The sequence below is a fragment of the Mytilus californianus genome, unplaced genomic scaffold, assembly GCF_021869535.1.
Source record: "Mytilus californianus isolate M0D057914Y unplaced genomic scaffold, xbMytCali1.0.p SCAF_8, whole genome shotgun sequence".
NCBI lineage: Eukaryota > Metazoa > Mollusca > Bivalvia > Mytilida > Mytilidae > Mytilus > Mytilus californianus.
Genome location: NW_026262734.1, coordinates 83,526,950 through 83,599,038, shown reverse-complemented (window position 1 = coordinate 83,599,038; position 72,089 = coordinate 83,526,950). Strand labels below are relative to the sequence as shown.

General features: G+C 31.5%; 1 protein-coding gene and 1 long non-coding RNA gene across 3 annotated transcripts in view; one reads left to right on the top strand and one right to left on the bottom strand.

The window, feature by feature from the left end:
* Window positions 1-13,371, bottom strand: part of LOC127711528 (uncharacterized) — a 16,054-nt gene extending 2,683 nt beyond the window's left edge. For both annotated transcript variants that reach the window (XM_052217607.1, XM_052217608.1), the window contains exons 1-9: window positions 13,224-13,371; window positions 12,915-13,013; window positions 11,929-12,027; window positions 10,392-10,591; window positions 7,182-7,527; window positions 5,970-6,161; window positions 3,898-4,160; window positions 1,398-1,647; window positions 264-588 (exon numbers count right to left, since the gene is read on the bottom strand). In XM_052217607.1, coding sequence (XP_052073567.1) covers window positions 264-588; window positions 1,398-1,647; window positions 3,898-4,160; window positions 5,970-6,161; window positions 7,182-7,527; window positions 10,392-10,591; window positions 11,929-12,027; window positions 12,915-13,013; window positions 13,224-13,313 — 1,864 coding nt within the window. In that variant the 5' untranslated portion in view covers window positions 13,314-13,371. The remainder of the gene's footprint in view (window positions 1-263; window positions 589-1,397; window positions 1,648-3,897; window positions 4,161-5,969; window positions 6,162-7,181; window positions 7,528-10,391; window positions 10,592-11,928; window positions 12,028-12,914; window positions 13,014-13,223) is intronic.
* Window positions 13,372-45,993: 32,622 nt separating this feature from the next.
* Window positions 45,994-71,400, top strand: LOC127712595 (uncharacterized). The gene is made up of 5 exons (XR_007987176.1): window positions 45,994-46,178; window positions 68,753-68,897; window positions 70,233-70,332; window positions 70,872-70,956; window positions 71,164-71,400. It is a non-coding gene; the product is annotated as an uncharacterized LOC127712595 (long non-coding RNA).
* The last annotated feature ends 689 nt before the right edge of the window (window positions 71,401-72,089 follow it).

The following is a 72,089-nucleotide window of genomic DNA, read 5'->3' as shown; positions in this document are numbered from 1 at the left end:
TATTGACAACAATGATTATCTTAATCGCTATTAACACAAATACGTGTTTCAACAAAGAAAAACAAAATGGCATATATACACCTTAAAGACACAGTACATGAACAAAAACCGTGACGTTATATTATGTCTGAGTAGCTCTTGCATAATGAGTTTGGAATTGGTTAGAGAGGATGACAGCATGTTGATGACGTTTTGTTCCTTTTCACCATTATTTGTAGACTTAACACACACACTCACACACACAAATAACAATAAAATACTACCGAACAGAAGTCCATCGATTGGTAATCTGACCAGTTCTTTGATTCCATGTTCGATGGCTACTCGTCTTGATGTTGCGACTTTAACCACGTTGTTACATAAAACTGACCAAAGTCCAGGTTTGGGCTTGTTTCTTAATGTATCTATAACTGATTGTTCAACGATTTTCTTCGTAGTCCTGAATACAATGACGTCACCTATTGGTGGTTCTTGCTGGTCAGAAACAATATAAAATGTACGATAGTTCCTTTTCTTGTTATGGTTAAATATGATGTGCCCTTTTGAACTTCTTATTGTGTCTATCTGAAAATTTCCTTCTAAGGAAATCTAAGAATACAAAATAGACAACTAAAAATCACAAAACTGAATAAAGTAGTCCGTTAATTTCGTATAAGAATAAGTACTATATATTTACGCATTCTGTATTATCATTTGATTCATTCCTGTTATATTTATTGTCATTTCTGATAAATGTCTTTGTCTAATTTCCTTAGGTATTTGTGTTTGAACAGTTTGTACTTCAACACAATTATTTATAAATACCTAGCAAAATCACATCTTATATGAAGTTCTTGAGAACTTAATACTGAGTTAAAATAGATAACCTATAAGTAATATGCTAATTGAAAAGTTCAATAACTTTACATGCATTGTATTTCAATGTAATGTCTAAATTAGATAATCAATTTGGGTAATCAAAAAAATATATTGATGATCTCAGAGAACACCACGATTTGGCACCGTATTTCTGTATTCGTAGATTGGGGATTTTGCTTTTTGGCTTTATGTACTAGAAGATTAAAAGCAATACATTGGAAGGGAAGATAAATAAGAATATTGTTCTACATGTAAAGGTATATTTTGTACAACATACATTGTGTAATTAAGTATTAAAAAAGAGTTCTTCCTTTTATAGAGTATGTACATGTAATAAAGAAGTACATAAAACTGAAGCAGGTATTTAAATAGTATATCAAGTAGGTAATTCAATTCTGTCATTCTTGGAATTCAAACACAAATAAATTGAAAAGTTTGAAAACAGATTCTTGCAACATCCGAATTGAACATATAATTGAGAATGGACACGGCGAATGTAAGGACACTAATGTTAAGATTGACAAAATCAACAAACATACATTTAGCTTTTCACCATCTTGAACTATACCGTCTCTGTATTCTATTGTCTGGAGTCGAAATCCTTTTTGTCTCCAATATTTCCTTCTCTTCTTCCCAAAATGTTTCAATGCGATTTCAACTATTAAGGTCAATTTTCTATCTGTCTCTTTCTTGAGACCTGCAAATATCTCTGTAGGCCTATATTGGAGCACAGCCAATGTTGCCGATTCTGCACTATTCTTGAAATTTTTCCTTGATCCAACAGTGAAGCTATTTCCAGTTGAAAATTATTTAATATTAAAAAAAAAAACATCATAGTTGGTACATTACCTACTGCAGCAACACTTATGTTGCAAATTAATATTACAGAACAGATACATTATTTAGTTATGTCTTTAAATACACAGATATGGAGTTATCTATTAATAATACAGCACCGCAACACAGATAATAACTGAACGATAACTAGATTGGAGATAAGTATATCGAATTAACGCGTCCAAAGTAGCTACTTACATGAAAACTAACTGACAATGCTATAACAAAAAAAAAAACAGTACACAAAACAAAACATATAAATCTGTAAATTGAGCAGTGTAAGCCACACACAAAAGGAGATCACAGCATGTGCTAAGGAAGGGTAACCAAATTACTACTCCTAAAGAATATAATGAAATATCGGATTGGTTAATATCTATTAATGGCTATTATCTAACCCTAAGACATAAACAAATTCATAAACCATCGATTGAGGTAGTTTTCTAACTCTAGAACTTAACTGAATGTGACGTTTATAAATAAAAGAACATTTTTCACGACAAAGGATATACAAAATCTGTTTCTGGTAAAACAGCGCATACATTTAATAAAGCACTAAACAACTAAGGCAAGAGCAACACGAGCCTTTTCAAAACAAATTCTAGGATGAATTGTAGTGCTCCAAATGATATGTGAAGACAGCTTTAAATGCGGACCGATCATGCTACACATGTTGCACATGTAATTAGACAACGTTGATAATCACGAAAAGATAACGGGATTGGTGTTAAAGCAATAAGAACCTATCCGTCATCATTATGACGTTAATCAACTCGTGAATGTGTCAGTACAATTGCGAAGAAATGGAATATCCGTTTCACAGATGATATCGGATATGTTCCTTATGTCGTAACTACAATCCCGTTCCCTTTTCACGAACGTGACCTACCGAATTAAACTATTTACCGACTTTGTAATAACATGAGCAACACGATAGGTGCCACATGTGGAGCAGGATCTGCTTACCCTTCCGGAGCACCTGAAATCATCCCCAGTTTTTGGTGGGGTTCGTGTTGCTGTTGTTCCCCTATTTGTGACATTTTTACCTATTGTGTTTGTTTTGTTCACACATCGATGTCAATATAATGGAATTTGATGCGACTGTCATACAAGTAAGAGGTTTAGCTAGCTTTAAAACCAGGTTTAATCCACCATTTCCTACATAAGAAAATGCCTGTACCATGTCAGGAATATGACAGTTGTTATCTATTCGTTTAATATGTTTGAGCTTTTGATTTTGTCATTTGATTAGGGACTTTCCTTTTTGAATTTTCCTCGGAGTTAGGTATTTGTTTTCAACTGCAACACTTGGAATTTTTAGTTTAATAGTTTTCTTGTATGTAGCAGCCCTATATAAAGGGAATCATAATAGGAAATGCAAGTTCTGGAATACAATATCGATTTGAAGATATAACTATATTAGGTTCACAATTGAAGCTGAACCAATCTCTGTTTTCGTAAAGTTTTGTTTTCATTACACCCTCCTTGTCAACCTCTAGATGTTAGTAATAGAGTAAGACAGACTTAATTTCATCCTTTATTTCAAGTTCGATGGGATAGATGTCTTCAACGTTATCAACAACCTTTGAATTATCTAGTGAGGTGACATCATGTATATAGCGGAACGTGAAGCTTAATGCTAATGCTGGTTTCCTTTTAGTCTTCCTAGGGATATCCTGTCTAAGTTCAGCTTTATATGAAAAAAAAAAGAAGTCATCAATAACAGGCGATTAGTAAATTCCGATGGGGATGCAGATAATTTGTAGTAAAAACACGTCCCCCAAAAGTAGCACATAAGTTCTCACACTAGAAAACAAGTATCTTCATACTGTAAACCAACTTATTTTCGCGGATACTTTGTGTCGCGTTAAGCCCTTTCTATTCCACTTCGCGGCGATTTAATTTCGCGATATTCAAATTAACTTGATGTAATTAAATAGGGAAATATCCAAGTTTTACATATTCGCGACGTTTTATATTCACGTTATTTTTATACTCGCCAAAGTCGCGAAAATAAATTGGTCGCAAAAATTAGTTGGTTTACAGTAATTTTAACCTTGTACAAACACACAATATCATCTGTATTTCCATAAAGGCATTTACGTTGGCCATTCTTACAAATTGTCTTGATATTTTGTTGTTTAAATGATGTTTCAGACATTATATTGTTCTTTTACATTCTAGCACGTAAAAAAAACCTACCGTGTAAAATGTTCTGCAAAGAAGGACACTATGTTTCCTTCGATTTTTATATGTGTTGGACATATTTCCCAATCATTCTCTGTTTCTGGAATATCTTTATGGGAGGCTATTATTACAAAATCATCGACAGATGCAGCCAGTGAATGCAGAGGAAGTTTTACATTTATGGGTTTGTTCGGCTGAGCTTTATTCTGCATTGTTAAATCTACGACATTAGTAAATAGGACCGTTTCGTCACTGTTCCAATCATTTGTATCAGCTACCTTAACAGAAATTTGATTCATTGTCATCTTTCAATTAATGTGATATATTTATCTAGAACAAATTAATATATAAATCATTACAAAATTATTTGATCTGCATATAAGCAACTCAAAAATTGGATATTAAAATATCGTGCTCTTGAAATACAGTTTTGTATCTACAAAGTTGAAGAACCAAACAGTATTGTTTCAAACAAATACAAACAGAATATTGATTGCAAAACTATTTTTATAATGAAAATAGAACAACATCCAACGGATGTATATTTGTCTACAATTTAGAATAAGTATTAGATACAATACAAAGGTAACAAAGAAACAGGTCGGTAACAACCGTTGCCGGATAGTTTTTCTGTACGAGTAGTCAGGTCTATAAGTGCAGAAAAAACTATACGGCAGTTTGTTTTCGACCAGTTTTTTTTTTTTTGTATTTTTGTTACCTTTGTTTTGTATCTGACTTGTACGACGTTTCAAGAAAGAAGTAGTACATTTTGCATTTAGACAAGGTAGCAAAATTCAAGAATCTAATAATTTTATAAAAAGGACCATGTCATGTAAAAGATTAATGTCGTTAATATTTGAGACTTTTTTAAATGCAACTTTGCAAGTAAGTTATGCATGAAAAAGATTTCAGAGGTAAGCAAGCTAACATTTGATTTTTTTTTGGGTGAAACGGAAAAGGGGGGGGGGGGGGTAAAATAAATTTAAAATAAACGGGCTTTATCCTTTTTTTGTCGAAAATAATGCACGATGTGCCACTCCATTCCCCCTTTAAAAATAATAAAAATCGTACATTTGCTTCCAAATTCCAAATAAGTGAATTCAATATATATGATTTCACTAACAATATAATTGTATAAAAAGAATAATTTTCCTATTTCATTAGTGAATGAAATGTTATGAAACAAAGGATTTTGTCTTGTTTTTAGATATATATTGATATATATATTGGATTTGTTTTAAAAATGTCATGCTTGTAGGTTTTTATATATGTCTCTAATAGTGTTGGTCAGGATTAAACACATGTCACAATATGATCCAATCGCAGCTCATCGTCCAAATTTGGTGACATAAGTTGAATGATTGTTTTAAAAATTTGCTGCATATTTGAACATGTATTACACGGGCACTATTTATCTATAGGATCAATCGTGCATTGGTGAGATTTTAGGGATTTTATCTTTTGATTAGATTTGATTTCTATATATATATTTCCTGTCTATTTTATTGAAATACAAACGTCGGTACAAGCATTTCTTTACTTTCAACATTGTCCACTATACTACTTATGTCCATAATTTGAAAAAAATCAGAAAATCAGGAATCAGAACATTATTTTGTCATCTGCTTGACCACAATATATGTTTTCTCATAAAATTTGGGATCAGAATATTTTTTAGGAAAAAACCTTAACCCCCCTTTTGAAGTTAAATGGTCAATCCCTTAATGTACTGGCATGGATAGTAATATACTGGAATTGTTTGAAAAAATATAGTTATTGATGCCAACGTAAATATTTTAATAAAAAAGACTGGAAATATGTCGGTGAAACAAAAAGTTCAAAAATAATTGAAATTTAAAGTGCCCATGAACTCACTGATCACGTACGAGTGATTTTATTCATAAAAAGTGTCCGTGTAACAACTAAAAATTGTCCGTGTATTATCTGAAAAGTGTCCGTGTAACACCCATTAATGTACTGTTTTTCTATAGCTCTGCTGGGGGCAAAGTCGTACAAAACTAATAATTAAACACTAATAGAAACATTTTTTTTTTATTTATTTTCATTATCATTAGTATATATCCTACATTAAGCATTAATTTTCCTGGTGACTTAAATGCTCCCTCAGGTATGTTTATTTCTGCATTACTTTCTGACTGCGGAATAATTTTGACCTCGAACTGTGTAACGTCAAACTCTTCATGTCGTTTCTGTGATAATACAACGAATTTGGCCATCTTCATTCTTGTTAGATCAATTTTTATATCAAACTTTGTATACTGAAAAATAGTATTGGTTTACATATGAATGCCTGTGCTTACATAAATTCAATTACAATAAATAGATAAAGCTGCTGGTTGCAAATCGATGGATTTACATAAATTATAAACCAAACGATTTAAGATACATTGTTTTGAAGCCCAGTTCAAACATTGTGTTAGTTTATTTGTAAAGATTATAATGAATTGATTACAGACATGTCGATACCATATCGTCAGGCCCCTTGAAACTTTCTCAAGAATGCGAAAGAAAAACGGAAGTATACATGTATATACACAGTATCAAGTCACAAAAATATCGTGTGCGTGTAAAAAGTACAATACAGAAAAACCAAAAGAAAAAAAAATACATAAATAAGAAAACCCAAACTAAATGATCAGTACAGAGTGATTTTCAATCTAAATAAGTAAGATTGGTCAAAGCTTTTTGGTTCGCCTGACAGTTTATAAAGACATATATAGAAAAAATCTTGAACTATGAAGGATCTGATATGTCACTTCATACATGTCTTTAAAGATCAAGCCAAGTCTCCTAAGGAAATGTTTACTCAAACATGTACAAATAATGACGTTCAATAACTCTGTTTGTGGAATTATTTGGCATTAGGATATTTCAATGATGGTTTTAATGTCTTGATTTTGCTTTGCATTGATTAATAAGGTGCTGTGCAAAATTTAGATTTATATGTCTCATGAGTCAATTAACATTGTCATTAATTCTATCCTGAACATATCATGCACATTTTTTTACATCGTTGCGAACAATTTGCAGCTCTCAATCAACCTTGAACCGACAAACATATAGCACAAGAGTCGATACCCATTTGGCAATTGAAGTCACTTGAGGGCACATTAAGGATAGCTAAAAACCGCGAACAAATTTCCTTTCAAAACTTACTTAGAATGCTAGACTTTCTAGATAACTTTTATTTTGATAGTAGTATCCAAGTATTATCCCTAATGACCCAAGAGTAAAGACATCTGACTTAAATGGTTAACTGTTGATATTAATAAACTAACCTCTTCTGCATGTTCTCCATCAGTAAATGCCTGACCTGAAATATTGCCTTCTGCAGAACCTTCCAAGGGAACAATTACCACTAGCTGATTGTCTTCAACAATTCCTAACACAGAAATGTGAAACTCTAAATACCTTGGTGTATCTCCCCATGTTTTTATTTCATAAACATCGCTGAAAATTCGGTCTTCAGAACCCAGATGCATTGAGATATCAGTGTATTCTGGGATAACTTTTGAACAGTATAAGTAAAAACCGATGTTAATATTGTCCGTATTGATGGTGATGTCTGTACATATTGAAATATCTTCACCAGGATTCACGTAGCAGACTTCAAAAGCATAGTTTCTACCAAAAGAATTATATTTAAGTTGATATTTTAATTGCAAAACGACACCTATATATATGTTGCAGTAAATAGGTGAAATTAGGAATTACACTTAGTTACTAAAATATTCAGTAAATACGTGTAATTACTAGTCGAATTAGTGATAGCATATATTTATCAATTGTTAGTACAGGTAATCACTGATTTTTTTCTAGTAATTTTTACAGCTATTTACTAACTTGATACTTGTGTTCTAAAATTTTAATAATTTTAGAAACTAAATAAGAAAGTAAACGAGTATGGATTGTAGGGCTTACTTTTGTGTTACGAAATCATAGGTCTTTCAAAACTGCATGCTCTTTATCTTAAGTTAGGGTTAGGGATTTGAAACTGGGAAATGGTTGTTTTATAAATTTTGAAACTATGGTACTTCTTGATCACATCAAATGTTTCCTCAAGAGAGACGAAGTACAGGATAGGATCATCTTCTCTGTTCTTTGGTTTTTCAAGACCTCCCAAATTAATGCTTGCAACAAAATTGTATTATACAGGTTATATTGCTGTCATCACACCTTTTTATGTAGCAAATATGAATACTTGTTCTGGATAAAAACACATGTACATGTTTATTATAATTTTAGTAGGCTAGCTATTGACGTATTGAGAGTGTCGGATTTGAAGCCGATGCCACTTTTTTTTACGAAGCACCTGGTCCTGATTTACGAACAGAGAAACGCAAACGGACATTATAATTTCTGGATATATTTGGGGCTTTCTGGTAAAAAATTGACGATGTGTCTACGACTGTATTTATTTACATCATTAATCACAAATATGGATGGGAGAGGGTATGGATATGACAAAGCTAGTTTAACCCTACCGCATATATCACATGGGCCTATACTAAGTCTAGATTTAAGGCTCAAAACGGGTCCAGGAAAGGGACAGGTAGGGGCTTAGGGTTGACAAAGCAAGACAAAGCAAGGGGTGCACATGCACCAATTAACCCCTCCCCTTTTATTGCAGCCATTAATTATGACTGTTTACTAGCTTTTATATATTGAATTATTTAAAATACAACAGAAATGTATTGAAAATCATTACTTACCTCGAGAGAAGATTGTAATTATATCTTGGTTCTTTTTTTTTTTTTCATTTTAAAACAAAATGTTTAATCCACTGATTATGGTGTTCAACATCTCGTTTGGCATTAAGACTCAATCACATTTTTCATTGTACAATTTAAACACATCTCAGTAAATATATCTTTATTATCGCTCATTTTTAGCAAATATCTTTCAGACAGTTTAACATTTTAACATCTAGATATATTTTAGGATGATCAGTTTGTAATAGTACTGACTGATCTTCTATTCATTATTGACCATACTTTTGATCAGCTGATTATACAATGCAATGATTTATATGCTAGTAAATAGGTGTAAAAATTCATTTAAAAATTAATTATTACTGGTAATAACTGGTCAGTTTCAGGAATTACTTGTATTAACTAAGTACATTAGGAATTACATGTAATTCCTAAATTTCAGTAATTACGTATAATTCCTAATTTTATCTATTTACTGTAACATATATATATATATATATATATATATATACCTTTCATTTTTGACAAGTTACCATATTTGTTATCATAAATGATTAAATGTGCTGATAAACAGATCGAATCATATGCAGAGCAAAGCAAAGATACAATCTTAGTGAAGAAACAAAATTTTGCAATACTCAGGTTCATGCACACAAAATGATGTTGGTATATTCATATGACGATTTCACCCCTAAACCGATATATGATAGATTAAAAAAAAAAACAAAAAAAAAAAACAAAAAGTGTACATTATATCAGTTGGTAGACTCAGCACAAAACACCCGACCATCATAATATATCACGTAATTTTTTGTTAAGTCATGTATGTATTGGACACGCACCGAGAATTTCCGAATTTAAATAGAACAGATTGTTTGTATAAAGGATGTAAAGTTTGTTCTATTCAATAAAAAATACCAAGGGTTGCAACCACTCAGCTTTTAGTGACAGATACTTGAAGGTGTGGAACAAATTGTCTCTTTAAAAAGAGATACACTTTGCATATTTAAACATTCATTTTGCAACACAATCGAATTAAAACATGTCTTATTAAATTGGCCACATCATCATTGAATTAAGGTGGATATAAATTTAAAGGTCTTACTTTAAATTCATAGAATTTTTTAATAATTTGTCAAAATGAAGTTTTTATCATGCTTTTTTTCAAAACTATAATAAAAAGTATGGGTCACCGGACTTTTTTTCCCGCTATGGGTTGCGCAAATTTGACAGATGTTGTATAGATTATGCATGGGAAATCCAATTTTGTGTGATAAAAAGAAAACTACATGACAAAATTTTAAGATAAAATGTGTGAAGATAGCTCTTATAACATGCTTTCAGATAAGAAAAAGAAAAATCGGGGTCAACGAACTCCTACTAAATTGAGTTGTCTCCCCTAATTTGGCAATGTTGAAAAAAAAAATGGATCGAACACATATATGGTGTTTTTTTTTTAGAAATTACAGTCGTAAATATGATAAAACACATAATTTTCTATATTTGCAGTCTTACACATGACATACATACAACTCTCAAAATTTGCCAACTTCATTAAACATATAGACCAACTGTTGTCTGCTACTTCAAAATATAAGATGGAGGAAGACACCCGAGCCACCTTAATAGTCAAAATATATGTGCAAAGCACTAAATTATTGTTACGGGAGATTTTATCAGGGTCTGTTTGAACTTTTTTTTGCTAACAAATTTATTTTTAAGTTCAGACTTTATCATTTGATATAATCATTTGCAAAGTTTTGTTAATCAAAATACCCGTAATTATTCTCGGCTTCTCGTTCTTGTTGGTTAATCAATGTTCTCATAATTTTCTGGTCTTTTTTGTTTAGGATATCAACATCAACACCTACGAGTGCCCAATCATCAATTGTAACTGATGATCCGAAACTGCAAAGTAACTCTATAACCTCAGCATCCTTCTTTGCAACCGCTATATCTAAAGGACTTTGTCCTCTCTGCAAAGAGAACAAGACTTGACGAAAATCAAATAACTTTAGCTGCAACGTATACATGACATGAAAAGATGGCCAAACAGATTTAATTATACAATGAATTTATACAAAATGATAAATTGCAAATCTTGTAACTATTTCCGAAGTTTGATTCGCATTAGCAAGAAAGAACAAATCTATCGATATCAAATTCAAATTAATTTACCTTATTCTGTGGATTAATCATGTTAATGCTATAGGCAGGGCTCGTCTAACTTCAAATATGTAATGGAACATTATGCAGCTTGTTCATATTTCGTTTTGTCAAATCATGTTATAATAATGTGAATGCATGAACACTAGCAAAGCAAATACAAATATGTCAAAGCAATCATGCAATATTTCATAAATATTATGATATATATTTTGTTTCTAAATGTTTACTAGATAAAACAATTGCCTTTTCGTACTTCGGATGCTCTTCACAGTTTGCAAAAAAACGTCTAATCACGACGATTAATAGAACATATTGTAGATCTACATTTCAAATGTTACCATCTTAATAATGAAATATAAAATAACACATTGTGTACGTTGACTTGTTTGTGTAAACGTTTGTGGTCGGCTTGGCTTTCAAGATAGGTATGTTGGTCGATATATACCTTTTTAAAGATTAATTATCTATAAACTAAGCAATCATTCTTAATTATTATCGAATACAAATCAAGGCAATACTTGTCATAAACAATATATTTTGTCAGTCTGATATTGTTGAAATTTTCTTTTCTGCTGCTTGCAACAATCGACATTTTTATAATATTTCGCAATCCTAAAATGCAGTTTGATAAGATTAACAATTTTGTTTTACAGCAAAAGCAAGGAAATCATTTATTGAGTAGCAAACAAGACACACACACACTCATTGTTCAATAATTTTATAACTTTTTTCTCATTTAATCTTTAAACTTTATAATTTATTGTTTAATAAAAGGAAAATTTTGCAAGAAAAAAAAACATCCTTATTTCAAATGTTGGAATAAACATATTATCATTGATGTTTTGTGTAACAATTTGTTACCAATCTATACAACATTTTAATATTGACAAATTAAGTAATGGTAAAATGTTCAACAAGCTGTCACAAAAAGGGCTGCTCTGTTAATGAATACATGTGACGATGACATTATTGCATGATTAAGTATTGTTAATAATGATACAACTTGTCATGTTTCTTTAACAATAAGTTTATGTTTACAAAATTGATAGCGATGATAGCTAAATCCTTTGTGTCGGTTTATTGTAGCCCTGTATAATTTGATGTTTTGAATTACAAAATATATACATGATAAAGTCGTACGTACATTGTTGACAACATTTATTGTTGATTTAAAGGCTACAAGTGCAACCACTGATTCAATATTTGAATTTTTCACAGCTTTGAATAAGGCAGTTTCACCATCCTATGCAAATTGAAATAAACGAGTACAATGTTAAAAAAAAAAGAAGGTAACGAAATTACATTTGTTTTTATTCAACACCAGTATTAATGTCCTTTCATTTGAAAATAATAAGTTCTTCCTTAAAAAAAATGATGTCTCTTCGGGTGTTTTTTTTATTGTTGATTTTATTTAGATTCCAAAACAGATATTTATATGTGTACGTGAAATTTGTAAGAAAATATGTTACTTCCGGTTTTCAGAAGGAAACCTCTTTTGTCATGAAATGTCTCTGATTATACCTATTCCGAAACTATATAATTGCTATGCACTTTTCCTTGAGAAACCAGAAAACAAAACGAGTATTTCTTTTTTGGTCAAGGCAACTTTTCGCTGATCTTTGTCGAGGTCACCACTGACGGCTAAAAAAATATATCAATACATATCTAGTGAGATGAAACAAAAACACATCCCATCGGTCAACTAAATCGTGATGGTTTAGCGGATGAAAATTTAGATACCTATTATTGGTTATAAAGAGTTTGTTTTCCTCGAATTTGACCTACCGAGTTAAACTTGTCAACGGCTTTGTTCTAACATAAGCAACACGGCGGGTGTTACGTGTGGAGCAGAATTTACTTATCCTTTCGAAGCACCTGAAATAACCCCTTGTGTTGGTTGGAATAGAGTTGCTTAGACTTACGTTTTCTATGTTTTTTTGTGTGTATTTTTGTTTGCCTGTTCAATCTTTTCTTTTTAAGCCTTGGTGCTGACAGTTTGTTTCGACTTATCAGTTTTGTATCTTTCAACACTCTTTTTGAATCATCTTTATATATTTAGTGATTGTTACTATTCAACTAAATCATTTTTGTTCTTGACATTTTGTTTTGTTCTGCCAAGTATGTATTTACCTTATCTCTTTGTTCAACGTCAACTCCATGCTGTGCTGCTGCGACGATACATTCGGACAATCCTCCAGAACTAGCATAATGCAGACATGTACAACAGTTCTGATACCAAGATAAGGACAAAGAATAAAATGATTACAGTCGATTACATAAATTGTATATTATCTAAATTCAAAGACTTACAATGTTATCTAAATGTCGAAATATTTAACTATTGAATTCTAGTAACAAATGTATCAACACATTTGGTGGCATTACGGTTTTTATAAAACTAAAAATAAAGCATTTTGTATAGCCCTTGAAGTTTAATACCTCATCCACATAGTCTAAATTAGTTCCTCCTTTGATCAGCTCTATTGCCTCTTTGCATCTTTTCTTCCTAACTAGTGATATCAGTTCCATTTTCAAAATAGGGCATAGACGTTATCTGTAATAAAAACTGATTATACATTCATACTAAAGAATCAACTTCACTTAGAAGAGGGCAAATAATTCAAAACTCAACATTATAACTACATCTAATAGTGGTACTAAATCTAAACAAAAAGTCTGAACCGCTTATAAATCTCATACATTTTCATCATTTACAGTGACGGTTATCCAAATAAAGCTACACTTATAAGTGTAACATGTAAATAAAGGCAACAGTAGTATACCGCCGTTCGAAATTCATAAATCGATTGAGAAAAAACAAATCCGGGTTACAAACTAAAACTGAGGGAAACACATCAAATATAAGAGGAGAACAAAGACACACCAGAAACACTAAATTGCAACACACACAGAAACGAACTATAAGAAAACAGTAGTCATTTTCCTGACTTAGTACAGGACAGAACAAAATGGTGGGTTGAACCTGGTTTTGTGGCTAGCCAAACCTTTCGCTTTTATGGCAATGTTAAATATAACACTAAAATGACAACATTACGTGACAGGACTACAATATAATGGAAAAACATACAGGACAGAGAAACACACAAATACACAATACAATAGATCATTACGACAATCTAATAGTTATCAAAGGTGCCAGGCCTAAATATGAAGAGCATTGATGACCCAAAATTCCAAAAAGTTGTGCCAAATACGGCTAGGTTATCTGCCTGGGATAAGAAAATATTTAGTATTTAGAATAATTCATATTTTTGCAAACATTAAATTTATAAAATATAAAAATGACCAAATTATTGATATACATGTTAACACCGAAGTGGTGACTAACTACAGAATAAAAACGAATACGTAAAACAACCTGGGTTCATCGCATTCAACTCACAAAATAGCCATAGGGATTGAGGTGAAAATAACCACAAAAACTTACTATGACATTTCCAATTGTATTTCAACCCCTTCTTACACAGATCTTTTGGCAAATTTGAAAATGTTCTCAAGTTTCTTCGTTCAATATTCCAAATAACTTGAGAAATGTTTGGTGCCACATTACAAAGATATTTTAGAAGAAAACTTTTCTTTTTTTCTTTTTGCATTATTTCAGAAGAATCGTCAAGTAACCAATAAACAATTACAATTAAAAGTTAAGCAAGCATTCAATAATAGTGGAAAGACTAACTTGACCTTGAATGTCTTTTGTTTGTTGTTAGGTTGCTCTCGTTTACTTCGATCAAGGTTTACACATCTGATTTCTAACATTCATGAACTTCCACTTTTTGTAAATAGGCTTCGATAAAAATGCTAAATTTTGTCAAAGAGAACTAAAAATTCAACATTCGCTCTTTGATTGTTTAAATTGAATTGCATAACTGCTTTTCTCTAATTCTATGGCAATAAAACCCTTTCCGAACCCATATTATAAAACAATTTAATCAACGTGTGGTTGTCGGTGATTTCAGAAGATGATTGAATAAGTTTAAGGGTCAGAACCTTTATAAGCTCACTGGATAAATCAAAATATGCTAACAGGTGTTAATGAAATTTACAATTTTGTGGTATGCGGCAGGCACTCGAATGGGGTTTTTGTTAAACAAAAACTGAAAATGTATGTCTTAATCATTAATGATTCTGACATAGTAACTTGTACATTATTGGATTTATCCAAACTCGACAGTTAATTTATAAGTTTTGAAGTCCTCGCAGAGGTTCGGACTTTAGAATTGATAGTTTAACTATCTCGATTGGATAAATCCGATAATCCACTGGTATCAATGTAAGCATATAATATATATAAACAAGTCTAAATTGAAAACAACGTTCAAACCTATGATTGCGTTGGATAAAAACCACAATTTTTATACGTGTGCTTGCAAAACAAATTTCTTGGTAGAGGGGTCTAAATACAGCACAAATAACATTTTCCAAAAGACCAAAAAAGCGAAAAAGTGTATTTTAACAAAACGCATTTGACTAACAGGTCGAACAACTGATGTTCTTAAAAGCTGCTGACTGCCATTGGCGATTGCCAAATACACTGATCACAAGATGCAACAAAATGGATTTTAATATGAATTTAAAACCAAACAGAAAACAATAAACTTGCGGGAGAGATGGTATACCGCAAACAAAAGGTGCAAAATTTAGTACACCATATTCGGATTTCGACAATTAATATCTCTTCAGTGATGTTAGAGATCGAAACAGTATTTGAAAGGTCATAAAATTTACCTCAATTTAGGATAGACTCTTGAATTTTAAAGAGTCGAAATAGGATGAACGGATCATATAAACCAGAAGGAAAATATAATACAAGCTCAAACGAAAAAATATAAACAAGTATTAATTGAAAACAACGTTTACACCTATGATTGCGTTGGATACAAACCGCAATTTTTATACGTGTGCATGCAAAACAAATTTCTTGGTAGAGGGGTCTAAATACAGCACAAACAACAGTTTCAAAAAGACCAAAAAAGTGAAAAAGTATACTTTATCAAAACGCCTTTGACTACATGGTCGAACAACTGATGTTCTTAAACCCTGTTGACTGCCAAATAAACGCATCACAAGATGTAACAAAATGAATCTTATTATGAATTTGAAATATGTTATATGATAACAAGGAATATAAAACTACAGACTACTCCTATTACACATCTTTTAATAAGACCAAAACCGCTATGATATTGTGATGAACATGATGTATACAATTTGATAAATATGTTCACAATACTCATATCCCTAGAATATTTTTCATTTCAATCAAATTCTATTTAATTAATTTCATCATTCCCTATTATTTTACCATTTTTTCTGAGTCATACTAATTAGAAAAATGCTTTTTGTCCTACTGTTTATCAAACAAATGTTTCAGGAGATTGAACGTCACTGGATGTACTTCATATAAAAAAGAAGATGTGGTATACTTGTCAATCAGACAATTATTAACAAGAGAACAAATGACACAGAAATTAACATATATAGGTTACTATAAAGCCTTCAACAATGAGCCAATCTCTTACCGTATAGTCAGCTAAAAAGGGCCTTGAAATGACAAATGTAAAACAATTAAAATGAGAAAACTATCGGCCTAGTTAATGTACAAAACATTTACAAAAAACAAACATGTAACACTGCAAAAGACGACAACCACTGAATAACAGGCTCCTGTCTTGGGACACAAATATACATACATAATGTGGCGGGGTTAAACATGTAGGCGGGACCCCAATCCTTCCCCTGACCTAGGACAGTGGTGTAACAGTACATTATAAGAACGAACTATAAAAATCAGTGGAAAAAGGCTTAACTCATCAGATAGATACACATAGAAATACATCTAATAGAAATACATAGTGGACGTGGCTGGGAAATTATAAATCCCAATAACAAAAGACACCAAGTACAGATCTGAGAATACTCGCAGTTACTGACATCTAGTTCATAGCAAATAACAACTCATACAAAATTCATGCATCACAGACTAAATTATCAATCATTACACATCCAAAATACAATGAATTTAGCGTAAAGACATCATAAACAGTCAGTAAAAAACATGACCTTTAGCAATGCCAAGATACAGGTATCGACAGATTGTAGATCCGTGAATGTGCATATGTATATAACAATAATATTTAGTTTGGTTTTAAATTACTGATAACGAAGTCAATATTGATACCAATAAAAAAACAATATTCAAATAGTTAATTGCAGTGTTGAATTGGTAACCTTTTAGAAAGAATTGCTTAAACGGATCAATAAGTTTTCCAGAATCGTTTCTAAATGTCCAGGCACAGTAAAAAACATTCCCGTAAAAGTTAGGACGTGATAACCCGTTCGAAATAATTTTTCTTCAGGAACAACCAAACTTCAAACCAAATGGTAGGTCACATTCATGGTGAAAAGGAAGTGAATTGTAATTACGACATAAAGGAACATATCCGATATCATCTGTGAAACGGTTATTCCATAACGGTCGACCAACTCGTGATGGCGTCCGTAAAATTTACGAAGGGATGATTTCAACTCACCATTTTGAACTCTTGGTTAAATAGCTCCCTTGTTTGCAGCAACCCTCTATCAAGGAAATCATGATAGGAAATACAAGCCCGGGAATATCGTTTCAATTTGGAGATATTTACTCCGTATGCAGGCGCTGCTGGAATGTTGCTACATAAAAATGGAAAGTTCACAATTGGGAAGCTGAAATCATATCTTTTGTCGTAAAGTTTTGTTTTCAACCGACACTCATTGTCAATTTATAGATGTAAGTCAAGATATGAGGCAGACTTAACTGTATCTGTTGTATCATTTATCTCTAGTTCGGTGGGATAGATGCGTTCAACATAGTCATCAAATTTTGAATTATTTAGTGAGAGAACATCATCTATATAGCGGAAAGTAAAGTTAAAGGATATTTCTAACTTCTTATCTTTCTTCCTAAGAAGTTCCTGTATGAAGTCAGCCTCATAATAATAAAGAAACAAGTCGGGAAGAAGAGGGGCACAATTAGTTCCTATTGGAATGCCGACAGTCTGTTGAAAAACACGATCTCCAAACGTAACATATGTGTTGTCAATCAAGAAATCAAGCATCTTGATAATGTCATTTCAGAGAATTTTTTGTTTGAATCAGAGTGATTCTTTACAAAGTAGGATTTATCCCTCCCCAAGACAAGATACTTGTATCTATGTTCGCCATTCTTTTTTTTTTTTATGAAACAAAGCAATACCAACAAGGTCAAATGTTTTTAATACTATTGCAAGATGAGAGAGTCTTAGATTGTATGTACTCTAAAAGATCTTTGGAAATTTTTAGTATCCACATCTGATTCACGTCACCTCTAGAATAGGCAGTTTAACAATAACTTTGAAGCCCGACTTTGATTGCTGATAAAATAGATGTTAATAATTTAGAAAGAGGTTTCGTGGAGCACTTGGAAGACTCAGCAATATACCGTTGTTTGTAAGGACACTTATGTAGTTTAGGTATCCAATATAGTGATGGAAGATCCAGTTCTTCATCTTTGGTTGAAATTCCAAAGGAACATAGAACAGACTTATAATTATCCAGGATGTCCTCTTAGGTAAGTGTCGTGAGGATATATGTTGAGTTTCCAAGTGAATTGTCAATACCTAATTGATTTATTAAGCAGTTTATGTAATGAGATTTACACACAAAAACGATGTTGTTTGGGGCTTTATCTGCGGAAACTAAAACATATTTGTCATGGAGGTAGGACAAGTGTTTTGCAACATTTGGGTATTTAAAGATTGACGTAGCATGGGTATTGATAGACCCATTTAGTTTTTTTAATTCTGATTTGTATCAACAACCTCACAGCCTTAATCCATTCGGAAAGAGTATCTACGTCTTCTCTCTTGCGTTTAGCCCATTGCCTGGCATAATCCTTGACCGAATCCATCCGTATTTTGAAGTTGTATTTCCAATTGATGGATTTAGGCTCACGATATTTCGGACCTTGGATAACACATTTCGCAGGGAAGTGTTATTGACAATGTTGAAGTCTCCGGTAAAAATGTGGCCAGCCGAATTATATATGAATTGGGAACTAGCACTTTACACAGGCTTTTATTGAGTAAATACCATTTTGAACATATGTGTTCAATACTTTTAAATCCTTTTATTTATAATATCTATTAATTTTCATATGACTAACAAAAGATTGTTTCTTAAAATTATTAAAATCAGGATAATCTCTTTTAGTTTTTCCCTCATTGAAATAAGTGCCTTTTCACTTGTACAAGATGCTAATACAATGTATTTCGTTATTTGATTGTATAATACTTATATATATATATATATATATATATATATATATATATATATATATATATATATTTGACTGTAACTGAGAACAAAACGGCAAACGCGCTGTAAATCAACGAATTTTCATATTTTTTGTTTTAGACATCCTTAAATGTGAGTGACAATTTGTCTGATTTGACAAATGTTTTGGCAAGTTTTGCATGATGAAACTTAGGTCCTTTATAAAGAGTCGGCAGAGGATTAACGATCGAATGATTTATTTATACCACGATAGTATAATAATGGTTACAGTTTCAAACTCCCACAGATTGGACACATGTTGTCGAAAGTGAAGCGTTTACAATGTTTAGGACAATCTACCAAAAACTAAATACCCCGTCGTCATGAATATGGCGAAAAAAAACGTTCTTTATTCATTAACACGAACAGTGTCCTTTCTGAATGTTTCGGAAGTTTTCAGCATATTTGAATTTTTAGCATGTTGAATACAATTGCAAAGAAATGAAAATCATAGATACAATTAAAATCTTTGAAAATAAAACTTTGAATATTAAAGGCAATTATTTAATAGGAGGAATGAAAATATGAATATCTATGTTTTTTTTTAGATACACAAACAAATTCGATACAGACTAAGAAGCACTTGCACGAATCATCTTATCATATTGGAAAAGAAAACGAAACCAAACCATGAGAAAACCTTCAATAAATACCGTATCGAAAAGTTTAAATCAAGTTCGAGGGATGTTTTTCGCTTACATAAAGTCGGGCTGCATACACTCTGACAATGATAATTAAACTCCGAAGTAGACTTTCGACCACAACGTTGTTGCACACAAAAAAAACAAGACCTCATCGAAAATTTATATCATATTTATAAGAACCTGAAGAACAGTAACAGAAACATTTTAGTTGTGTTTAAATTTATGAACTAGCAAAATACTGATCATCCTCCAATAGTTATCAAAGGTATCAGGATTATATTTTAATACGCCAGACGCGTGTTTCGTCTACATAAGACTCATCAGTGACGCTCAGATCAAAATAGTTATAAAGCCAAACAAGTACAAAGTTGAAGAGCATTGAGGACCCAAAATTCCAAAAAGTTGTGCCAAATACGGCTAACGTAATCTATTCTTGGGATAAGAAAATCCTTAGTTTTCCGAAAAATTTAAAGTTTTGTAACAGGAAATTTATAAAAATGACCATATAATTGATATTCATGTCAACACCGAAGTGCTGACTACTGAACTTGTGATACCCTCGGGGACGAAACGTCCACCAGCAGCGGCATTGACCCAGTGGTGTAAATAGTTATCAAAGGTACCAGGATTATATTTTAATACGCCAGACGCGCTTTTCGTCTACATAAGACTCATCAGTGACGCTCAGATCAAAATGATATATGATACAATAACTAATCAGTAATAGTGCTGTAATTTTAGTTAAGCAAAACATGCCTATATTTTTGTTGAAATGAAGTCATTTTTGTTTAAATCATTAATTCAAAAGTTGAGGACAAACTGGCAAGACTCTGGCAAATAATAAAAACAAAAACAAAAAGAACATCAACAGTTTAAAAAGAAAAACATAGAAAATTGAAGACGCAAACTATTATATGTATTATTGTATTTAAATTGTTCAAATAAACTGGACATCACTGCAGACACTTGTATATCGAACAAAGGGAAAATTAGCATTACTCAAAACTGACCTTACATAGTTACCATTAACAGAAAAATTATCAAGGTGATTAAGGTCACATTAAAATCAAAACGACAATCAATTTTCACATTTTTATGTAACTTTAAGTGATAGCAGATACATCGAAAATGTAAAGGAAGAACATATTCTCAGCGACCTAAAGGTATTGTGGTTAAAGATCTGTTAGTATTGTTCAATTATATCACTAAATCGTGGTTTCTCATGACGTTAAGTCACGAATGAAATTGTGATACGTTATTTTAAAAATACTGAGTAAGAGGACACCGTTATCCAACAATGATTGTAGGAAAAAAAATCAATTTATTTGAAAAAATAACAAGACTTTTCTAGTATTAACACATATTTAAAATATGAGAATATGTTATAGATGGAAAAAAAATAAAATGAGTACAGTTTTGCTTTTCATTTTGAGAACAAACGTTTAAAATGAATTAATTATTATGTTTAAGATTTCAATTTGAATTTAATTTGAATTTAGATATACATACACGTCACCTTCACATACATGTTCTATAAATCTTGACAGAAAGAAGATTTCAGTGATCATAAGGGAAGCCTGTATATACATTAAAATAATTATAAAGGGAAACTCGATATTGATTTTATGACTATGGGGAATGACAAAATACTATCGTAATTACGAAACTAAAAAGGCACTAAGGGAAACAATGCACTGTGTCAATGTTCAAATATCCATTAACCGATCACAAATTAAAAACAAAACCCAAATTATATAAATTGTTTGATAAATAATGCAAACAAAAGTATACATAAATATATAATTACATACAATTAACATAACAAATTAAATGATAAAAATAATAACTGCACATTTTACTACTGACGACCATTATCATGTTCATTATAAATTCTTACAGCCACACATATTACCTGTATGAAAACAATTATTTATCTAATGGACATTTAATAAATTTTAGTAATTGTAAGTTTTCTCTACAAGCAAAACATGTTATTCCTCTTGAAACATTATATCTATATCTTGAAGATAAGATAGTTATATTCCCTTATTTACAATACATTGGGGTACACTTTTTATAAAACAAAATCAATCATTACATATGATCTTAAATTAATACAAAGAGTAACTAAAACAATGGTTAATATAACATATATAAGTTGAAAAAAGTTAGTCATTGTTTTTACTAATCATGCGATTAACTTTTAAGGACTCGTAAGTGTATCGACAAGTTGAACAATAGAACCCAGGTAGAGTTACTCCTGTTCGTTGTGATGTTTTTTAAATTGTTTTTTATACTTAACATATACTATATATGTTATAGTCAAACAGTAAATACACTTATGCTATTGCATATAAGAACCAAATAAAGTCACAATACATCATATTGAATACCATGATTTTTTGTGCGTGTGTATGTAAAATGATGAATGCATATTATATACCTATATGGAGTTATTTTCTTTCAGTACAATAGTTCATTCTTTCGAAAAATCAAACCGGACGATACCATGATTCAATGAAAAATGCTTCAAGGCATTAAGTAATGACATGTGTTTGGTCAATTTACTTCAATATTTAATTGTTTGATAGTTTATTGTTGCCAACTAGGGATTTTTTTTAATGTTCCATCTTTGATAGATTTAAGGCAAAAACAATCCTTTCCTTCGTATATTAGACTGAACTACAAAAAATCGTCATTGATGTGAAGTTTTGTTAATACAATAAAGGGACATTATCATATATGCGAGATGAATGGAAACAAATTAATGTGAAACCTTTCACAACACTTTTAAATCAAGCCAGCTTTAACGCATTTATGTGTAGAATTTTGAAAATCTTATTGATTCACAGTGAATAGGAAATCATACTTTGGCCTACATGCACGGATATTCCTTTTTGTGTTACATGTACATGGATCACGATTTCGTGCTCTCTTCGTGTCAGTTCTTATATTTTTACATCTATATATGTTTATTGTACTCTATCAAATGATCAAATCTTAAAATATTCCTATATTATTCAGAATAACAACCACGTACCTCACACTTGGTTTCGGGGGAGTATAGAATTAAATCCTGATTTTCTGTTTGAAAAAACTATTTTGCCATTTAAATGAAAATTATGATGAGTAGTTCATTCCTTAAAACTTGTTGAAAAAATAATCACTTTTCACCTCTCACTAAAAAGTTCAAAACAAATAGACAAAATATAAAACATTGCATCCCCCTTCTCCTTTCATAAACGAAATTGGTACAATAAAATACTTACAAAGTGACTTGCATTTTTCATACCCCTTATCGGGTGGTGACAATTCATTTGTTGCTTGCTTCATGAAGTTACAGTAATATTTTTTTGTGTTTGAATAATAATTTCTAAAGTTTATTTTTAGATTGAATAGTGTTTTATTTCATATTCTAAATGAGCCGTAGGGCGTATTAAAATCTGAGGGCATCAGAAAAAAGTATCACTTTTTTGTGAGATCGGTAGAAAAGGATGCTAATTCTGCAAATCTTTGTCTAAAATAATATTTGTTTTACGGTATATTAGTCAAATAATGAATATGTTAAGGTTTTTCTTGTCGTAGTACACACCTCGGGGTGTCAGGATTGTCCTTATAAAGAACTCATTTCGGTCGGTCTTTCATTTGATCAAACACGACACCACTTGGTGTGTTCAACGACAAGTAACACCTCAAAATATACATTACCAATAGCTGAAAATGCAAGGTTTGAAGATATAAAACATATTAAACGAAAGCAGAAGTCGTTTTGTATATAAAATGTTAAATGCATGGAGTATTTGTTTCCACCTATTATAATTTCCCTCGAGAAATATGATATGCAACATAAGAACAGGGACCATTATGTCAGCTGCCCTGGACAATTAAAGGTGTGTACATGTATACGTAAGGTAATCTAAGATAGAAAAAAAAGTTATTGATTTCTTAAAAACAGCTGTTAACATGAACTCGTTCGAGAACATGGTTTTCGATACAAGTGCCAGATAAAGCAATTCATGACCACTAAATAATCATTTGCAATCATAGAAAATAGCGGAAACGATTTCACAGCAAGATTTGAGGAACAAAAGCAGTGAACACCTGAGTCTGAAATGTAACAATAAGTCACAGGACTTCACTACTTGTGATAAATATTTGATAATTTGTTGACTTCAGAGTTCATGTGCATTTACATCTTCATACGGGGAAGACAATTACATTTTCTGGGGTAAAAGTCATCAACATTGGAGGTTTCTTGAACACAATTTTTTTTTTATTTTTTTTGTTTGCAAACCTGGAATATTTGATGAGGGTGATTTCATCCAAATTTCAGTCGTTACGTTGATACGTAGATCGATTCACCAATGATGTTTTTTTTCGCACCGATTACTGAGTACTTGGTCATTTTACAAATAATTCATATACTGAAATTACAAATAGATATAAGAAGATGTGGTATGAGTGCCAATGAGACAACTCTCCATCCAAGTTACAATTTATAAAAGTAAACCATTATAGGTCAAAGTAAGGTCTTCAACACGGAGCGTTGGCTCACACCGCACAGCAAGATATAAAGGGCCTCAAAAATACTAGTTTCAAAACCATTCAAACGGGAATGAAATGTTATACATTATATAGTAACTCACACGTTGCAGCAAACAAGAATATCCAAATGAAGTGTTAACTTTTCTATATTAAAGTACGGTAAATTCACCTACACCTACTATAGTATAAAGAAGTTAAAAACTAAAACGAATTTTGAAACTACCATGTGTACATTGCCAACAAACAAAGAAACGAGTAATCAATATTGCGTTTATTCAATTAAACAAATGACTGTATTTTCATGTACAAATACTTTTTGAAATACACGATAAGCTTTAATAATTAGCAAACACTGAATGACTTGATGCACTGGACTTATTTATTAGTACAGGTAGGAATGTATATCATTTACGCTTATATATTTTCAAATGTTTAAAAAGTATAAATTAGACACTCAAATAATAAGTAATGCTTTGACTTTCGGACTCTCTGGCTTATTCATTTTTAGTAATGAATAGATATTTATATACAGAAACAGTACATGTAAACAACAATTTAAAAATCTTAAAACAAATCTCTTTTCGAATATCTAAAAAACCGGCATTCACAATATACATTAAAAAAAGTTTGAAATCATTATTGTGTGAAAAAAGGCGAGGCATCCGCGCCAGGTTTTTCAACAAGAATGCAAAAGGATATCTAAAATAATCCGGTACAATGATAGAAGATAAAAATAAAACAGATTATCTAAAAATGGTACTGTTTTTTTCATTAGTGAACCGAATAACTTCTGTTTTCCTTTTCCTATGACATCACTTTAACCTACATGTAAGAAGTCACATATCGTGTACCATGCAGATACTCAAATTTGATATTCAAAACATAACACAAATGTGTGATAAAGTTTCCATACAAACAATTACATCGCTTTGCAGATATCACGATTTAAATAGTTTGATTTGCCATCAGTAAGTAAAAAGCAAGCACACGGTCAAATTTTAAAAATTTCAATAACTTAAATCAGTCAAGAAAGAGCCAGGACAATCACAACAACAATTTCAAGATTACTGTACACCTGTTTTGGATTAAACGATAGCAGATTTATCGTGAGACAAGCAACATATTTAAAATTTCCTATATAAAAACACCCGTAACCATAGGTTTCATGGCAATGGTATCAACCACAATCAACCCTTTAGATAGTGTACCCCTGTTTCACTTAATGATACATAATCTACAATTAAAAGTAGTAGACATCATTTATTCAAAAACCAATTAATTAATCTCATATTAATTACAAAGAGAGTGGTACCATATAGATATTTTTCCATTCCAAGCTTTGAGTGTGCATATATAATGACGTCACAATAGGACATTCAGAGGAAAGCAGGAAAAAATGACGTCATCATCGAGTTTTAACCATCGAAAAACTGAGATCAAGCGAACCTCATTTTGATTAAATAAGAATAATCAACAGATCAGGAAAGGAAAACATTGGCTTAGAATTAGGGAAATATATTTATACAGGCAATGCATATATACATTACCTTTATACATTATATACTGCTGAATGACTTGTACAAAAGTATTATAGTTAGTACGGCTTTCTTAAAAAAACATATGCATTTCCTGATATTCTGCAGACACGTTTTGGCAGCATTTGTTTAAGATTTGACAAGCACTATGCTCAGTAAGAATACTTTTCTTCAAAACATGTAGTTTTCAATTATGGAAATTGCACTTGTAATTTATAGAATATTGCGTCTAAGGAAATATATATATTAAAACAACTCAGCTTGTTTTTTTGGTTGAAATTAAACATGTACTCAAAGTTAACAGTTATAAAATAATTTCAGGTGTGGCTCATCTTTAGACATAAATAATGATGTTTATAAATATGCTGTGATGTTGCAGGGACATTATAAGCTAACATATTTACCATGTTTATTGTTCAAACAGTTTAATTCAATATAGATTTTATTTGAAAATGACTACTTCGTGAATATGATTTTCGGGGAAGCTGGTCAAATATATTTTCATTATATTCAAGCTTATGGTATGGTTTTGATTAAAAGGTATTCTCCTAACTTGTTCATGCCGAAAACTATTAAACAAAAACAACACTTTGTTTTATACCAAATTATGTGCACCTAGTACTTGAACATATCGATTTCGAACGTCTCCCATCACCATTTCACAATCCTAAGAAGAAGAAATAGCAAAAAAAAAGCAAAGTCTGATCAAAGACTTATAAAATTGAGAATGGAAATGGGGAATGTGTTAAGGAGACAACAACCCAACCATCTAAAGATGACTTTTGCTGTAACAAGTATGTGCTATTGCGTGCGTCCGTTTGGTTTAGCGAATTGCTTGAATAAGCAGCCATGACCGGCCAGAATTGACATGTAAAATCCGATGCCTCGTGTAAAGAGAGTGCCAATATTTCTACACGCTTAGAATCCTGGCAACTATCAACTATTTGAAGGCTCCATATGTGATCAGATGCAAGTCTAAACTTATTTCTCTATTCTGAAATTATAAAGAAACTAATGTTTCAACTCCCTCGGGCAAACTTTGCGTAAGACATGTTATATCAATTGGTTAACTTCTAGGTCCTTTGTAGTTATAAAGCTCTTCAACTACTAAGGTTAAATAATTTTTGGCTTTTAAATATTCAGCTTTAAACGTTCTTGATGAAGTTTAATACAGAAAGGCGCTTCGGACTCCTGAAATTCATAACGTGTTATTTTCACTTTTACATCACTTGGTCAATATCTCTACAGGTAGACTTTTAGTTCTCAGGGATATTATCATCTTAGAAGTTTACTAAGGTCCTGACATGAATTGTAACAAATCTTTCTAAAATCTGCTTATAAATTTAAGTATCAAGAAACTAAGGTTTCAACTCCTTTAGGCATAGATGGTCTTAGATCAGTTTGGCTATTGCAGATCCTTTTTAGTTAAAATCACTTCAATTAGTTCGGTTTTATTCATTCCTTGGCTTTTAGATAATCGGTTTTGGCCGTTTCTGATGAAGGTTATTCTAGAGAAGTGCTCTGGAGTCATGAAATTCACAACGTGTTTTTTGCCACTATCCGATGAATAATGTACCAATATGTATACTCGCAGTCCTAATTCCCGCACTTCATCCCGGTTGACCTTTATAACTGGACCGACTTGTACAAATAGCTGATTTGTTCTCGATCTTAACAAGCATAAAATATTTTCCATTGAATGTTAAGCAAATAACAATCAATCGTTACATGTAGTCATCAAGTGAAGATATGCATGATTGCTGATGCAATACAGTTTAGAGTAATTTGAAATGCAGTCCAGTCGTTATAAAATTATTGCAAGTTGTGAGTTTCAATCAACGTGAAATATGTTCTTGTCCTAAGGAACATAAATTGAATCGATACTATTTGTATTTTTAAGTGTCATCATTTAATACGTTATGCGTCCATAAAAAAAAAAATGATTAGAAGTTGCATTTATTAAATGGATGAAGATATGAGAAGAAATGTATCTGATAAAAAAAGAACGCATATGTTGTCATCTGTTAAAGGGATTTTTAGGCCCAATCAACCAATTTCGATTTCCTTCTTGAAACATTGGAATGTTGCTACACAGAAATGGAAACTGAATCATTTATTTTTTTAGCATCCATCATTTCCAACCGATACCATTTTTCTATATTTCGTAGTTTCATTTGTGTTCGTAGATAACGATTTCATGCACACAAATTTATCGGAAATTTATAATTCGTTGACTATTAAATAAAATTGAGAAAGGAAATGGGGAATGTGTCAAAGAGACAACAGCCCGACCAAAGATCAGAAAACAGCCGAAGGCCACCAATGAGTCTTCAATACAGCAAGAAAATCCCGCACCCGGAGGCGTGCTTCAGCTAGCCCCTAAACAAAAATATGTACTAGTTCAGTGATAATGGACGTCATAATAAACTCCGAAATATATAAAAGAAACTAAAATTAAAAATCATACAAGACTAACAAAGGCTAGAGGCTCCTGACTTGGGCCAGGCGCAAAAATCCGGAGGGGTTAAATATGTTTTTTGAGATCTCAGCCCTCCCCCTATACATCTAGCCAATGTAGAAAAACAAACACACAACAAAACAGTAAAACTCAGTTTAAAAGAAGTCCGAGTCCGATGTCAGAATAGGTAACAAAAGAAACTAAACAAAATGACAATGATACATAGATTAACATAGGACTACTAGCAGTTACTGACATGTTAGCTCCAGGCCTCAGTTAAACTGATTGAAAGATTATTTCTTCATCATATGAATATCAAGCACAATCCCTCCCGTTAGGGGTTGAGTATCATGTCATTATAAAACATATGAGACGAACATAACCCGTATCATGCCAACATCTGGTTTTAGAATAAATGTGTTTATTTCCGATGCAAAGACCCTATAAGTGAATCGATATTAAAGCCAAATTTTGCCGTCTTTAATGACCCGACAACAGTTTCGTAACTATATCACTTCTTAATAAGTTTGTTTAATGGGTTTGTTAGCTTTTGAGGTGAATGCCGACATTTTTGTGCTATGTTAAGAATATTACTATAAAAGATTGGATGTGAAATACCTGATCGTATAAGATGTCTGCATGTTGATTTATATTTACGAATGATGTCCTTGTACCGATGATAAAATTTAGTAATTGTTTTGACTAGTTTGTGATATCGAAAACCCTGGTGTAATAATTTTTCAGTAATACATAGATTTCTTTCGCTAAAATCTAATACGTTGTTACAAACACGATCGAATCGTATAAGTTGAGATATACAAACACCATAAGATGGTGACAAGGGAACATCACCATCTAAAAATGGATAATTAACAATAGGAAATGAAAAACCATCTCTTTTATCATAAATTTTGGTCTTAAGCTTCCTATTAATGATATAGATCTCTAGATCCAGGGAAGGGCAATGTTCATTGTTAGTATTAGCTTTATTTAAAGCTAGTTCAACAGGATAAATATCTTTAGTGTACATACTGGAGTCGTCATTATTGAGAGCCAATATATCATCAAAATACTTAAAAATTTATTAAATGTTTGTATCAGATATTGTTTAGATGGGTCTTTGCTGATTTTAGTCATAAATTGTAACTCATAAAAATACAGAAACAGGTCCGCAATAAGTGGTGCACAGTTAGTCCCCATTGGAATTCCGATAACTTGACGATATACGGAATCTCCAAAGCGAACATAAATGTTATCTACTAAAAATTCTAGGGCAGTTATAGTATCAAAGCATGTCCAATTGACATAGTTCTTTTGTTTGTTGTTACTAAAAAATAACCTAAAAGAGTTTGAACATATATATTCGCATTCTGACTTTTTAAATGCCCATTTAATTAGGTTTGTGAACTTTTTCTTGATAAGAATATGAGGCAAAATGGTTTATAGGATAGAACAATCTAAATTTTGAACAGATTCAAAATCACCAATATAAGCATGCAATTTATCATGTACTTTCAACAATTTTTTTACACTCCAAAAGTAATGAAGTCCACTTTTGTCAAAACCCTTATTTGAACAATTTATTATACGGTTTTTGATTGTACCAAGTGTACTAGTAAGTAGAATAGACCGTTTAGTAGTGGAACAATGGCTTGAAGACCAAATAGATCTATATTTCATAGATTTACCAATCAACACGAAATTCACAAAAATTGGTATCCAAAGAATAACAATGAATCGATAGTATGTGGCAGGCAGACTGTATTTACTGTATTTACTATAATTATAAACTCAATAGGATAGATGCGTTCGACATGGTCACTAAACGTGGAAAACTTCTAAGAGAATACCTCGTATGAGTAATGAGTTGGCCATTAGATGATCACATTCATTTCCCATATGACTGTCAATTGCTGGATTTGTCTTTCAACCACGTTCTGCCGAATGTAAGACATACTGTTGTCATTACGAAGCTCGAGTTTCTAGATGATGAGCGTTTCAGATAATGTTTTGATGTTATCAACGTCGTTTTATTCACAAAGTATGATTTATCAGGAATATGACAGTTGTTGTTGTCCATTCGTTTGATATGTTTGAGCTTTTGATTTTGCCATTTGGTTAAGGACTTTCCGTTTTCAGTTGTTCTCGGAGTTCAGTATTCTTGTGATTTTACTTTTTATCCATTCTGAAAAGCCATGTGTTGGTCGATTTTAATAGTTAAGAAGCAAATTTCTTGGAGGTTTAGATCCACAATATATATTTGGTTTGTTGTTTTTGAAAACTTGCTCTTTTTCGTGTAATTTACACCACTGGGTCGATGCCACTGCCGGTGGACGTTTTGTCCCCGAGGGTATCACCAGCCCAGTAGTCAGCACATCGGTGTTGGAATAAATATCTTTTATATGGTCATTTTTATCAATTTCCTGTTACAAAACTTTGAATAATTCGAAAAACTAAGGATTTTCTTATCCCAGGAATAGATTACCTTAGCCGTTTTTGGCGCAACTGTTTGGAATTTTGGGTCCTCAATGCTCTTCAACTTTGTACTTGTTTGGCTTTATAACTATTTTGATCTGAGCGTCACTGATGAGTCGTATGTAGACGAAACGCGCGTCTGGCGTATTAAATTATAATCCTGGTACCTATTCGGTATCCAGTAAAGCAAACGGAGATTCTGTTCTCAGGTGGCAATTTCAAACATACAAAGAATACATCTTTATTTTGCAGTATCATCATTTAGGTCTTTAAAGGTAAATGTAGAATAAGTGTTCATTGTCCAATTAGTAATTTTGTTTATTAATTTTAATTTGTATCAATGTATGAAAGCCTTAACTCAGTAAGGAGGAGTGTCCAAACTATCGTTTCCGTCTTTAGTCAATTGCCTTATAAACTCATCGATGCATCTATTTGTATTTCAAATTTGAGTTTCTAATTTATGGAGTTAGCCTAGTGACATTTCTGTAGATCAATTAACACATACTGAACAATTTGATGTGAATCCAAAGTTCAATAGCAAAAAAACTGTAGCACACTGGGTCACATATGAATGGGGAAATTGCACAGATACGGTCAGGAGATTAAGAAATCGCTCTTATTGATATCTTTAACACGTTTCTGTAGTTTTGTCAAAAGTCAGTTGCAAAAGGGGTAATAGGAGCTGACTGATATTTAAGGAGTGTAGGCATTTTCATTTGAACAGCTTGTGCTTATTGATGATGAAGGTTACTTTTTAAGTTTAATCTACTAGTTTATCCTGAAAATGCATGTAACAACTCAAGAAAAGTGCAGATGTTTAGGAGAGGCCTTTGCCTTTTTTGATTTTTCGTAAATATTTTTTTTTCTAAATTAAGCACTGTTTCTTTTTTACAAAAAATGTTCAAGAGTGCCTGTAATGGTTTATCTATCTGGGATAAAAATAACATTAACAATGTAGTGCACTCTGATTAACCGGCGAAGCGGATTATTTAAAAGTGTACACCATAGTTTTGATTATATTTCGAAAGACATTTTTCAGTCATTCCTTATACTTTAATTCTAAGGTCCATTCTAAAGGAATAAATCATGAAAAAAAATGTCGAGGACGTCAGGGTTACATGACAAAATTATTTTATGAGCTAATAGACAAATCCTTCTAGAAAATTAGAGGACGTGTTACATCAAAAAAATACGTGAAAATTTTCTATGCGTTCTTTTTGTGATTAAATTGATATTTATATGTTTTTCTTTTGTCATTTTATCTAAGATTATTTTTTGATAAATTTGGATTTCGAATGTTTTATCGTTATACTATTTGTTGAATTATTTTTGCCACTATGTTTCAGGTAAATTTTTATTTGAGTACACCTGACACCTGTATATGTAGTCAAGATGTCAACATTGGACAGCAAGCTTCCACAGATTACCAACCTTTTTGACGAAGTGGATACTATCAGCTTTGATCGTACAAGTAACTCTTATATAAAAATCTACTTAAAACATTGTTGTGACGTCATTTTATTGTTGTACCTGTTTTTTTATTTAAGTGATAGGACTATCATTTACCTGTAAGAAACCATTATGTTACCTTTAACTGTACAATATTTTTAATAATAGTCCTCCTCTTTCTTAAAAATATTGGACAGCTGAAGGTAGTATAACCGATTCGTAGAAGTAAATGATAGTTCAAGAACTAAAGAAAAAAAAAACCAATCAATTCCCACAATTATTTTTTTCATGTGAAAAAAGAAATACAACCAAGAATAAATGAAAATTACACAAACACATTTTTATTAAAGTCACCTTGAAATACAATAACTTTGTCACTCATGATCATCAAGACGGTTGCTTGAGAAAAAAATCACTTTCAAATCGATTTTAACACTATCAGTACTTAAATCACAGCCATTTTTCTCATGTTTTGAGTTGTCTCCTTTAGCACCAATTTGGTTGATAATGCTCGTTGTAAGTCTTGTTTTTATTGCTTTTAGGTATTTCTTTTTTCAAAAAAATGTATCCTGACCTCGTCCGTCTTTGGATATCAAAAACCGACCTCTGGTGTTGTTCTTATTCTTCCTAACATCACTTCTAGCTATAATTAAAATGAAAACAAAATTAAAATAATGCTTCTGATGTTTGATAGATCATGCCGAAATAAAAGAACCATAGATAAAATAATTGTATATTGATAATCAAGAGAAAATCGTTTATCTGAAGTAAATGTTTTACCAAGTGTTGATGTGCAAGCCACATATTGTTCCTTGGACAAAATAGCTAAATCACGAATTTGATTAACAACCTAAACCTCACCCTGTGTACAAAGTGCAAAACGAGAACTTGCTTTATGAATGGGGGGATTCAATAGTTTTTATATTTTTTCTGTGTCGGCGTTGATTTACAAGTTTTTTGTCTAAATCTGATATCAATGGTTGAATAGGAATATAATGCAATACTTCGCTTATCAACGACGATGAATATGGGAAGCAGAATAAAGGAACACGTTACCGCAGGTTATCTGGTAAACAAATGTATCCGATTCGCACTTTGTTGGTAGTGATCTCTTGAACTGTCGAAATTAAATAAACGTAGGTGCTTGATTTAATCGTATGTTAAATAATATAATAAAACTATATAGTTTAAATAGAGTTAATATATAACAAAATTATATAGTTTAAATAGAGTTAATATATAACAAAACTATATAGTTTAAATAGAGTTAATATATAACAAAACTATATAGTTTAAATAGAGTTAATATATAACAAAACTATATAGTTTAAATAAGTTTTAGACAGTGTGATTGTGATATATAAATTTGAACATAAAACCCTTTCCTGTATTGAATTTATTGAAAAAGGGGGGATTAATAAAAGTATTTTTACTATATGTAACATCAACATACGAATTAAATTGCTTCTTTCCAATGTACTTTCCAAACATTTTCAGTCACTTGTCCTTAGTTTAGATCTCAGAGGTTAACTTGATTGAGGACAATTATTATAGATAAGCACGTATTGTGACGGAACAAAGATATGTACACCTGCAATGCTTTGTTATAACAGAAAAATAAGAAAGCGTTTTTTTTTTTTTTGCAAAGGGAAATCGAGAGATAAAATTATGTTTCGGTAACATAAAAAAACCCACAAGGGACATCAACACAAACGAAAAAAGAACAACACGACCTTTCAGGAAAAAAACCAGAAAAATGGGGGATATTCAGGTGGTACCGTTTGGGTAAACAATAACCGTCTCTTGCAAGACAACCACCGAAATAAATTGTGTTGAACGAGAACGAAAAGAGGGGGGGCTGCGTCATACTGTCATACGGGAGATAAATTTTGGTGAACGAGGAAGGAAAGAGGTGCCTGTATCACACTGTCATACGGGAAAATTGTGAATATGTGTATTTTTTCATGCATAGTAGGTGAACACATCTGATCAATTTGTCGATCTCCGGACATTTCATGGTGATTAATTTAGCTAAATATAATAACTATATTAATTTATTCTCACAAATTAAACGATATAATATTTGGATCATAATTCTCTCCAATTTTATTGAAATAATATAAGATGGGAAAAATCTGATGAACAACAAAAGAATTTAAATTGATTGTACGTTGTTATCTCTTCATTTGTTCTCATTATATATATGCAATAAAATCGACTGCGGTGCACTCGATATGGTTGAATCTTTTTTTTTCCCAACGTGGACTTGTCTTCACATATTTTTGTCTTTTCTTCTCATTCACCTAATAAAGAAATATAACCCCAGAAGAAATAAGGAACTAATAGGAGAGGACTACATTTTGATATATAATATAAATAAATAAAACTTGCCATTATTACAAAAAATATAGCTGCTTTAACTATATCCTCTTTGTAATCCACATTGAAATCGAATATATCTGAATACACATTCGATTTTCATCCAAAGTTTGAAACAACACAATCACTAATTACGGCATCACTTTCTATCTGTTTTTTTTTTTTTTTTTTTTTTTTGCATTAGGATATACTTTCATCGTCTTTATCTGTTTTGAAACACCAAACGCGTGTAAAGGTATTCACGGAAAATATAGAGTAGTCCTAGCACACGCAAATGCAATGATACTCATGCGCTGTGTCTTCATTTACATGTAGCAATACATGTTGTTTGCCTTCAACTGTACTTTATTTTAGTCTACTATTGTCTAAGTTGAGCTACTGTTTAAAGAGGCCAACATGAAGGATAAATTTGTATGTAAATAAAGTTTAACACATTATGAAAATAAATCTTGACAAAAGTTTGTATTAGTTTGCTTTTTTTTACCTTTTTTGACGTGCTAAACACAAGTAGGATATAAGCCTCTTATAGTCCATGAACTGTTATCGTCTTTTAACCTTTACAGAAAAAAAAGAATATCTCACTATACAAGTTGTACAGTTTACAGTAAAACAACACGTTAGGTCAAATATTACTGATTGCATTCTGAACATTTGTATAGAACCATATATAGTCGGCGAGGACCTTTTTACATTTGTCTTAAAATCTCCAAGTTCAATCTATGTTGTTTTCTTTAAAAAAAATCGTATACTGTTGGTACCTATATTTTTATTTTCAAAGAATACGTTAGAAAATATTAGGTTCGCCGACAATTTTTTTTTTTGGTGAATAAACCAATTTGTTGCCAAATCGTTCAGATAACGAAAAAAAATCGACCATGTTTTACGACCTACAATGCGATAACGTAACGCTAATTTTGTGATAATTTTTTCACATATAACATTAATTTGAATAATGAATGCCGTATGATTTCTTTTTGTCAGAAACTCATGTACTGACACGTTTATATTTGAGTACTTTTGAAAACGTTTTTTTACATTTGTTGTCTGCATCACAGGCAGTTGTCTCAGGAATAAAATGTCCTATATTCCTTAATATAACACAAGGTACTTAACTAGCATTTTTTTTAAAATGTCACCCGGTCGCGAAATTCCGTTATATTTCGATTTCTCGGTTGTCAACCTAACTGAAACTTGTTATGCCGTAAATCTAAGTTGTTTTATCTAAACAATGGTGTATAACACGACTACCTTTGTTGTCGAAACCATTCGGAGCAGGCCTACCAAGTATGTCAACCGTCATTTTTTTCATATTAAAAATTTCTATATTAAGATCAGTTTTGGTTGATTTTTTTTCTTGTTTATCCTACTGCTTTAAAGGCTTTTTTCAATTTTTACAATGAGTTTATTAAAAAAAATCAAAGGTATTGAAGTGTCATGGAATTTTGATCTCCTTTTTTCATCAGGTGTCAGTAATGGACTATTATTTGATCAATAATGAAGTTATGGTCATGAAACCATCTCAATTTTCTAGTAGTCAAAAAATTTAAGTAAAAACAAATTTCAGTTGAGACAATGTATGGGCTTATGGTGAGTTTATGCAGTGTTTACATTAGGGTATGTTATCCGCCGAATAATGGAATGATGCAATGATAAAACGGGTAAAAAACAAATAATTTCATAAAATCTTCGTAACCACATATTTTTTTTTGGAAGTAAACAACCTATGTTTTAAAGTTTAATACCAAGAAAAAACTTACTGTGCTTTTATAAAAAAAACAGACATTTTTTTTTTATATAATTGCATATTGTAAGCGATAAGGCATGGAAAAAGATAGAAATAGCACAATTTCAGGTTGAAGCCTAATTTTGCAATATGTGACTTTTGCCAAAAAAAAAGTGACTACTTGCATTTCAAAGGAACAGCTAAGACAAAAAAATCTATTATTTTCAGATTTTTTATTGCACCGCTTTTTGCTTTAAAGGTGTCAGACAAACAATTCAAAATCCCTATCAATTCAACCACTTTTTTAAAATATTTTACAGCTTCCTTAATATTTCAACATCAATATAACTTCATAGAAACAAGGTATATCCTGAATTGTAAATGTATCACCTTTCTATATTCCAATTTTCAACAATTTTCAAGTTTAAAGACTTGTCAGAAAAAACGGCTTTCGGAAAGACAAGTACTACTAATAATAAGCCCTGGTTTAGTGGAAATCTTAAATTAGTATACTATGGAGCGCTTTAATTCTCATTTTAAATGCAAACTGATTGACAAGTAAATGTTCTAAATATATTTCTCTTTCACCAAAAGTTTCTTTCCTGCAAATTTGCTGGTTAGTTTAAGTAAACAGTGACATAAAAGCACTACATGTTGTGTCAGAATAGGACTACTTTTACATACGTTCTAAATTGGAGAAAGTGAATTGTTGGTCTGACATCTAAACGTATGTTATGTTTCAAATGCAATCTATATGTGAATATTAAGACAGTACACCAGTGCGACAACTTCGATTTTAGATTAACAGTCTAAAACTAGCACTAATGCAGAGATTGTTAAGAGTTCAGTGATTTTGAATGAATTACTAAAGCTAGTATATTATTAATATGCAGTGCAATGTCAAAAATACCCCATATTAATGTAATAAAAGTAATCAACTTTTCAATTAATAGCTAAACGTTACATTTTTTGAAATGCCATATTTTGGGCCCATATAGGAATCTTCCCGGGCCTACTCCTTTCCATTTCGCTTTAACGTAATTATAGTTAAACACATGTTAAATATAACGTTCTCTTACCTGAAAACGAGGAAATTAGTGTAAACATGTGCATGTGGTGTTAACCTGTATTCAGTTTATGCTGTTCTTGGCCCGCCCTAAACTGTATTGCTATTCAATAAAAGAATCATATTTGCTATTTCTCATTTTAACATATTTTTATAGCCAAAAAAATGATAATGATTTTGTATAATTACATATGTCGATACTTTTTAAAATATGTATGTCGATACTTTCATGTTTGCATTGCACAAGTCATGTCTTCTTCGACTGTCCATGACGTTCAAACACTAAATTCCTTGGATGAGTTTTAATTGATTTTAGTCTCTGATGCATGATTTTTTATTATTAATTGTTTATGGGTTTTTACTAGCTTTCGGTAACTGCATGTACTCTCAAATCATACTTTCGTGGTAAGTTGACCTGTTGATACAATTTGTAATGCATTTGTGTTTTTCAATCATTACTTATTTTGTGTTATTTATCGTGTTACTATTTTTAATATGTACCGCATTTCATAAGTATTTAGTATGACGATAAATTTTCACTTATCTACTAGTATTACCACTGTGTTTTCAACTGATCGGGCGGAGCTTACGTTTCAATCTGCATACGGACGGTCTATTCGAAGATATGTGTGATAAGGATGATTGCCGTTATAATTATAATTACTGATTTCTAATCACCTATCATTGTCACCAAACAGATATACAAAAGAACTGAGTGTATGATATGGGACAAAAAAAGTAGGTTAAAATGTATATCATTTATATGTGCTAAAGCAAAAGCAGAGTATTTTAAAGTATCGGCTATTGTTTTATTCTGTTTGACCCCTTTCTGATTGATTGTGGTATTTATTTTAAACGTAATTTATAAAAACTATAGAAAACAAATTAAACATTTAAACCCAATTGTTCCTTCCTTAAATATTATAAATTATATTTGCAACTTATCCCCTCCCTCCCAAAAAAAACACCAAAAAAACCAAAAACATTCGGAATATAAGAAGGGGCGGATCCAGAAATGATCATAAAGGGGGTGCATTGACTGCCTAAGAGGGGTCTCGCGCCAGTCATGCATCGGAGATCCCCTAAATAATCAACCAAATTGTTCCCAGAAAAAGGGTGGAGGCCCAACTAAATCCGCCTTTGAAAGGAAGAAAAACAGTATTTCAAAACGTTATAGAGTAACGACATATGCATATTTTGCAACTGCTGTTACCGCAAATTGACTTTCATATCCAGATATTCCGAAATGTGACAATTTTTACATGTTTTTTAAACTCCGCTTTATAGCCAAGGCTCCGTGTTAAAGACCTATAATTGTTTAGCCAGTTTAGGCTGTTATGACAAATTTAAATTGCTTACTATTTACCTCTTACCAAATTTGTGTATCTTCCAGTTTATCTTCATACATGCTCATTGAAATATCAGTAATCATAAAAAAGTCATGCCAGTTATCTTAAAGAATATATTCAATGCTGTTTATTCATTTCAGCAGCAGGCGATGGAGTCACTTCGTCATCAGGTTTGTGCATGTTTGTTAAGTTGAAAAGTTCCTGATTCATATCATACATTGTCATAAGATAAAATCAATGTTTAGAAATCGAGAATACGATTCTGTAAATTACCTGATTGGGTTCAAACATGTCAAAAGTAAAATAACAAAAATTCCAAGCTCCAATAAAATTTCAAACCGGGAAGTACCTTATCAAATGGCAAAATCAAACGCTCAAATACATCAACTGAATGGGAAACAACTGTCATATTCCTAACTTGGTACAGACATTTCTCCTTACGTAGAAAATTGTGGATTAAACCTGCTTTTATAGGTAGTAAAACTTTCGCTTGTATGACAGTCGCATTATAGCATTATAATCAAATGTTATGTTTCAACTAGAACAATTATAGCTAATGTCAAAGTTATTCTTTTAAATAATTTGCAATTATCATATTGTATTTTTATTTTGATATTAATATTCAAATTTTAATTTGTTTGGTATGTAAAAGGAAATATACAATCATGATTTAGACGGTGAAAGTGATTTTGAACATAGCTGTAAAAACTGAAAATGTCGATTTCATTTTTCAATTCTTTTAAAAGATCGTTTGTCAATGTTATTATTTTTTTTCAGAAGTAGACGATGGAGTCAATTCGTTATCAGGTTTGTGCATGATTGTTCAGTTGTTAAGTTCCTGATCCACATCATAGTAATTTTGTGACATTTGCATTATCATTTTATACATTACCTGATTAAGTACAAATCACGTTGTTTCAGTTATCGTTCTCGTTTATTGATGTGGCTCATAAGTTTTTCTTGTTTCACGTTTTTCATATCAATTATACCCGTTGGTTTTTCTATTTGAATTACTTTATTTTGGGTCTATTTATAGCTTGCTGTTTGGTGTGAGTAATGAGCAAAGGCTCCGTGTTGAAGGCCACACTTGGACCTATAATTGTATACTTTGTACATTTGGTGTTTTGGGTGGAGAGTTGTGTCATTGACACTCATATGACTCATTATACATCTTCTTATGTCTAAAACAACATACACATAATTATGTATTACTATTTTTGTTATGAGTCTACCAATTAATTTTCGTAAATATCACGTTGTATTTTTTGCTCACTTATTAAGAGAGATTTTATTTTTTGACTCCCAAAAACAAAAGAGTTGCAGAGGTGTAGGACCATTATGACACGGTTGTATTACTTATTATTGACTTCTATTTGAATGTGTGTATCTTTAAAAAATATTTGCAAGTAATTTAATGTGATTATGTCTTTTCAGACATGTCAGATGCAGGCGAGGGAGTCACTTCGTCATCAGGTTTGTGTATGTTTGTTCAGTTGTTAAATTCCTTATTCATATAATAAAATCAAATTTGATTTTTTTTTTTATCGAGATACTGATTCTTTACATTACCCGGTTTGGTTCACTTTAACACTTTGTAGCATTATACATGTTTTAATCAAAAATTTATTTCAACTACAACAATTATTGTTTATTTTACGGTTATTCTGTTGGTATTTAAAAAGAAATGGACAATCATGGTATCAATGGTTAAAACGTATGTGAACATAGACAACTGTAAACTTTGAAAATTGTCGATATAGTTTTTCATTTTTGTTGCAAAGGATCATTTGTCGTCTTAGAGTTTTACGAACTACTTTTAGCGAATATGAAGTTATTTTGCAATTAACGTTCACTTATTAAGATAAACGGGTTTTATTGTATATGCTTTATGTCTTTTGAGATTGATACTGCAACAAAAGCCTCGCAATAATAAAATTGAAAAGTGTTCATTATTATGGAGTAAGGGTAAACATGAGTCATTTTAAACTTTCAGTTGTAGGCTGTTATGACAAATTTAAACTGCTTACTATTAACCTTTTACTTAATTTGCGTATTTTCGGTTTTTATTCCATAGATGCTTTTTGAAATACCAGTAATCGTATAGAATATTTTCAATGTTACTATTTGTTTTCAGAAACAGTCGATGGAGTCACTTCGTCATCAGGTTTGTGCATGTTTGTTCAATTATTAAGTTCCTGATTCATGTCGTCCATCGTCATAAGATTAAATTGTAATGTTTAGACATCGATAATTATGATTTTGTACATTTTTGGATTCAGTTCAAAAGTAAAATAACAAAAATACCGAGCTCCAATAAAAATTCAAAACGGAAAGTACCTTATCAGATGACAAAATCAAAATCTCAAACACATCAAACATATGGAAAAAAAATGTCATATGCCTTACTTTGCACTGACATTTCCGTACGTAGAAAACTCTGGATTAAACCAGCTTTTGTAGCCAGCAAAAACTCTCACTTTTATGACAGTCGCATTGTTGAATAATAATCAAACATAATGTTTAAACTACATCAGTTATGGCAAGTGTCAAAGTTTTTTCTTTAAACAAAAATTCGCAATCATAATCTACTTTTATTTTAATATTCAATTTCAAATTTGTTTGGTAATAGAAATGTAAAACCATGATATAGTGAATTTGAACATAGACAGCTGAACAAACTGAAAATGTCGATTTCATTTTTCAATTCTGTCAAAAGATCGTTTGTCAATGTTATATTTTTTTTCAGAAGAAGACGATGAAGTCAATTCGTTAACAGGTTTGTACATGATTGTTCAGTTGTTAAGGTCCTCATCCCCATTATAGTATCACCTTAATGTTTAGAAATCGGCATGAGTTAAAACCACAATTTTGTGACATCTGCATTATCATTTTATACAATACCTGAATGAGTACAAAACACGTTGTAGCAGTTTATTCAAATATTCTGTATTACCTGCAATAAATATAGCTATTATTAAAGCTATTCTCCTAAAATATTCTGCAGTTCTCATTTTAATTCTAGTATTGTTTGTGAAATCCGTTTGACTTATCAAAGAGATTTAAATGTTAAGGGTTAAAATGAATTTGAACATAGACAGCTGTAAAAATTGAAAAATGTTTAATATTATTTTTCATGTCTTTTAAAAGATTTTGTGTCATCGTACAATTCCTCCAACTAATTTTCGTAATAATAACGTTGTTTTTATTTGCTTGTTTTTTTAATTTTTTTTTAATTTTTTTTGCGTTAGACGCCCACTTTTTTAATAGATTTGTATTTTCTTCGCATTATGTCTCTTACTTTTGACCTGTGTAAGCACTTGGGTATCTTTTATGAATTTCTTTCGAGTTTATCTTCAAAGATGTTGTTTAAATTGCTTTTTGTACTCTTCTGTAAAGTGTAGGGCGTATTTGCCACTGAACGTATATACAGTTTGTTTCAAGACTAAACGCTCATCAATCTTCAAAAAAGAAAAGAAAAACATTCAATTCCGACGGCTACTTAGATCGTACATAATGTATAATAAACCAATTAACTTAATATCAAATGATATTTTGTTATCACCATTTAGAGCCTAATTGGGTCCTTGATTTCAACAAAGTTTTGAAAAAGTCAGACAAAATATTCATTTAAGAATCATAGGTTACAAACACATACTTACTGTTGCAATTATGTTATTATAGATAATGCAGTTTCCCATAAAAACTCTTTTTTGCGGCTAAAACTGTTCCACTTTTACTATTAAGTTTAGTAAAAAAAAAGTACGTAACCAGATTACAATAAATATTATACATCTCCCCAAAAAAAAAACGTGGCTTGTGAAACAGCTGTATGTACAAAGTGCAACCTATACTAACATGTATTCAAATAGAAAAATCTTGAAAAAAAATTTTCTCACAATAATACCCTGAAAGAAATCGCTGCATATACTCTCACATTTCTTTTCCAGTACATTTTTTACCCCAACCCCTGTTTCAAATTTTAAAGAATTTGAATCAAGACTTTAATCATTGTCAGCTTACCCTATGTGCATGTTTTCTGACATGAAATATCAAGAACCTGTTTGAAACTATTCTGATAACAAACTGAAAACATTTCAGAATAATGTAAATGTAAAGTTTAGTCACTCCAACATGCAAGCTTATATAAAGTATTCAAGCCTACCTCTGTCTCAAGTTCATACCTTACTGTATGCCTATTTGTCAATAAAAGTTCACAATGTCTGCCTCAGATGATCAGTTTAAAAATCTTGTCACAACAATATCATCTCTAAACATATATTTCACATAGTTTAGCTAATATATTAACTAGAAAAAAAGGAGTGTTTAAACAAAGCCATATTTGCAAAAGTTGTACATGTGTATGTATGAAGTTAGCAGTCTGATGTAAGAATTAAAAAAAAAAGATTTACCGAAATGACTTCTGACATCTGTTTGTATTGTATAACTTCCAAGCACAGTTATTGTACTCTATATAAAAGCCCTTATAGGTAATACAATCATAGCATTTACTGGTTAAATTATCTGTTTTATGACAGTTGGGATAGGCATTTTTCTCTGATTTTGCCACTTGGGCCTCAAATTTGCTACATTATTCTGCTGTTTCTGTGAATATGAAATATTTCGTACATATTTAGGATAGAACACACTATTGTTAGTTTTATTGAGGTATTTTTTTGTATTTCTAGCTTGTATTTTTTATGCCGCTGTCACAAAAAAAGCACATTTAGGTGATTCGACTTACTTTTGGGTTATCGACAGGACAAAATCACCCCAACAAACTATGCATACTGTAAACTATGAGTTTATGCTGCGTCATATCATCAAACTTAAGGCCCAGGATTTTCTTAATCTTCATAAAATATTTATAAAACTTTATGTTTGAGTTAATTTCATTAAAATCTCTGAAATAAACCAGATTTGGTGGAATTATTTATGTTTTCTTTTTCACCCAATATACATGAAGGTTGCTCTTCTGTTAATATAGATGATACAATTTCCCATATGAACTCCCTTTGCGACTAAAAATGTGCCACTTTGAGTAAGAGTTTTCGTGGAAAAATATATATTTTCGTCATTTCTACGCCCCGAACCTCTTCAGTATTCAATATTCGCCGCTACCATGTGTTTTTATACTTGTAATATTTCCAAGTTATGTCTATATGAGATGTAACATAGAGATCATATTTGGGAACAAGCACGTAAACAAAACAAAATATCTACGAATCTACCGAACAAGTGAAAAGCAAATTATCCGAGGATAAACATGATAAAGTTTGAAATAATAAAAAAATAAGGTTCCAAATCTAATCCCAAAATTAACGTAATGCAGATTGAGCTATTCTGTGAGTGTCCCCCTTTAGCTACATATTGTAAAGTTTTTATATATTTTTGGTATTCATTACGTTTTGTTTGCGCATTCCCGATGAGGAAATTCTAGAAAAGTGCATCGGACGCACCTGATTTATTAAGTGTCAATTGTTTTTTTAGCAATGGCTGAAAACTCCTGGTATCGGACTGGATATCTAATAGTGTATTATCATTTGTTCTCCCACTCACATGACTCAATATTTTGAAAATTTGGTGACTATGTTAAACGCATCTATCCCATCAAACTTGAGATAAAGGATACAACAGATACAGTTAAGTCAGCCTCATTTCTTGACTAACATCTAGAAATTTGCAGTGGGGGTCGGTTGAAAACAAAACTTTATACGGAGTATATATGTCCCAGTTAATACGATATTCCAGGGCTTGTATTTCCTATCATAATTTTATCGATAGAGGGTTGCTGCTCACAAGAAGCTATTAAACCAAGAATTTCAAGTAGTGAAGATGAAATCATCCCTTTGTAAGTTTTATGGACGCCATCACTGGTTGACCGTTATTGAATATTCGATGATAGCGGATATGTTCCTAGTGTCGTAACTACAATCCTGTTTTCTCTTCCCGAATGTGACCAACCGAATTACTTATTACCGGGTTTGTACTAAAATAAGCAACACGACGGTTTGTCACATGTGTAGCAGGATCTCCTATCCTTCTGGAGCACCTGAGATCATCCCAAGTTTTTGGTGGGGTTCGTGTTGCTAAGTCTTTAGTAGTCTGTGTTGTGTTCTGTGTACTATTGTTTATCTGATGGTCTTTTTTAAGCCATTGAGTCGTCTGGTTTTTGTTCGACTTATGATTTCGAATGTCCCTCTGGTGTCTTTCGACTCTTTTTTAGCTCATTCGTCGGTGATTCGGTACTGGTATCATATATAACAAATCCTTTATTATATATACCGTTATTTTCAAGCATTGTTGAATAACAATGAATAAGGTGTGTTTCTTTAGTTCCCATTTGATGAAAATCCTCGTCAACTATTCACGAATTGACACATTCTTGGGTTTTGAGCATCTCTGATGTAGTTTAAACTAGAAAAGCGCATCGAAAATTCAATGTTAACAGTTGATATGTTCAGATTTATTACTTGTTATACTCGTTTTTATATCTTTGTTTGTGATTGTCTACTTAATTTGATCAACATCAAATTAAAACAATGTTTTGCAACATTGACCCATGTATGTAGGTTTTATATCATTTTATTGTAATGCATGCATAAGTTTATAGCCATCACTTTATTCTAACTATAAATAACTATTTATTCGATATTTGCTTTCCTTTTTACATTTTGGTTTTGCTCTGATCATGATAGTTTCAGAGCAGTTTGGGGTTGCTGACATGCATTTGTAAAATAAAAAATGTTTGTAAAATCCAGGCTTAACTTTTTATCATAATCATGATGATATTATTCTGATTAGTCAGATTTGCAGAGATGTCCACAGTTCAGAAAACGTCTCAAACAATTATTCAACGTTTGACTTCTGTGAATACTTTTATCATTAGTCGGAAATGTAAGTATGCAAATTACTGTTTATCGATTACTTTTATCTCGAACCGGAAATTTGCAAGAATCTTCAAGTTCTTCTCGCCAAGGGCATATTTGGAAAAAAAACGTTAAACTATATATGGCATAAACATTTGCGAGCAGGCTACAATTCTTAGCAATATCTTAACATTAGGACTGCAAACAAAACATGTCGCTAGTTGACAGACAAATTGAATTGGTCAACCCAGGCTCAAATTCCAAAATGTCATAAAACAGGTGCGCCGACAGAGTAAGTGTTTTTGCCATGCAAGTATACAAATTCAATGAGACCAAAAGACGGCTTCAAATTTGTCATTCCTTCATAAACAGACGTTACGCTATGGTAATGAAACTGTAGTTCAAATGCAGAAAATTAAACTAAACCTTGAATGTAAAGTATATGAGACATTTTTTTTCTGATCAGGTGATTACATGATTACTGATAACATCGACGAAACAACGCAAAGTATGAATGTGACAAACATAAGTGACGGTAGGTAGAAATCAACCGTTATTTGCTTATGAAAAATAATTGTAGGTTACATAAACTGTTGGACAATTTGTGTGCTTCATTGCATTTAAAAAAAAATGTTATATGCATTGCAAGCAAATTTAGAATATTCAACCTTTTTTTTCAAAAACATAGATAAAAACGAATGGATCGTTTTAAAATCATTCTCAAAACAAGATATCTAAACGTGTCCAGATGATTTTGATTATACATTTGCTGGTTATCATACTTTCCATCAATTCTCTTACAGATATACATTGTTTGCGTATGAATAGTTACATGTATTTGACGACAAAGTTAATCATATTTTTTTATGATTGGTTTATATTCTAATGTAACAGTCGAGGCAAATAGGAAATTGCATAATATTATGAAATATCCTAATTTAACACATTATTATGAAACTTCATAATATTAGATAATCGGCTAATTTTGTAACTATATTATGGGATTTCGTAATTCATAAAGTTATGGAAATACATAAGATAAGAAAAATTTTATAATTTTAAATATTTTTTTCGGTCGTTTTTTGGGCCCCGTGACTAATTTTGGGAAATTTCTAGAAAAAAAAAGTTATTTTTGAGTGGCGTTTATACCAGGTCATAATGAACAACTGTCAGATTTTCATCGACACGCCTTAATTTCTCCCGACACCACCCTCTTTGTTTGTTGTAAATAATTTAACAAAGGGAGACAACTAGTATCGGTTTAAAATACAACTTGCGGTTATAGTTCTTTGATAAATCGATCTTTTTATTGCTAATCTAAGGTTGAAGATGTGTTTTTGCTATATTTCTAATCTAATTTGCATGTGATTTACAGCTGCATATTTCATGTTCATTGTTGAAATCTTGAATTATCTAGTTTAAGACGTTTGAAATGAATATATTTGAAATAAATTTTAAAGGTTTATCTAAACAATTGTCTGTTGTCATATGCATGTTGAAACAATAAAATATCAAAACACCAAATAAAATATTATCTATCAAAGTTTATTTAATGCATAACGATGTATTTGTTAACTAAAATAATGCCAAATAACAAAATTATTTAACAACTAAAATCATATGTCTGATCTTAATTTTGTAAATAGCGATATTTTCTTTACCGCGTGTAGAAACTTTATATTTCTTTTAATTTTAGAATTATTTTTTAAATATTTTACAGTGTTCTTTTGTTGATTTAGGTACTATTAATTGGATCATGGAAGTATTATATTGTCAATAAACTACTTCCATGATCGATAATTATGATAATATTAAATCGTAAGATACGGCATTCAAGTGCATAACGATGTATCATGGTTTATTTTCATCACTGCTGTCAAGATATGTAGCGTGTACGACATGTAATAACATCTCATCTTGGTATGATTCAACCACAAAAGTTACTGTTTACAAAAGAAACGATTGTAGAAAATTTATGTTGTAAAAAGGAGTATTTGTTTTAATAACAAACATTTGTACATATTTTTAACGAAACTATTGCTATATTACGCACACGTTTTGATTTAAATGATTCATTAAGTTTTGAATATTTTATAATTAAAAACTTTTTTATTGAATTTAAATTTTATGTTTTTTTATTTAATTTGAAAGTGGTGTTTTGTAAATATCTGCATTTGCATGTCCGTCTGCCTGTTTGTGATTTAGTTAAGAAAGAGAGCATAAAAATCAGACAAACTCATTATAATAAATATACATAAGAATAAAGGAATACTTGTATCACAATTATACACAAATTAAGAAATATTTTTGTATCAGAAAATTATATAAATATAACGTGAAAATTGATATGGAATAGAACAATTTTAATTGAAAGACTACGCTTTCGATAATTTTAATTTACAGGGAAGTGGCAAAGTAGGGAAGAGCAACAAAAAAGTTCATACAATTGCGAAACTCTCGAGTCAAGTAGACAAAACGATCTTTCGGCTTCAAAATGATTTAAAAAAATAGTGCTGTTTTACGAAATCGTTTATCGAATTTCAGTATATGATAAAGTTTCTTTAATTGACAATAATATGGGGATTTTGAACTTCAATCTAGTAAGGTGATTATTTAAGATGCTTGCGTAGAAAATTTTTATAGACTACATAATTATGATAATAAGAAATCGTCATATTATACATTTATTTCAATATGGTAGTTTGTAAAGATCTAACCAATCTTTCACAATGCTCAAACAAGCGCTTAATTTGGAAGTGTTTTTTTTCGGCTACATTAACAGGGACCCCAAAGGGTGACTGGGGGATAGAAGTATGGTCACGTAGTCTTCTTTCGACCGGCAGTAAAACGCTTGACAAAGTCCTTTTGGCTGTGCGGGATGTACGTATTTGCAGTCACATCCAGTCAGAATGGGGACGTTAAGTCTGATGCCTCATGTAAAGAGAGTGTAACGCTATCAGTAAGTTAAGAACCCTTAAAACAACTCTTTGAGGGGTCCGTAGGTGGCCTGTTGCAAGGCAAAATTTCTGTCCCTATCCAAAATACTCTCATTTTAAAGTGCCAGTCCAAATTTCCCCGACCTTCATCCTGGATGGCCACTTATACAAGACCTGCCTATTGTATTTATTGTTAACTTGTTCTTGTCCTAAACATGCATTAAATATTTTTCGCTGGACGTTAAGCAACGAAAAATCAATCAATCAATACTTACCAGTTTATATATATATATAAAATTGAGAATGGAAATGGGGAATGTGTCAAAGAGACAACAACCCGACCATAGAACAGACAACAGCAGAAGGTCACCAACAGGTCTTCAATGCAGCGAGAAATTCCCGCACCCGGAGGCGTCCTTCAGCTGGCCCCTAAACAAATATATATACTAGTTATATATATATATTATATATAAAGGTTTATTCTTCTCCTCATTGTTATGCAATGATATGTGCATAACACTCGGCATTTTACGTTGCAGTAAGTACACAGGGTGGTTAATTTTAATATATGTACCTTTCTTTATTTACAACAGCTTATTCCCTTAAATCTAACATAAGAAATAGAAAGAAAAAATAATGTTTGCGTTATATCGCACAGGTTTGCCTTATTTCGCAAATGTTTGCGTTAGTTCGCAAAGGTTCGCATTATACGCAATTGTTTGTGTTATTTCGCAAAGGTTTGCATTATAACGCAAACATTAGGAGACATATAAGAAAACAAATGTATGGGACTTTTACGTTTCCGTAAAGTAACGACAAAAACGAAGTTAAATCTTAAATGACATTGCCTGTTTATCTATTTTTATTCATGGGTAGATCAAAACATTTTTTTTAAGACTCATTGTTAAAGGCCATACGGTGACTGTTAGTTCTTATCCTCTACGTATTTTGGTCTATAGTGGACTGTTGTCTCATTGGCAGTCTTACAGCATTTTCGTTTTATAGTTATTATATGAATATCTTTCGACAAAACCGTATTAATATATAATAGATATCTACCCAGTATATAATACTGCTTCCTGTTTGTTTTCATTAGAAATACGAGATTGCAAGTGTCGTCCGTATCATACTTATTTATTATGACATTCTTCTATTGAGTATTTATACCTTGTTATGAATCCAGGAGTTTCGTACATATTGTGCCGAATGTAGGTTTATAATTTATTATAATTACTTACCATACACCACTAGATCGGTATAAACATTGTTTTACCTTTTTAGTTTAATGTTATTTCTATTTCTTTCGAATGTAAAATGGTAGAGAGAAAAACAGTTGATGAAACCCATTTGAAGAACGTATACAGGATGTACAATGATATATTAAAATGTCTATAGAAGTTGGATCTTTGAACGTGTAGTTGCATATACATTGTACACAAAGATACTGTTAAATGAAATTAGATATCCTGCATTTATCATGCTTTTCAATTATATATGGTCGAATCGCAGAAAGATCCCTCCTTTAAAGTATTGACAACTACAAATCTGCATTGACAATAATATATTGGTGTACATTAGATACACCCATTTGGACTAACGCCCTCAAGGTGTATATAAAACAAACAAGTATAAATTAATGTCTACAGAAATGGAAATAATACATGTACATGTTACTGTGCGTATTGCTTTTTGTTTCTTTATTCTACATTGGTTAGAGGTATAGGGGAAGGGTTGAGATCACACAAAACATTTTTAACCCGGCCGCATTTTTGCGCCTGTCCCAAGTCAGGAGCCTCTGGCCTTTGTTAGTCTAGTATGTTTTTTTAATTTTAGTTCACTTATATGTTTTGGAGTTTAGTTTGATGTCCATTTTCACTGAACTAGCACACAATTTTAGTTAGGAGCCAGCTGAGGACCACCTCCGGGTGCGGGATTTTCTGCATTGAAGACCTATTGGTGGCCTTCGGCTGTTGTCTGCACTTTGGTCGGGTTGTTGTCTCTTTGACATATTCCCCATTTTCATTCTCATTTTTATATGTAACACATGGTTAGAAGATGTCAGGAATTATGTACAATTGATCCATAATAGCTTAATATTCGATGAAGTTGAAATTAAAATTGCGAAAAAAAAGACAGATGTCAAATGATAAGTTGAACAGTCACAATAGTCAGAAAAATAAAAATATAACTATGATGAATATAAACAATAATAAAATATTGATACAAACAATATTTTCTCTTAATTCAAAAACGATAAAATCCATAGATCATGTGTTTATATTCTACATTATGAGTAAACAGGACATCTGAAAACATACCATATAGCTTTGATTTATCGAAAAATACAAGATTGTGCATTATGTTTTTTAATACATACTGGGAACCTGTCTACAATCTAAATTATGCAAGAAAAAAGAAGCATAACAAAAAAGCAGCGTATTTGTTAACGAATGATAATCTTCTGAATATACGACATTCTTCATAATCTATATTATAATCTAATCAGATTTAGGAGACACACTCATGTAGAAAAACGTTCTGTATGATAAGCTTGCCATTATAGCATAATACTTAGCTACATTATTAGAAACAGATGTTTGCGATGATTATTAAAGGGACATTAGTTACTATTCTTATCGTTATGAAAGTGTTAAAACTTTGCTATTCAAAACCATTTACTTAATTAAAGATTAGAAGGGATATTGAGCAATAATTGGAAAAAAACACAGTATATCATCGATATAAAGTATTTGATATATCATTGTTATAATTTATTTATTGTGTACATGTATCGTTAATGATACAGTGCCCTCGTTAGAAAGGTCGTTGGCAAATATCTAGACGTTTTATACATATTGTGAAAATTGATCTAGAAAAAAAAAACAAATGTTAAACTCTTTAAATAAATTTATTTTCAACTTGTTATATGACGTAATTGGAATCTTATTTTCACAAAGTCTTTCATTTTTTTACTACTCTGTTTTTCAAGCACACCGGTCTATTCACTTTCGTTTAAACTTTTAATATATTAAAATATTGAAATGTCTAGGTGAATATTATAAATTAACTCAGTGTGATCAGGGGCGTTGTTTATCGAAGCTGTCTTAGGATCTGTCCTAAGATCTATCTTTGAAATAAATTAAGTTTATTTTGAGTACCGACTTACTGTATATCGAAGCTATCTTAGCTAGGATGTGGCCTCACCACTTTTCTAAGTGTTACAGATAAGAAAACTGGGATTTAAACAAAATTTGTTTTTAGAATGCATCGAATTTCACCTGTAGTAATACATTCTAAGATTAAGTGTCCGATTCCCCAAAACGTGTCTATTCTCCCCAAACGTGTTCGTAATATTCAATATTGCCCAAACGTGTCCGATAATTGTTATCGCCAAAACGTGTCCACTGTTAAACGCCAGAACGTCTCACGTCTTTTAGCACTAATACATGTATGTCCTTAAATTTTGACTGAAATTGCTTATTGTTCAGTTGCAATTATTTCATGCTCATTTAGAGCGAACATACAAACAGTTCTAGTGTAGTTGAATTAATCGTTTACTATGTAAATTAAGTGTTACTAATAAACTCTGATGATGCCTTTTATATTAATCCCACAGCGGGCCTTCAGCAGACTTTACTACCTGTTATCAACAGTTCTGGTATTTTAAAAACCGTTCAAATCAAAAACTGTTATCAGGTTTTTTAATAAATTTTAGGTTTCGAGCATCACTAACGACACACAAACAAGAGCCATAACGTCCAGTGCCAAATATTTCATGCATTATTTCAACGACATTATGTTAACAATAAATACTGTAGATAGCGTGATTGGTATGATTGCCAATTAGACAACTCTATACAACAGACAAATGACACAGAAATTAACTACTATAGATCACCGTACAGCCTTCAACAATGAGCAACGCCCATATCGCATAGTCAGCTATTAGAGGCCCCGAAATGACAATGTAAAACAATTCAAATGAGAAAACTAACGGCCTGATTTATGTACAAAAAAAAAACGAAAAAACAAATAAGTAACACATAAACAAACGACAACCGCTGAATTACAGGCTCCTGACTTGGGACAGGCACAAACATGCATAATGTGGCGGGGTTAAACATGTTAGCGGGATCCCAACCATCCTCCAAACCTTGAACAGTAGTGTAACAGTACAACATTAGAACAAACTATAAAAATCAGTTGAAAAAATCTTAACTCGTCAGATGGATATAAATACAAATACAACTGTACACAGAGTGGACGTGGCAGGGTACTTGTACATCCCAACAACAAAAAGACAATATAAGTACAGATCTGAGAGTACTCGCAGTAACTGACAGCCAGTCCAAAGCCACCAGCAACTAATAAAAAAATCATGCATCTAAGACTAAATCTATAGGCGGGTTCTTGTCTCTTTGACACATTCCCCATTTCCATGCATAATTTTATACAATACTTTCACGAATGTTTAATACAATTTAGTTCAGACTAAAACAATTTACTCTGTAATAACGCGTTAATTTCACATTATGTAAAAATGAAACTATGTTAAAATATAATGTTATACCTAAAAAAAATTGCAGTTAATGAAAGTATAAGCCTGAAGATTCCATACGTTTCAGCCATTGGCATTTTTATTGGAATTAAATAACTTACATTCATAACGCTTAGATTCATTACGTATAACTACAACTTTACCACGCTTTTTCTCTTTTAATTTTTTTTTATCGTTTGTACACATTGTTAGGTCTGTCAGGTCCTCACGTTTTTATTTATTTTATTCGAAGGTCTTTTTAGTTTTTGGATAAATTGCTGTGCCAAATACTCTTTTTTTTTTTGCAGTGACTTTTAGATTTTTCATTTATTATGGAATGATGTAGCAATATTAGTTTGAATCAAATCATGTTTTCATACGAATGTCGGTTATTTCAAAGACTGTCCACTATACATCATTTTTATTTTGAAATATTCTATAAACATGCTTAACTATCAAATCTTCTATTTTTACTTGCAGCTTGACTCTTTCAAATCGCACTTTACTTTCGTAACTCGCAACTCGACTTTCTATAAATAAAGTAGAATTTTTTTCAGTTCGATAATGACTTTCTTTAAATTTGTCGCCTAACAATGTAAATTTGTGGTTGTATTTTTTACTTTCAAACTTTACGTCTTTAGGAAATTTAATCAATTTTTAATAAAGTCATCTATATCTGTCATAATTCAATAGAAACCCTTCAAAAGAATACGGGAATTCAAGGCTTTTTACCAGAGATACCGCTATGAATATAGAAAGATGTGAGAACAGAGGGCTATGAAATTAATAAACAATATTTGGTGTGCTAATGATATCGTTAGGTACCAACCTTCATTATTCTTTTACTTGATCTGTACGCAGCAGTAATACTAGGACTGATAGTTGATGGTTTACGTCCAGTGTCAAATATGTCATGCATGTACAGGATGCGATATGTTGATTTTAAAAGAAAGGGCTGTTCCGTTTGAAGGTTAGGAATTGGAGACAGCCACTGCTAGGGTATTGATAAGGACAGATATTTATCTAGCAATATTTCACCAGCATGTCAACCCTCAGGAACATATAGACATAAAGCATCCATCCAAGTTCTGATCGAACGTGGCTGCGTATTTATACATCCCGCACAGTTAAACGGACGTCCATCTCAAGCAAAGGTTACGATACCAGAATATAAGACGTTCAGCAGTTTTATTCAGAAAATAGACTAAAGTGTAAACAAAATCGATTGCTATTCAGGAAATATTAATACGAATTGGAAATTTAAGACACTAGGCAATTTCAAACACGGACTTAATTAAGTCCGATTGAAAATTTAAATGCATCTCAAAATGTATATGTACATATACGTGCACACATTGACACATTCTCAATATAAAAACCCTAATACCCGTTCATTGAACAATTATGTCCTGCTAGTTAATCAACTCATAAAATCTATTTTCTTATTTTTATAAATGTACATTGTAGCATACTGTTTGAAAGCGGCAAACATACATTTGTATATATTCAATCGTACGGTTTTGAACTATGAGCAATACCAGTAGAGTGTAGTTTACTTTAAAAAGACACTGGTACAACATAATGTGAAATATGCTTTTCAAAAGAGCAAACCAACGATCAAATATATGTTAAAAACTATAAAAAAAAAAGTAATTAACGACTACTGCTAGTTTCGGACAACCATAATAAATATTATAACAGGTTTAATCATATTTTGAACGCTTAATCCTCCCTCATCTAGTGACAGGCGTGTTGTGGCAGTACTCTTGTCATGCTTTAAGTTTAAAATAAATCATATTCTATAAACCGCTATACAGTATGGGTTTTCCTCAATGTTAAAGGCCGTGGTGTTGACTATATATATATATATATATATATATATATATATATATATATAGAAGTCTATAAAAAGGACCAACCAGCAAATTTACTATGTACCGGATCGTCTAGAATAGACGATACTGTGCAGATAAGGAAACAATTATAAGAGTCTGGAGATTTGCACAACGATACTAATATAAGGTTTTATACGAAGATGTTGTTATTAAATCGTGTTGACAAATATTTCGGCTTAACAAATATTATATATATATTTTTACAAAACGCATTTGGATAACAGGTCGAACAACAAATGTTCTTAAACCCTGCTGACTGCCATTGGCGATTGCCAAATAAACGGATCACCGATGTAATAAATGGATCTTAATCAAAAAGAAAAAAAATAAACATGTCTTAATTGAAAACAACGTTCAAACCTATGATTGCGTTGGATAAAAACGCAATTTTTATACGTGTGCATGCAAAACAAATTTCTTGGTAGAAGGGTCTAAATACAGCACAAACAACACTTTCCGAAAGACCAAATGAGTGAAAAAGTATATTTTAACAAAACGCATTTGACTAGCAGGTCGAACAACTGATGTTCTTAAACCCTGCTGACTGCAATTGGCGATTGCCAAATAAACGGATCACAAAATGTAACAACATAGATCTTATTATTAATTTATTACCAAACAGAAAACAATAAACTTGCGGAAAAGATGGTATACCGCAAACATGAGGTGCAAAAAATTTGTACACCATATCCGGATTTCGACAATTAATGTCTCTTTAGTGTATATATATATATACAACTCGTCTAAACATCAGCCCAACAATGTATGTGAAGCCAAGGTAGTCGAGTTGTCTAGCGCGTCGGATACAGTGCAGGCGATTTGGTGTCACAATATTTCAGTAGCATGAGTTCGAATCCCGGCGAGGGAAGAACAAAAAAATTGCGAAAGCAAATTTACAGATCTAACCTAGAAGGGCTGATGTTTAGACGAGTTGTATATACAGAATGTACAGTAACACAGCCATGTATCACCATCACTGCTGGTGATCCGATGAATAAATCTGTTGTAGAGTTGTCACTTGTTCAGACGTACTTATGTATATATAAATATATAATTGCATGCATGTTCTTTGTTTCAAGCTCGTTAGAAGTTGTTTTGAATACATGTAATGTTTAATAAATGAGGTTAACCAATCAAATCACTCACATTGCATTCCGATGACGTTTTCATTTGGTCAACAGGCTATAAATTGCCAAATCGTTCTACTTTTTTTTTCACTTGCGGACAAAAAAACTGATTTTTTAAGAACATTAATTGACATTTATTTTGCGTCCAACTTATATCTTAAAAAGATGCATAAGCGTTCAATATTTTTAGATGTCAATTTGCCTGTTTTAGATGACTCCATCTTGCGATAGTTAAAATTGTGTAGCTAGACAAATGTCTGAAATTGTTTACCAACATACCTTAGTACAATACGTATATCGGTAAAAAAAAAATGACTTTAGTTCAATGTAATGTATTTCCTTTTAAGGTTTCTTGTATTCATTCAGTCAATTGGAATTTAGAAATATTTGTTCTCCTTTTTGTATAAAAAAATAATGACCTGTTTTGCAGACATAACTGCACCCCCTTCCCCTCCCCCTAAAAAAAAAGGAAAGGAGACAACGTACGTCTAGTTCACAAAGGATACACAAATGTATGTTCCTCAATATATGAATGATTGTTGGTTGCACAACGTCCAGTGGCAAATATTGCATGCATATTTAGGACGATTTCTTGTCCTTTTTTACTAAGAACAACATTGATAGTACTATTGCTTTTATAAGCAAGTAAAAAAGAAAACAAACCATTGTAGTTTCCTACATCTATTAACTGTATAATTAATCTGCAATCTGGTCATTTGTCAATTTTTTTGTCATTGAGTTACTGTCTTGTTGATGCATACGACATTTTTCTTTTTATTCATATTTAAAGTCTGTCCTTGATGACACTTTGTTTTCATAATATTTGTTTAATATAAAAGGACGACCATTTGATTTTCTCTGGGGATATGGGAGGATTAAGAAAATGATATCAAATGGTCGTCCCCTCTCTGTAAGTGTCCAAATTAAAAAGTATGATTTAGCAATAAGAGGAAAACACAAGAATAATTTTAAAGATAATATGTTCACAGCAGCTTTGATAATAATAAATTACATGAATGAATTTGTACGAAAGCATTACAAAAATATCTACTTTTTAGACATAATATAAACAAATCATTATATATATATATATATATATATAACGAGATCTACTCTTACATCGTTAGGTTGATTTTCTAGGCACTTTATATATACATATATAATTATATCCGAAATATCTGAAATTTGTTCATGATTTAATAATTTTTTTTGTGATGTTGTACCCTTTTAGACTTGTTATATATATATATATATATATATATATATATATATATATATGTATATTATATAGTTTGTTCTACTGAATAAAAATAAAGATCCCGCCAGAATTTTCAGATCAAGGATAGGCTTGGCATTTGATATCTTTGTGGTTAGAAAACCCCATTCATGCAGTTACAACAGTTTTGACATGGTTAATTTGATGTAATCAAGATAAACTGCTGACTTCTATATTCCCAGACTATAAGTACATGTGTAACAGTTAATCGGTATAGTATTGAAAACACACAAATGATATATTTTGCAGTCGCGCTTGATTTATACAACGAATCCTATCTTACAAAAGTCTTGGCTTGATAATTGATGCAAAATAGTTTGAATGATACATCCACTTCGCTTTCTTTCTCTCTTTCTCTCTCTTGAATTTAAAAAAAGATAAATAGCATTTAAAAAGATGAATTTATGGCAGACAAAAGTTTCGAAAAGGATACCTATATAATTAACTTTTTAAATAAAATGGTTGAAACTATCGTTTTAAAATTATTCGTTTATTTAATTACTTTTAATATTAATTGGAATTGGGGTTCGCGTGAAGAGGTAATGAGTAGATAGCAATTATTTTTTTAGATGAGGGGGGGGGGGGGGGGGGGGGGGGAGGGGGTGATGAAAATGATATAACGGTTGCCTATAGCTATAATATATACCTTTTATTTCAAACATTAAGATTTTAGAATAAATACCGTGTAATTATAAATAGTTTTTACAAAAGACAGATGCAATGCCATTCAGTGATATTACAATTTAATTAGATGATCTATAGGAAGATGAGAATATCAGATGACTTAGCTAATGTTTGCATGTTTATATTTACATAACAATATCCGGTCGATCAATAGTTTTTAATCAATTTGCGTTTACTTGGAGATTTGAAGGGGGACTTCAATACTTAATTGATAGAGGTGCCGCTGAGGTTCTTTTCATATAATTTATTTTAAAAAATGTTCACCTTTGTCAATAAATGGTAATTTTATGGATAACAAAACAGTCATAACACCAAGAAAGTAACCGTGAGGGCTTTTCATATAATTACAAGTAATGTATCATGTATATTTCTTATAGTTTTCCCCACCTATACTCATATTTTGAAGCCGGAAAATGTATAACCTATTCCAGCGGCACGTCCTATCACCTTGTATGTAGAACGTATCCCCCCTTTTTTTTCAAGTCAACCGACTGATTTAATGAGGGGGAGTGAAAATAAATAATCTGCTGGCCTGGTAAGAACTGTAGATAAATAATCTGACACAAGGTGGGATTAGAATATTTTGCAACACAAAATGCAGGAAACAATAGTGAACAGAAGGTTAAGCTTTTCTCTGACTGTCAACGCAGTCTTTGTACTAAAACCAAGGTGAATGTGTTCTGATTGATATTTAAAGGCATACAATACAGTTTCGATCCCACAATGAATACATTTTACCAAAATTTGCATACAAGTTATTTTACAATTCAATTATGTAATAAAAAGTATACCTTATTATAGAATTAAATTATACGAAAAGAACCTCAGCTGCATCCCCTGTCACTGAATTAAGTATTTTAGTACCCCCCTCCCTAATCTACGAAGTAAGTTACACACAAATTGATTACAAACTATTGACTGGATATTGTTCTGTAAATATAAACATGCAAAAATTAGTTAGGGAACGACAATTTAACTTCAAAAGAGACTTTTGTTTTCTTTAAAAAAACAGTATGAAGCCAAGATTACAAAATTATCTTTTCTACCAATAGGAAAATAATGTAAAAAACAATCTTACTAAGGGCAAAAGAATAGCATGACATTGTAATAATTAGAAAAATAGTTAATCTAGAGGAAGCGGGATAATAACCTTTGCCGTTGGTCACTAAATAAGCATAACTCATAGAAAAGATCTGAAAAAAAACCAACATTTTAGTCCACTCAAACATTTTTGTGTGTGTCTTTTAATGCTTTTAGTCTCTATCACATGTTCAGGAGGATACAGCACAGAACATGCGGTATGTGGTTAAATAAAGATAGCAAAAATTGAATCCATTCATCTATATGTTAAAATGTTTTAATTTGTGTGTGTATGTGTCTGGTGGGCTATACATATACTTCTTTATATTTTTGTTGTTTTTTCATATTCTTTCTTCTGAATACAAATATATATATAAGCACACCAGTATTCACTTTTCTTTTGACATATTTACCTCTACCCTTTATGTTTTTGCCTTTTATCCACTTTTTGTGTGCCCTATACTCTCTATTTCTGCCCATAGTTCTGTATTTTGTTAACCCCATCAAGCCTCTTTTCTTTTTTGTCACATACAAATATATTTCCTACATTTTAGCTTAATTTTAGACTTGAACAAATGTAATGAAGAAAAATACACTTTTCAATTTGTTTGGTCGTTATTATTATGAAACACCGAAAATAGTACCTCAACTACATTTTATAACGAAACTGGATTTAAAAAAAAAACAAAATGAATGATATGAAAGATTTTGAAGAGCTTCCATGAATATCAAAATTAGAAATATGCTACAATTTAATTACAGTTCCATGTAAACGCCTATTGGTTTGTAGAAATGAATGACTAGTAATAACTATTTCCCAATTGTATAGAGCATGACATATGGTATAGACTATTGTTCAGTGTATGTTCACTGGTGTTAATATGTCCTTTGATTGAGTAATGCTATTTCAGTTGATATTTTATAGTGTGTCTTTCTATGTTGTGATGTTACACTATTGTTTCAGAAAAGGGGTGAAGGATTGGTACCATTAAAACGTTTAAACCCGCTGCATTTGTTTGTACCTGTCCTAAGTCAGGAATCTGATGTTCAGTAGTTGTCGTTTGTTGATGTGGTTAATAAGTGTTTCTCGTTTCTCGTTTTTTATATAGATTAGACCGTTGGTTTTCCCGTTTGAATGGTTTTACACTAGTAATTTTTGGGGCCCTTTATAGCTTACTTGTTCGGTGTGAGCCAAGGCTCCGTTTTGAAGACCGTACTTTGACCCCAAATGGTTTACTTTTATAAATGTTGACTTGGATGGAGAGTTGTCTCATTGGCACTCATACCACATCTTCTTATATCTATGTATTGAAAACCATTTGCTATAGATGGTTTTTGGCTTGTTAGTTGTTGTATTTTTTGCCTTTTGGGTATTATATTGTTTTCTTATTACATATAATTCATCTTCCTCAAATCTTATTTAAGTCATACTCTGAAATCTACAGATTTTAGACACCAAAGAGCACTTTTGCAACTCTATGATTGATTGATAGATTGTTGGTAATTAACGCCACATTCATCACTATTGGCTCTTTATATTGATGAAGGAGCCGGCGTTCCAGGAGAGAACAACCGACCTTAGGCAAGAAAACTGGCATGCAATTCTATTCAACTAAGATGAGAGTCAAACGCAAATGTTTCATGGGGGTTTGAACTCACAATCTCAAACTGACAGTACAGCCGAGTCCAACCAAAGATTTGAACATTGCTATTTGATGCGTCTTAATTGAGTACGTGTCCTTTAGGAGTAGGAGCAAACACTAGTCGGATCGGAGTCAGAGTAACGTGTTACACATGTAATGTTTACTGTCTTCCAATCGATTTATTTGTGTCCATATTTTTTTGATGAACTACTCTGTTATAGCGGGAAAATGTTCTTACAATTGAAGAGTTCCGTTTTAGAGTGTTTACAAATTGTCTCATGATTGGGAAATTTCAACCATGTCTTAAAAAAATTGCCTCATTTTACGGATTGGATTTACACCTACAAATATAATGCATTAAATAACTTATATAACAATCACTGACGAGAAAGCGACCCTTCATGGAGACGCTTGATCAAGTGTGCGCTTTATTAAAAACGACTCTATCCTAAGGCAAATACTCTATTACCTTCACGGAGACGCTTGATCAACTGTGCGCTTTATTAAATACGACTCTATCCTATGGCAAATACTCTATTACCCTTCACGGAGACGCTTGATCAAGTATGCGCTTTATTAAATACGGATGGTTGTTATGTACAAGACGCCATAGTTTATTACTTTGAATTTGAAATTTAATCGACAGTAATAACAGAACATTCAGTATAATAAATTAAATAACACATATCTGAGAGGGTGATAGAGCAGATTGTTACCCCTCGAAAAGACATTGTCAACCTTGGCTTCGCCTCAGTTGACAATGTTTTCTCGGGGTAACAATCTGCTCTATCACCCTCTCAGCTATGTGTTATTTATATAATGTCAAGCGATGCCGACCCATGGGTAATAAAGAACGTAAACACGATATGATTACCTACAAATTCATTAAAAGAAGCACATACATGCTGTTCTTTTTTATGAAACAAAAATAATCTGGCCTATTCAGTTGCTAAAAAATATTATGACTTCATCTACAGCAAGTATGACATGTATGGTGTTATTTTTTCTTCGCTCGCTAAAAAGATTATCCACACATTGTCAGATTGTAGTGTACTAGTACCTCACTTTCAAGATCTATGGACAAACCGACATACAGGACAGGACACACTTGTTAAACCTTAACCGAACACTTAAACAAATATTTACATAGAAGACATTTATGATAAAATATCGAAAGGACAAAATAGAAAAAGAATTTAAAAATCAAATGCTAAGGGTGTGTATTAGTATATAGGATTGGTTCATTCAAATGTTGAAAAAAAATATTCTTGCTTTGGATTGATTGAAAAAAATATTCTTGCTCGGTTTGCATGATAAAAAAAATCTGGCTTGATATAAGAAAGAAAGTCAAATGGTCCATGTCTAATTGAATGACAAAAAATCTAATGGTTTTTCATGAGTTAGATCATTATACCAAAACTTCAATCAAAAACTCATTAAAACTATGTATGTAAATAGTAAATAATAATAAGTCAGTGTTTGAAATATTTGTTAGAAATTTCAAACTTTTTGTTAGTAGGAATGAGCAGCTGAGACGCCAAGTACCCAACCCTTTTCATATATTTTGTTTAAAAAAATATATACCTTATCATACACAATTAACAAAAAAAAAACAGACCTATACAGCTTACTGTTTGGTGTGAGCCAAGGCACCGTGTTAAAGACCGTACGTTGACTAGACTTGCTACATGTCCCTTCCTGATTATTTTTATTTTCAATTTTCTCCTTTAACAATTTTACTACTACAACTAAGAGATTACCATCATACTGACATTTGCAGAGAAAGGTCTGTTTCTAAGGAGAATCAGTATACTGACAGTTTTCAGTAAATATATAGATTAGTAAGAAAGCAATAAAAGAAAGGGAATTGTAGCAAGTCTATTTTTTGGCCTATAATGGTTTGTTTACTTTTACAAATTGTGACTTAGATGGAGAGTTGTCTCATTGGCACTCATACCACATCTTCTTATATCTATAGATATATTTGGATATATTTCATCTTCTGGTACATAACTATGTAGATTTTTTGGCGTTCCGCTCATCGTCAGGTTCTTGTTTAGAAGCAACGCAGTTTTAATACTAGACGTGTTACGAAAAGGTATATACTCGACGCTGAGGTTGGCAAATAAGACTTAAAATGAGGAGACAGTGTCAAAACATTGATTATCGATTAAAACAGGTAAAATTCAATTTGAGTTATGTTAACCGGGTATCCTACACACAAGTCTTGATTTATTAAAAGTTATACAAATTGAGTATAATCAGTTTCTGATATCATTGCTTTGGATAGATCATAGGATGGGCAAGGTGTGAGTATTTGTGTGTGTGTGTGTGGGGGGGGGATATTTTTACTTTATTCATTACGATATCAATCTGTCACTCCACTACTGTACCTCGTTCCGAAAAGCATGAAATATTTGTAACTGGACCAAAACATCCAAACAACATTCAATATAATATAATAAATCTAGGCAAAACCCGCATAAAGCTCTACAGTCTGATTGAATTGTTTTCGGATGTCTCCATAGGCTTCCACTGATTTTGGAAGTTGAAAAAGCATGAACTATTTGTCACTGGACGAAAAAAACAAACAACTTTCAATCAATCTCTGCAAAACCTGTACAAAATTATACAGTCTAGTTGATTTTTTTGCAGATTTCTTCATAGGCTTCCACTGAATTTTTCAGCGTCTAATAGCGTGTTTCAAGTATACCTTACACCCGAACGATAATTGCAAGTTTATTTTTTACATTATATTTTTTCTGCTCTTGTTCTACACGTAGCTCTAAGTTGATGGCGCCAATAGAGGATAACGAACGGAGAACGACATGCGGTATTTCTATTTTACCTAATATGACTAAATTCCAGGGAAATCTTATTTCATACGTGGCAAATAAAAGGCAGTATATTAAACTGTTGAAAATCATCCTGTTGATATAAGAAACTACTCCGTGTGAACATGATATGATTTCTAGTGTCCACAACGGATCGAACCAGTCACATTTTACATGAATATAAGATAAAGGAAATTAATTCCTGTGTAGGTATTAACAGATTAGTATATATAAAATCATTTCCAATGTCCAATAAGGGCTAATGAAGCACTAGAGATTAGGAGTTTATTGCTCAAAACGGGTTCCCTCTTCTCCTGCTCGATTGCATGTCAGCCCGCCCGCCAGCTTAATTTCGTAATATTGTATCAGTCAGTTTTGCATTCAGTACAACCCGTCCAAAAGTTCTGAACACGGGTAAACACACCTTTAATGAAATGTTCGTCACTATTGAGTTCGAAAAAAAAGAAATAGCAATTAAGTTGCTTTTTTTATGGATTAGCGAGGATTTTTTTTCTCCCATCCATTAATACTCCTTTTTTCTCGAATTTTAAATCCTTTCTGCAATACCCTCTCCTCCTGTCAGTGTCCCAAAATACAAAATAGGAAGAATAATTATGTTGTAGATTATAATTATATTCTTCACGAAATAATTACTATTGAGTATTTATTCCAAATATAACACCTTGCTTTTCAAATAAATTCGTCATTTCTTTAACACTTTTCTCTATTACCCCTTTTATATCTTTTATTATGAAGAAATTTTAATTTCAAAAGACAATTAAAGATTTTTGATCAGATAAATGAATTAACAGCCCAGACAGTAGCTAACGCTTTCATTGAGTTTAATATTAATGAAAAACGGATAAAAAGTTACTTTGCCGTTCCCTCTTAAAGATTGAAATAAACAATTAATTTCCCCATAGGCGACAATGATAGCCTTTTTCGAGATACAGGCTTTAGAAAGTTGATTTTTTTAACGAAACCTTGCTAGAATTAAAGAAAAGTTATTAGGACAGTATTTTTTGGTCCAAAAAATATAGGTTCGCGTTGCTTTTCTTAGCGTAATTTGTACATATCTCCCATGCCTATCAATTTTGCACTTAAAAATACGTGTCTCATCCTAACGTTTAAAAGACATCTCAGTTCCGTTATGGCTAAGGAAAATAATTTATTTGGCCTTTGGTATAATGCAGAATGCACGAAGTCTCTATTAACAAAAAATAACGGGCGCACATATCAACCAATCATGATTAGCTATACTCTTAATTCTGAATACCAAGTTATGCTCATAAAATGGCGGCGCCCCTAAAATCTAATGGTTTATTGTAACCTATACGGTATTTAATACTTTCTAGAATCATGCAATTCATAGTTCGTTAGATGCACAAATATATATGCCACACAAAAATCATCTTCAAAACGTTCTGGCATTTCTCTCTGAATTTTCACATTTTTTTATCAGAGGTGACACCAGTCAATAATTTAAAATCTAATGGTTTATTGTAATAGGAATTTCTTTAAATAATTGTTATCATATTTCATGTAAACAAACCTTTAATGTGAATTAGGTGCACATATCAAAATGATCGGATTTATTGCATCTATAAATAGCATCAGTGGAAATACCAGATTTCAGTAAATAGAGTTTAATTGGTTTGACATATAGCTGATGTATTTACGGCAGCCGCATCAAAAATAAATACGGACATATAATTAGTATCAGATACTTATAATATAATCAAGCAAGTGATTATATCAACCTATCGATCGCGATGTATTCAATCTGATTTTCTCACCCTTTTCATGAAATAGTGACCTATTTTAGCTCATCACTACCACTCATTACATAGTAAGTGGCCCCGAGATCTTCAGATCTACCTTTTTAAACGCATTTAAGTAACATATATATAATTGTGTGTGTTTTATCAATAGCTAATACTGATATTATCTTTGTGGCGTTATCAACCATGTAATTACGCATGCTATTCTATGCATCGGTTTCCAATGTTTGAATGAGTTTACAAAAAATATTACTTGATATTGACCTTCAAGATAAAACCGCAACCTTGATAAAGGTAGAATGTTGCGAAAGACTGTAATTATTTGTGGTTCCGCTTTTAACAAATAGGATGTTTGATTATGATAAGGAAGAATTGGAGCTGCATTATGTTGTGTCAAAACTTTAAAGAATCCAGAGTGTAACAAAACTCCACTTAACTTAATAGTCATTTCATCATAAAGTTTTTAACACAATTCCGTCTGTTGAACACGTACGGTTTCTACATTTTCCAATTTTTTTACATAAAACTACATATCACACATACAGAGAAAAGTATATTTAATTCTAGGTATCTATTTAAACTTAGGCCTACATATTATTTCTTGTTAATATCTCTTACTCATTTTTTTAGTTCGTAATACACTATACAATATAAAAAAGAAGATGTGGTATGATTTCAAAAGAGACAACTCTCCACAAGAGACAAAATAACACAAAAAATAACTGCTAAAGGTGACACCGTACGGCCTTCAACAATGAACCCAAACCGCATAGTTAATAAACTTCACTTTCTTATCTGTTTTGGGACCTTATATCAAATTATCACTAACATTGGTTATAAAGATAATTTGTATTGTTAGTTGATTTATAAAATTCAACTCCGACATTTGGTTTCAGTCTTAATGTTCTTTATCTTACATTATTGAATATATATATATTGAAGTTTTAAGTTTTGTCCACGCTGTGCATAAAAAAGGGGAAAAATTAAGGCTGAAAATGCACCAAGTATTTATATTCAATTCATTCATGAGTATTTGTTAAGCAGTGAAACCAGTAGAATTCTATTGGAACATTTTTCAACAATTTGATGTTTGAATAGACAAAATGTAAATATTCGTATTGAATATGAATATATCGTGCATTTTCACCCTTATTTTTCCTATATTTTTTTTCCTATATATATACTTTATCTATCCAACGCAATTATAATTTTGAACGTTGTTTTCAATTTATATTTGTATAGTAGCATGAGTTCGAATCCCGGCAAGGGAAGAACAAAAAATTTGCGAAAGCAAATTTACAGATCTAACATTGTTGGGCTGATGTTTAGACGAGTTATATATATATAAATACTTAAAATTGAATTCTCCGTCCACACTAGTAGAAAAAGAAATAAAATTAAATTTCAAAATGCTCTTAAAGTCCTTTAATCTTCTACATTTTTTCACCAACCGGTTTCACATCTTTGTAATAATCATGGATGATAATGAATATATATATATATATATATATATATATAGTGAGGCCAACAATGCTGGATCTGTAAATTTTTGTTCTTCCCTGGTCGGGATTAGACTTCATGCTACTGAGATATCGTGGCACCAAATCTCCTTGCACTATGCAATATTTTCTGAATTACAATCAATTCCAACAAATGTTATTGTACGAGAAAAACACAGACAGAAATTTGTTTATGCATATAACGATAATAATAATAATAAAAAAACAAGGGTTTTGCCGTTTTACCACTGATAAGATTTATCGATAGCGTCAAAGAATTACACAACAAAAACATGAAATTGTGAATAAAAATGGAAACATAATATGATTGGAACGCGAGATTAAACATTGTAAACTATAACCTATGCAAAGATTTAAGTTATAAAAATCATGATAATTCGATAAAGTCTTATCAATTCATAAATTGGTACAAAAATAAATCATTGTAAAACAGATATGGAATGGATATATGGATTATCAAACTTGATAAGTATTACAAATTTATGTTGTATCGTAATTATACTTATGATAATATTAAGTTATCTTCCTTACAACTTCCTTTAAGACAAAAGTTGTTATCTCCCATGTCTTAATTGTCAGGGTGAGTCTAAGAAAGATAACTCAAATTTGCCACAAGATGTAAGTAGAATTATGCTTTTTCATAATATTATGGTATTTCCTATTTGCCTCGACTGTGTAATGCGTATCAAATCTGTTCTATTCCTGTATCAAATAGAAACCCCCAAAATGGTTATCACAATATAAGAGATTTTAAAACAAAAATGTTTTCTTCTTCTCAAGGTGAGTTTCTGTACTTAAACAACATTATATTAACCAAATTCTAAAACTTGTTTTTCTTTCTTGTTTGTGACACCAGATGTCGCGAGTAGGGGGGAGTGAGCGTCCATAATATTTTTGTTTTCAAATTTGTACACCAACACTTGGAATATCGGCTATACTGGTAATAACATTTTTTTTTTCAAATGGAAAATCATCATAATTTGTAACTTGATGTTTTTGAACCGTACATCTAATCGCAAAACACCAATACCTAGATACTGGTTGAGAAAAAACCTTTCATACATATCATGATTATGGGATTATTTGTCGTCGTTTTCTATTGATCTTACAATATCGTCAGTTTGGTTCGAACATTTTAAAGGAAGTTTTTGGACTTTGAATATTTGCTTTAGTATTGTAACAGTGACACATGTTGAAGGCAGCTGGGCTATGTTCGTTTTACATAAAGCTTTAATACCCTTAAGAATATGTTGCCATCATGTGTAGTTGACAATACTGTGTCATGATTATGAGTCGATCTTTTATACAGAGGTTTTCGAACAATGACCATTTTGTAGTATTGTGACAATAACACAATGTAAATTGAAGAAATTTGAAACATATTAAATTATCCTACTTGGTTCTATTGTTTCCAATCATGTGGACCAAATAATACCGCCATATTGATTTAACCATTTTGACTGAAGTTACTTTATAAAAGCAATTTATCTGATACCATTTGACAATAAGCTCTCATGACTAATATAATTGTATGGCATTCTGTGTAGTTGAATATATGATACTGTAAATAAACTCATAATTCATACCAGTATTTAAATTCTATTCGCCGGACACGCGTTTCGTCTTTAATTTAAAAATGTTTATGCGAGTTATGCGACTTTTGCCATATAAAGACTTTTACTCAACAATGACATTTTGTAACAAACAATTTAATTCAGTGTGTGCAGCGCAGGGACTTTCCGCTACACATAGTAATCTTGCTAGTTATACATTGCCTATAAATTCACGTCTTTCAGATCATCATCAAAATAATTCTCTCAACATATGCGATGAAAAGGGAAATGTTATCCTGAAATGTAATCAAGTTCAAAGCACATGCCTTCGAAATGTTTTGAATATATACAGCCCGGCTGGATTCAAACTTGGATGTTTCAGAAAAAGGTAATTGCATCTACATTGTAATCTACATTTATTTATTTTTTTTGTTTTTTTTAACAACTAAAATTACTGAAAACATTCAACCAAGTTTTACCTCAGAGCTTATCATAGTTAAGTTAGATACTATTGGAATTCCATTTAGAAATGATAACTTTAATTGTAGAAGTCCGTAAACTGATTTGCTTTTTTGTCAACACGTACATTTTGACTGCTAGTTTATCATACTAGCATATATGAATTCATAAATGTTTTTATTAAGTGCCGGTGGTCTTTGTAGAAATCAGGCAAATTAGAAGAGTTTCAAAACATGACCTTCGGACCCAACAGTCTTATTGTGAAGTTACTTTCATCATAAATTAGAAATTGTATACCTCTCATTTCTGCGTGTCTAATAAAGTGAAAATTTTTTAGACGACTTTTGGTTAGAACGATAGCATACCTATAATTTCCACGTTTTATGCTCTTTCAATTTTAAATTCGGTTTAAATTTTAACTATAAAAATGCACAATTGATTTTTTTCGGTAACATTTTAAATGGAGTATAATTATGTAAAAAATGAAATGCTACTGTTCAAAGAATAATTGTGCAGCAACATTCTGCTTATATGAATGTTTGATATTCTAAACAACTATTTTTACTTTATTTGCATCCCATAATATCGGAAAGAAGGGAATAATCGGACTTTTCAATAGTAAAACAATTCGACAAGTACACGTATCATTTTTTTTCAGCAGACAAAACGCGTACGTACGTACTATGCATTATGCATTTACCGAAAAGCTGGATAAAAAAAATGTGTTCACATAATTTCCATTCCATACCGATTTTTAATATTTTAGTATAGACTAGATTGCTATTACACTTACGACATTAAGAAAGGATATAATTGTTACTATAATTTATTCATAGCTTCTTCTGTTTCGGAGGAGTTTTTAAACGGAGACCATTAAAAATTGCGGATATGTCTCTTATCGCAAAATACTTTAACAGTAAGCAGTAAAAATCATATTTTATGTATTTTTATATTCTGAAAATAAACAACAACAAAAGAAAACAATATTGTCACACAACATATTAAAGCTGGGGATTGCGAAATCAACATCACACACTACAACACAAAACTAAACAAAACATGTTATAAACTCACTCTGGAGCTTTGCAAAAACGCGCAGTTCCACTAGTGATATGCAAAGTGTTGCTTATACTTAAATTTGAAAAATGTATACGCGTGGTCTGATCAAGATTTATAAAAGATCACACTATACTGTAAGTCTACTTGTATCACAAACTTAAAATTCTGTTTTTGTATTCATATTGAAACTCATATTAAAACTCAGGCTGTGTAAATGCAAAGCAGAGTATGAGATATGCTCAGGAAATCGGAATTCATTATTTTTGCTAACAGCCTACCAGAAACCATCAGGATTTAGAATCAATGTGAGTATTGAAGACATGATAATTAGTTAGATAGTAATTCTTGTATTCTTTTTTTATTTGTCATTCACTTGCACACTGTTTATTAAAGAAAAACGGGTGATAAAAGAGTAGACATTCATTTAATAAGATTTTTTTTTTCAAGTAGTACATAAGTGGTACTCAAAGGTTAACAAAGAAGGGGCCCAGGTGGCCGATTGGTTTAACCTAGACCACTCGGCCACCTGGGCCCCTAGTCGAATTACTGTATCAAAAGTCTAGGGCATATTCGGTTGACCTCAATCTTTATTGACTAGGACTTTCTGTTTTCCTACCAAAGGTTGTTGGTTCTCTCTGGGAACATCGGCTTTCTCCATTTATAAAAACTAACCGCTACAAAATAGCCTAAATAGAGGTAAAAATGGCTTTAAATACTTAACAATCGATTAGTCATATAAACAGAGAAAAATAAATTAATATATTTTACTTGAATTTTAGACTGGATTACATGTCACGTGTACCTGGTCGATATAATGATCTTGTTTGTCCCCTCTTTTTTTCAGATAACCAACGTCGATGAGCAGAATGTAGTAGCTACAATTGATTTATTGACGAGACAAATAGACAAAATTGAATTCACTCTAACTTGTAAGTATTTTATCAAAAATTAATCGATGTAAATGATTTTTATATATGAGATTTTAAATTGCTAATAAAATGGAATTCCCCTTTTGTTTACCTAGGAGTTCATTATTTTTGTTAATATTTTCCTCTAATTATTCGAGTTAGTACAAGCTCGCTAAAAAAATATATGTCATATATCGTAGAGCATTAGTTTTTACGTTCTTATTTTAGATATGGAGAACATTGCAATTTTGCAGAAGACTCTTATTCTGTGTGCTGCTATATCGTGCTGCGAACAGGAATATAATGCCCACACGTGTGATATTTATTCTAGATTTATAGAAAGTCTGTGTTGTTCATTGTTCGGGAAAAGCAAGATAAAATTCGAGATATTATGCGTTGTATTCCCAGTATTAATTGGGCTTTATGTTGTAGGGGTACTTTTTGTTTCTAACTAGGTTTGACATCGATTGCGGTCTGTGAAGTGGGTGGTCTATATAAGACCGACATATAGAAGTTAGTTACATTTTATTCAGAGTTGAATACATATTTTTCATTGTAAACTCTTAACAAGACATTTTACGCTGTTTTGATTACCAGCTACATGAATCATTTCAGTATGATAGTTATCAATTATGTTAGAATTCAATGTCAGCTCTATGTTATAATCAAATATATATTTACTGTTCGGTAATTTATTTTGAAAATACGATTTGCGTTATTTAAATTCAGTTCTACTGTCTAATTACTCAATATAATTATCAAGTTATGGATATAAAATATTTATTTGAAAATTGGACGAAAGTTAAATACAATACTGCAGTTACTACCTGTACCAAGCATAATGTGTGCCAAAATTACCATTGTGAGCTATACATTCCATATAAATTCAACATTAATTGTACTAGATTTCCAATTCCTTATTTTTCCCTTCATTTGCATCCTTTAAAAATGCTTCTGGCATATGTCTTTTTAGCAGTCTACCTACACTGAAGATGATATTAAAAGGCTAGACGTTGTGATCTAGAACATATCTGTTGCGTTTGGGAGATTAATATTTCAACAAACGTTTGATTTCCATAATTTTTTCATTACCAGAAATACTCGTTTACTATAAGTTGATTTTTTTCATGTCATTTAAACGTTTTATTGGCAAA